This window comes from Henckelia pumila, chromosome 3 (assembly GCF_033568475.1).
Source record: "Henckelia pumila isolate YLH828 chromosome 3, ASM3356847v2, whole genome shotgun sequence".
Classification (NCBI taxonomy): domain Eukaryota; kingdom Viridiplantae; phylum Streptophyta; class Magnoliopsida; order Lamiales; family Gesneriaceae; genus Henckelia; species Henckelia pumila.
Window position 1 is genome coordinate 37,928,953 of NC_133122.1, and position 72,089 is coordinate 38,001,041.

At 35.6% G+C, this 72,089-nt stretch overlaps 6 protein-coding genes, 1 long non-coding RNA gene and 1 pseudogene across 15 annotated transcripts; 2 read left to right on the forward strand and 6 right to left on the reverse strand.

Moving 5' to 3' along the window:
• Positions 1–547: 547 nt before the first annotated feature.
• LOC140890531 (nascent polypeptide-associated complex subunit alpha-like protein 1) lies at positions 548–3,655 on the reverse strand. Its single transcript, XM_073298383.1, has 4 exons — positions 3,500–3,655; positions 2,253–2,325; positions 1,210–1,337; positions 548–1,094 (listed from the first exon to the last, which is right to left on the reverse strand). The coding sequence occupies exons 1-4, from the start codon at positions 3,554–3,556 to the stop codon at positions 762–764; spliced, it is 591 nt and encodes a 196-aa protein (XP_073154484.1). The 5' UTR covers positions 3,557–3,655; the 3' UTR covers positions 548–761.
• Positions 3,656–5,285: 1,630 nt separating this feature from the next.
• On the reverse strand, positions 5,286–6,537 carry LOC140890950 (uncharacterized). The gene is made up of 2 exons (XM_073299130.1): positions 6,277–6,537; positions 5,286–6,093 (listed from the first exon to the last, which is right to left on the reverse strand). Exons 1-2 carry the CDS (start codon positions 6,409–6,411, stop codon positions 5,422–5,424), a joined length of 807 nt encoding a protein of 268 aa, XP_073155231.1. The 5' UTR covers positions 6,412–6,537; the 3' UTR covers positions 5,286–5,421.
• Positions 6,538–6,681: 144 nt separating this feature from the next.
• LOC140890949 (transcription elongation factor SPT6 homolog) lies at positions 6,682–20,906 on the reverse strand (annotated as a pseudogene).
• LOC140890951 (uncharacterized) lies at positions 20,783–22,293 on the reverse strand. The gene is made up of 5 exons (XM_073299131.1): positions 22,066–22,293; positions 21,880–21,963; positions 21,174–21,282; positions 21,014–21,098; positions 20,783–20,928 (listed from the first exon to the last, which is right to left on the reverse strand). The coding sequence occupies exons 1-5, from the start codon at positions 22,187–22,189 to the stop codon at positions 20,911–20,913; spliced, it is 420 nt and encodes a 139-aa protein (XP_073155232.1). The 5' UTR covers positions 22,190–22,293; the 3' UTR covers positions 20,783–20,910.
• Positions 22,294–28,582: 6,289 nt separating this feature from the next.
• LOC140888500 (uncharacterized) lies at positions 28,583–29,602 on the reverse strand. Its single transcript, XM_073296189.1, has one exon. It carries the CDS (start codon positions 29,600–29,602, stop codon positions 28,583–28,585), a length of 1,020 nt encoding a protein of 339 aa, XP_073152290.1.
• A 2,595-nt stretch (positions 29,603–32,197) lies between these two features.
• LOC140890739 (uncharacterized) lies at positions 32,198–46,845 on the forward strand. Of its 9 annotated transcripts, XR_012152266.1 has the most exons (7): positions 32,198–32,459; positions 33,255–33,315; positions 33,723–33,794; positions 34,897–35,056; positions 38,774–39,163; positions 39,241–39,450; positions 46,718–46,843. It is a non-coding gene; the product is annotated as an uncharacterized lncRNA (long non-coding RNA). The 9 variants fall into 9 exon arrangements; XR_012152265.1 differs by having other exon boundaries at positions 38,774–39,450; positions 46,718–46,845; XR_012152261.1 differs by lacking the exons at positions 38,774–39,163; positions 39,241–39,450; positions 46,718–46,843 and adding exons at positions 33,467–33,518; positions 35,841–38,767.
• Positions 46,846–53,870: 7,025 nt separating this feature from the next.
• Positions 53,871–59,206, forward strand: LOC140891684 (uncharacterized). Its single transcript, XM_073300287.1, has 5 exons — positions 53,871–54,371; positions 56,482–56,594; positions 57,136–57,486; positions 57,678–58,398; positions 58,810–59,206. Exons 1-5 carry the CDS (start codon positions 54,134–54,136, stop codon positions 58,878–58,880), a joined length of 1,494 nt encoding a protein of 497 aa, XP_073156388.1. The 5' UTR covers positions 53,871–54,133; the 3' UTR covers positions 58,881–59,206.
• A 9,733-nt stretch (positions 59,207–68,939) lies between these two features.
• Positions 68,940–71,096, reverse strand: LOC140890862 (WAT1-related protein At5g07050-like). The gene is made up of 7 exons (XM_073298989.1): positions 70,804–71,096; positions 70,639–70,701; positions 70,450–70,566; positions 70,070–70,319; positions 69,783–69,941; positions 69,522–69,673; positions 68,940–69,413 (listed from the first exon to the last, which is right to left on the reverse strand). The coding sequence occupies exons 1-7, from the start codon at positions 71,004–71,006 to the stop codon at positions 69,119–69,121; spliced, it is 1,239 nt and encodes a 412-aa protein (XP_073155090.1). The 5' UTR covers positions 71,007–71,096; the 3' UTR covers positions 68,940–69,118.
• Positions 71,097–72,089: the final 993 nt, after the last annotated feature.

Consider the following 72,089-nt stretch of genomic DNA (forward strand, 5'->3'; position numbering starts at 1 on the left):
GAATCTAATTTTTATATTGGTTGATATTTTGATTGCCCAATTTATTATTATTATTATTTTTATTTTTATTATTATTAATTGGTATTAATGACATAACACAATTATAAACAAGTGTATTAATGACATAACACAATTCTAAACATTGGCTCTTTTATATAGATAATAGATTTATTATTATTAATTGGTATTAATGACATAACACAATTTTAAACATTGGCTCTTTTATATAGATAATAATAATAATAGATATTTTCGACCAACAAATACGAGAGGGAAGTTTCACCTTTCCCCTAAGATAATACCCAAAAATTGAATCTAAAATGCATATTTTCAGAACATATTGAGAAGGATCTGATTCCGAAAATATAATTGTAGTTTCAATTAACAAAAAGATTATACAATTACCAGCTGGTTGGCAAAACATGGATAGAGGAACATGTGAGGACATGTTGCTAAGCCTATCGGAGTTTATCAAAGTCGACAGCTGCAACACAGGCATCATAGTTCCAAGTACGGTTTTCTACATAAAATATATTTAAGGGGGGAAAACATGAATTCTCTGCAAATAATCATAAGCACCAAAGAGAACATTTTCATCAGATCCAGCAGGCTGATATTGTACACAAGAACACGTTCAACAAAAACAGAGAAAAGGTAGCAAACCAAATGACTCGTACCTCAACGATTCAAGGCCTCATGACATATTCGAAGAAAAATTGTAACAATTTTAAAGAGAAACGGATACAAAGCAGGTGTTAATACTAGTTTGTGAGCTCCATAATGGCAGAGACAATATCTCCATCTGCATCCTTGAGTGATTTGACTGCTCTGGCTCTCGAAACCCCGGCCTGCGTCATCACGAGCTCTATGTCCTTAGGTTCAACTCCAGTCTCGTCAACATCTTCATCATCCTGAGGTGCACATGCTGCCTCAGTCTTGGGGACAATGTTATTGAGATTAGGAGTCTTAAACTGCTCCGCAGCCTGAGTCTGCAATTGTGAACTCAAATCCTCGATCTTTGCCTCTCCAAATATTACATAAGTGTCTGAATTTGGGCTCTTAAACACATCTGGTTTTGAGATGACAAACAGGATCTGAAACATTGGTGACACAGATACTGAAATGTCAGTTGACATGCTAGAACATGATTGAGGCAGTTATATATCAAATTATTAACATGACAATGACAAAAATGGGAGTGGTACAAACATTCTTGCTCTTTTTAACAGTGACTCGGCTGACCCCAGGGATGGACTTCATTCCTAGCTTTAGCATTGCCTTGCGGCTCTTCTTCTCACTTCGGCTCTGCTTTGACCTACCACTGGCATCTTCTTGTCCTACCAAAAGAAACAAGAACAGCTTGGTTCAGGTTGCAATTACGATACATAAACACTAAAGTCTACATGGAAGAGCAAACAAAACAGTTCCAGAGATTTGTGATCTGATGGCGTTATAATGTCATCACTCTTTGCTAGGGTACCACATCAGTTAAGTAATTACTATTTACCCGATTACAAGCATGGAAATCAAAAAACTACGCAGCTTTTGAGCAATAAGGTGTTCGCAGGCATTAGCAGTGGAAGTTCAAAGATGCTTCATGCTTGGATTGTCTTGCTTTCTGACTTTCTATTGTTTCACCAACTGGAGACACAAACACATCACTTTTATATCACAACTCCCCAACACAGTTTGTTTCGCGATCACCAAAATGAGACTTCGAAATCGTTTCTCCAACAGTCATTTGAGAAGTGTGGAAACTTAACAAGCAAGATAGAAAGAAAGGAGATTGTCTCTTAATAGCAAATCATACCATCCAAACTCGCCATCAACATGGACGCATTGCATTAACAAAATAGTGGTAAAAAACTCAAAGCACTTCTCAGTGTAATGCAATTTAGAGACAATTATAAATAAAAAAAAGAAATTTGAAGTAGAAAGGAATTAAAAACCACAGAAGAGATAAGGGGTGGCTTTAGGAAAAGCCATAAAGATGTCACCACAAGATTACGGAGCTACTTTTTAATTATACGTAGGTGTTTATAGTAGCCCAATCAAGATAACTAATAGAATCTCATAAATATGAGGCAGGAAAGCAATTTCGTGACTCAACCAACGAGCACAAATAATTGAAGTTTGTTAAGGTCAAAACTAGATACAGCAAAATTCAGTGTACTTTATTTAGCAAGTGTAAACACAGTCAAGTTTATAACAGGACAAAAAATTTCAAAATCGAAAGGGTACATTACACATACCTTCGGCATCATCTTCGTCGCCTTCCTCATCATCATCGTCGTCATCTTCATCCTCAATTAAAGGCTCATCATGCTGCAACATTGATAGAAATCAATAAAAAATCAGTTAGCCCAGAGCCGGCCCTGGGGCAGGGCTACCGGAGCTCCTGCCCGGGCCCAAAAATTTTGAAAAAAATTAGGGGCCCAAAATTCTAAATATATATATTTAATAATATATCACATAAAATAATTCTAAAAATAAGTCCATTATACCCAAAATGTATATCTTCACAATTTTTTTTGTCTGTCAAAATCTCATTCTATACCTATAAAAAAAAAAATTCGCTCTGTGAATTGTTGAAGAGAAAGACCCTTGCCGCCTTGCGACACTTAGGTTTATATATTCACAATCTCACGATCGAAAACCCTTTCTTTTTATTGGCTCAGGTTTGTTAATTTTTATTATTGTTATTTAGTGCGTTTTGGAGTAATCGTGGAAGACAAATTATGGTCGAAAGATAAACTTGAGGCAAAATTTATAGTTTTGCCCAGGGCCTCTAGACAACAAGGACCAGCTCCGAGTTAGCCATACACTTATGTTCCCTCAACCTCCCTCTCAATCAGTAACAGAACCAAAAAACTAAATTTTTCAAGCATTCCCTCACCCCCACACGCTGAATTGAAACGCGCTCATATTTATAGTCGGATACTCGTATGGGAGAATTATTTTGTTATAAAGAGTGTGTGGGGGTGCTATTCCCTTTTTCCCTGCACTAAGATTTTGGATAGGAAGAAAATTAGTTAATAAAATTTCTCACAGGACAAATTTTCCAACATAACCCACAAGAAAGCCTCAGCAAGTGTTTCTACGACGATCTCAAATCCTTCAACATTAGCTATAAGTACTGAATGGATTTAAAATTAGAAAATTAACACTCTATCACTATTAAAAGGTTTTAAAAAATTGTTATTGATGTCGATTACGAATGTAAAACATATCTTCTTCTATGGGATCTCACTTTTATAATCTCAAAACCCATGAAACTACAGTTCGCCCAAACAACCCAATCATAACAAAGGGGGATATAAACAGATCAGAAGGAATACAGCAGCAACAATCTCAAGCAGCTCCCGACGAATATATTCAATCAGAAATCCGTAAAAAAAAAAAAAAAAAAAAACTGGCATAACAACGAAAAAATCGATTCGAAACAGAACAAATACAATTCAAAAACTACATATTCAATGCTTGAATCGGATAAACTTACATCAATCTTCTGTTGCTCGAGATGAGTCGCCAACAATTCTTCCTGCGATTGAGTCATGGTAAATTAGTTGAAGAAATGGAAGACGTTGTGCCAGCTTGTTTCAGTGAAGAGGAGAGGACATGAAACCCTCGATATATATAGAAAGTAGGCGTTGTTTGTAAGAACGTACCCTTTTTCTTTCTTTTTTTTTCTGGACAAATATTATTATTTATTTAAAGATAAAATTAAAAAAAATACCATAAAAAAGATATAACAATCTTGATAAAAATAAAAAATGATGAATATTTATGAAATAATGATGATGTTAAATGTTATTATTATTAATAAACTACAGTGGATATTATCTACCAAAATTTCAGTTAAATAAAAATGATTGATTTAATTATAAAATTAAAAAACGGAACTAAAATAAATTTTTGAGTTTCGTATCCAATTTTTTGGAAAATCATACTATTATAAAAAAATCGAATATTAAGTTTTACTAATTACTTAATTTAACCGATATTTTTATAAAGATAACATAAATAAACCGAAACCAAATAGATCGATTTTGAAGGTAAGTTATTTTTTAATCCAAATTTTCGAATTGTATCGGTTCGATCAGTTATTTTTGTTTAACCAAAGTGTTTATCATCCTAATTTGCTAGTGTTGTTATTATTATTAATGTTGTAAATTTTATTAATTTTTTAGTTTTTAAATATTTTAGCAGGTTTTATACCCAACCGATTGAAAATTTGAGATGTCTGAAAAAAGTTCGATGTATGTATATGTATATATATGTGTACATATATACACATACTGTTGATAACATAAAAACTATCTCGCTATTATAACATTCTCACAAAAATGATCAAATCATCCTAATTTAATGCGTGTGTGTGCGCGTCAATACATTTTAGAATATAACTAATAATTCTCCGAGTAATATAATTATTTGATCAATTTTCATGTTATTTATTCAAATTTAACATCGAAATCTAATTTACACTCGCATGCCTGCAAAATCACATGTATGTAAATAATTCGGAAATATGAACTAGGAAACTAATTTTGTATTGGTTACAGATAGTCGCTAGTTTTTCAATGTGATTTCATTTATTTCTAATGATGATGATAATAACAAAAAAGGGAAGTATGTTGCAAACTAGTGATTAATTTAAATTGAAAATTACAATATGGCGAACTTATGAACCAAATAACGTTGTGCTAAATTTCATCACAATCACAAATATCTTACCATCGAACATGCTAAATTTGACTTGTGATTTTACAATTAGGCAGACATTACTTGATCCTTGAATTAAAAAATATAGAGTTGCCAGGTGATAATAAAACTAAGATTGTGAATACCTACAAGTAGCTTAATTGCACAAATCAAAGGGTTGAGAAATCAGGGACTAGAGAAATAGAATCCTATTGAACTTTGATAATAAGAAATAGAATCCTATTGAGGTGATAAAGTTGGAAAATCAAATCATCACACTCTCATTTACCAGCTCTTCTTGTTACTGCCCCATTATGAATTACCTGCATCACTTCCCTCCCTGCCCCCATCCACCTCCACTTTCTTTCTTAGTACTGCCACTTCCCCATCCACCTGCGTTTCCACCACCAGCGCTTTCATTGCCACCGCAACTACCCCACCCACCAGCACTTGCATTACCACCCCCAGGCACTTGAACTGCCACCGTGACCACCAGTATTGGCACTGCCGCCACCAGCACTGTCACTACCGCTACCTCTACCTCCCACGCACCAAAACCTCCACTTCCATCTCCACCACCACCCCAACCAGCACTTCTGCCTTTGCTACCACCTGAAGCAACGCCATGCTTGCCACCCCAACCAGAACCTCCAACTTCAGTACCACCTGAAGTACTATGGCTGCTACCCCAATCAGTACCAGGTTTGTCATGTCCACCTATCCAACCACCAGTGCTTCCTCTGCCACCACCCCAACCACTGGTGCTTCCACTTCCAGTACCTCCAACCCTGCCATCAGTGCTTCTGCTGCTACTTCCACCACGCCAACCACCAGTGCCTCCACTTTGACCACCTCTGCCACCAGTTGAAGCACCACGGCCGCCGCCCCAACCAGCACCTCCACCTTTGGTACCCCCTGAAGCACCATGGCTGCCACCCCAATCATCACCAGCACTATCACGTCCACCTCCTTTCCAACCACCACCACTTCCTCCATCACCACCGCCACTTCCCCAACCGCTACCTCTATCTCCATCACCAGCACTTTTATGGTTACCATCACCACCCCAACCACCTGCGCTTCCACTCCCAATACCTTCACACGTGCCACTGGTACCTCTATTGTTACTGCCACCACCCTGACCACCAGCACTTCCGCTTCTGTCACCTCCTTTATCACCGCCCCAACCACCACCACTTTCACTTTGGTCACCTCCACCACCCCAACTGTCAGCACCTCCTCTCCCCCCACCTCCCCTATTACTGTCACTTTTGGTTCCACCCTAAACACCACCCTGACCACCAGCACTTCTGCTTCTGTCACCTCCTTTGCCACCACCCCAACCACCACTTTCACTTTGGTCACCTCCACCACCCCAACTACCAGCACCTCCACTTCCCCAATTACTGTCACTTTTGATTTCGCCTCCAGCACCACCCTGACCACCAGCACTTCCGCTTCTGTCACCTTCTTTGTCACTGCCCCAATCACCACCCTGACCACCAGCACTTCCGCTTTTGTCACCTTCTTTGCCACCACCCCAACCACCTCCACCACCCCAACTATCAGCACCTCCACTTCCCCCACCTCCCCAATTACTGTCACTTTTGGTTCCACCTCCAGCACCACCCCAACAACCAGTATTTCCACTGCCACCACGACCCCATCCACCAGAACTTCCACTTCCACTACCTCCACAATTATCATAACCTTTACTTCCACCTCCTAACACCTTTACTTTCACCTTTACTTTCACTTTGTTCACCTCCACCACCCCAACTACTAGCACCTCCACTTCCCCCACCTCCCTAATTACTGTCACTTTTGGTTCCACCTCCAGCACCACCTCAACCACCAGTATTTCCACTGCCACCATGACCCCATTCACCAGCACTTCCACTTCCACCACCTCCGCAATTATCACCACCTTTACTTCCACCTCCAGCACCACTCCAACTACCAGTATTTCCACTGCCGCTGCCACCACCCCAACCATCAGTGCTTCCACTTGCCCCACCTCCCCAATCAGCACCTTTGTCATTGTTAGAACCCCACTTTTGTGAGTCACAATCAAAGTCCTGTTTGTCAGGCCTGTCATCACCATAGGAGCCACGACCTCATCCGCGTCCATGCCCGCGCCCGCGCCCACCATTTTGAGAGTCACCTCTACCTGAGAGAGAACAAATTATAAATAAAATAAATGTTATAAAGCCGTTGTTCAGTTAATTTAAATAAATTTAAGATGTTTAGGTAAACATAAACCATGGATAATTTAATCCAGGAGTCAACCGAATTAAGATCAAGGAGGAGAATTATTTGTTATTGTACAATGTAGTGCCAAACAAAGCAGTTGTTTGTGATTTTACCTAAAAAAATTTAAAATGCTGATGCAAGTAACCAAGGGATAAAATACTGGATAAAATACCTTTACCTCATCCAAGTTAATAATTTAACACAGCAATCAGCATTAAGAAAAAGGAAATTGTCAATCAACTGAGAAAAGCCACCTAGATATATCAGCAAAACCACTTATGAAATTTGAGCAATTGTGATAGACACCTGTTAACATTTAGCATATGGATGGAATGAAAGCATTTCTAACTTACCTCCTCTAGAACCTCGTCCAAAAGCTCCATCCATAGATTGGCTTCCACCCCGATCACCATCATTGTTTGAACCACCCCAGTCATCACCAGTCGCAAAACTTCTGGTTGGCACCATAGCAGCAGCTGATTGAATTGTTGGACCAGAACTGCGTGGAACGTCAATGTGTTTCTGAAAGTATGCAACAAGACAATCTATGTTCTCGAACATTCGTTTACGGAACTTAAATCCCTTTGGATAGAGACCAATGTACTCATGATGTGGATTCGCACTTCTTATGTAAGTCAGGATGAATGTGCCAGGATGGTCATATGATACCCCAAGGCAATATACGATTTTTGTTGGAATCTTAGCTTTTTCGATTCTAAGGAGCTCATCAATATCAGTTTTAGTGCCCATTATAAATTTCCGATAATTTAGCATTGTCTTCAAATGAGCTTTTAATGGGTCCACATATCGATCCATTACCTGAATGAAGAATAACATGGTAAATAAGATGAATTCATCAAATATTTTGCACCAATTCAAACCAAGCACCAACACAAAACAATAGCCTAATTCATACGGAAATCATAGAACACTACACACCAAACAAACTAGCAAGATAATACAAGGCAATTTTGGCAATCACGTAAAAATTTCCTGGTCAAAATTCACTGAACGAAGAATATTTAACGTTGCAACCTGAAGGTTGATTGTATTATCAAAAGATTTTGTTGAACAAAAAGAGCTGAATCTCCTCGAAGACAGCCAATCTACAAACATTCGGCCAAAAGTTGAAAAATATCACTAAAAGGAAAGGAAAATGTTTCTTCCATTCTCTGGTAGTGCTAAACAATGATCCAAAAAATATTTGCACCCTAAAACAGTGTGGATTAGCAAAATCCAGCACAGTTCAAAGCCTGAATGACACCATATGCAGATCGAGAGTCGTCAAGTTTTTACAATTGAAATGTGTTCGGTTTTCTAACCTTGATCGCTGTAAACAATTACCTCATCAAGATCCTCAAATGTATCATCTCCAATTTTCAATGTCTTTCCGATTCGGAGCAAGCTTGTCATGTCCTTGAGTTCCTTTTGCCCTTCAACTATGTCCTTGTTATCGAAAACCCCATCACAGACTTTCAGCGTTAAGGTCAAATATGAGGGCCCGCGTAAGCTGGGAAGAATGACACTTTCACCAGCTTCTTTGTCCCGAAGAAACTATACCCAAACAATTAAAGAAAAAGTTCATGAGAAAATTATATTAAAGTTTCAGGAAAAATCAAAGTTAAATGATGAAGCCAAAAATAAGATTTTGCCTCCAAGAGTCAGGTTCATGTGGTTGGACCCAAGGTGTAAAGTTATTATCAAAGCCAAAGCCTTGAGGGCAATAGCCTACATTAGAAATCCTCCAATCATTTACTGAGAAAAATTATCCTTCTATCACTTGCAATCTCGAACAAAAAAAAACAAAACACGGGTTCAGACATACATTCACTATAAAACATAATAATAGATGAAAAACACACCTCTAAAGTTTCATCAGCTGTAATATTTTTGAACCGCGGGTGAACAATCATCCTCGGCTTGAAAAGTTTCTTTGAAAGCTCCTCATCTCTATGAGTTATTTCCTGCTTAGGCTGTAAGGTACTGCACTCTTCATGAAAGTATGGATCCTCAATCTGATTGTTCTGGAAACGATTACTCCTCATTTCACTTTCTCTACAAGTTAAAAACACTTGATAGCGATTCTTCTGAATGAATTTGATTCTGCATGTTAAAACATCACCCTCGTGCAGTTTATCAGTCAATTCATTGATATCCATCCAATCATCAGTGTAATCTTCCTTACTAACAATGCCTGTCAGTCCAGAATCAAGGTTGCAAATAGCTCTATCTTCTTGAACCCTGCGAACTGTTGCTTGAAAAATTCTTCCTTCAGCCAAAATTTCTTCCGCCTCTCCAGCAATCATGTAAAATTCATCATCCTGATTAGGTTCTACATGTGATTTGCGCCAATCCTAAAATCCATTCATCAACTCCAATCTTATATCATTAAGGGTTTCTTTTTTGCTCTGACGGTTTTTCTGTTCTGCATATTCATGAACATCCACAGCCGTCAACAAATGAGGATTCTCTCTAACATGCTCGATAGCCATTTCTAGCAAATCATCATCTTCACCATCATTCACTTCATTATCCATGGCTTCACGGTAAACATCCTTCGCCAAATCTTGAGCAAGGCTGTAGGATTCTGGATGTATTCTTGTGTCGTCTAACAAATCAATAAATTGACTACTACTAGAACTCAGTCCGCTTCGTCGGACTCGCAGAAATCCAACAGCATTGATAAAAACTTTTTTACCAAGACCATGAGATATCAACAGGTCTTTCCTAGTGAAAATGGCTCCAGCTCTTCCTAGGGACCTTTGCAGAGAAGCTGCTTTTCTGGGTCCAAGCCCAGAAATGAACTGCAAGGGAGAAAATAACCATTCATGATTCGAAGCCAAGTTAATATCAAGGCCTACTTGGTTTGTTGCATCTATCATAAGTTGTTCGACCATCCCATACTTCTCATCAGGAGTGAGAAATTTCTCCAGGGGATTGAGTTTCCAGGATAATATCTCCCTACCCGGTCCACATAATGTTGCAGCCACGACCAATGGATTCTGAAGATAACGTCCAAGAGCCACAGCATGCCGAATAATACCTAAATATTATATAAAAAATTCGAACGTCAATAGCAAAAATATTGCCTAGAATATTGACAGGAAAAGCATTAATAACCATAGAAAACATAATACCTAATAGTAAATAACACAATTTCTCCAGCATTCATTATTGAAAATTCATAAATTTCAAGAAAAGCAGTTACCTTCTTGAAACGGAAGCTGATCAACTGATATGCGGGAATGTTCATATAGACGTGGAAGAGATTCGTCACCATAAACGATATTCAGACTATCGATTTTATGACAGTCTCTTGGATTATCCTCCACCAGCTTGAAAATTATCTGATTGTCAAGGGGGATAACCACGATGAATCAAGTCAATTGCAGCAAAATGGTTCAAGCTATAAAGTTTTTGAGTCGGACAGAACTAACAATATTTTAATTAACATAATCAAAACATAGATAGCTCTGCACACCTCATAAATATCCTCCTTCAGCCGAGTACAAGACAAATTAGCTGCTCCTAGAACGACGACATGGGGTTGGCGGTCCATCATAAATTTATGCACTCGCTGTTGATCATTTTTCTTACTTGCAGATCATTTACACTTTGACCACGAAGATTAAGGCATCCAGCATGCAACACATCTTCAATTTCTCCCGATGAATCCAACATCACAAAAGTTGTAGCTGGCTTTCCGGGCCCCCAACAGCAAGCCAAAACCCTAGGTGCAGCTTCTTCCTTCGAACTCATATCATTTGATTTCCGCTGATATGGTGCCACAGACACTTTATCCCAAAAAATATTTCCGTATTCTTCAAGCAACCAGGTTTTTGCTCTACTAGTCAACCAGGATCTTGCTTCTTTCTCCATTGATGGCAGAAGAATATTGTGAAATGCATCTTGAAGTATCTGCTTCCTCTGCTCGTTCCATGATTGAGCAGATTTACTTACACCATCACTCAGATAATAATCCCTTGAGTCAGTCAATAACTTATCAAGGACTGCTTCTGGTAACTTGATGGTGACCTGCAGGAGCTTCTCCTCTTCAGCCTTTTGAATCAGCAGCCACTGTGCATCCTCAAATCTGCTAAGCGACTTGTCCCGCAACCACTTCACGCCAGAAAACTGGTGAGATGAATTAATGATTGCATTTCCATCGGGTGTAGGCCTAGTTGACACCACTGCATTATCCATAAAGATACTGCGGACATGTTTCCGCACTGAAGGCTCACAGCTTATCTCCACGGCAGCCTGGATTTTATCATAAAGTTATATCTAGACATTTAAAGACTAACCCTTCCAAAACCCCGAAGTTTTGAAGAAATTTTAAAACAATATAAAATAAAATAGCATACCATGTGCCTAGCACCTTTCAACACAGCTTGAGGCATCTTAAACATCATACTTGTAAAATTGGAAGCCATTTCCTCTGGTGCCTCCTTCGCATCCTCCAACTCATCCATCCTCTGCAAAGAACACAACCAATTTAAACTCTCAGTTTAAAACAAGACAAACAGAAATTGTAGTAACCCAGATACCATTTTAAGATAATAATATGTTAAACATAATTAAGGGTTGGTATTTAACCAATTTCGGAGAGTTATTGGACTTCAGAAGTAAAATTTGGGCTTTTTCATTTTGGGCCGGATAGTAAGTTCCGATCCCGGATAGTAAGCTCCGATCCCGGATAGTAAGCTCCGATCGGAACGGAAGCTCCGATCCTGGAACGGAAGTTCCGATCCCCAGCTGTGAGAAATGATCGATGACTCAGTCGCGAGTTTTGAAAAGTGTCGGTCATAGAGCAGATCGGAAGCTCCGATCGTAGATCGGAAGTTCCGATCCTGGCGTGGCAGACATGCACGCAATGAGCTGGATCGGAAGCTCCGATCCCGAAATCGGAAGTTCCGATCCTGGCCGAGAAATTTGGCTATAAATAGGGCCGTTCAGAGTTCATTTTCAATTACGGATTCCCGAGTTTCCTTCTTCAGTTATATAGTGTGAGTTATACACTTGAGGGCCCTATCGGTTATAATAGAGGTTCTGGAATAACCAAGGGGTGATTATAGTCATCCGGGACTAGCGACTCCAAAGGGCTAACTACGGACGAAGGTATGGTCCGGGAATCTATTTAAGTTTTGGGAGTACTTATTAGCTTAGTTAAGGCTTATAGAATGTATGTAGTGATACGGTGAACTTTTGAATATAGGCTTGGAACCTAGGATCCTATTATACTTGAACTAGCCTAGAGGTACGTACACATTGACTGAGATTGCCAGCGAGTATACATGTTTATATGTTGCATTTATTTGGCATTATTATATGGCATGATATATGATTTACCGCTTTCTATATCCATATGTCATATGTGCATATACACGTTGAGCCTATACCTTGTTATACCTGACTATAGAGCCGCTCAGCTCTATACTCGATAGTATGTCACTGAGAGTACCGCGACGGCGGGGGCATTTATGTCTGTCTACTCTGGTGTACTAGAAGAGTGTGGTTGCACCCAGAGGTTGATCCGTGCGGTGGCAGCACTCATATGGCGCCGGTTCTGAGCATGACTTTTCAGATGACCCTGTACCAGTCATCATGTTGCATGCATTATATACATATGTTTACTCATGTCTATGTACTGGGCGTAGCGCTCACGTCCTAGTTGTTATCTTGGACACCCTATGTCATGGGGCAGGTCGCAGGATGGACGGAGCTGGTAGTTCAAGGCAGGACTAGGGAGCAAGAGCTTTAAAAGTTTTTATACAGCACGATTTATTAGCTGTATAATGTTTACTTTTAAGAATTTCGATATGATTGTATCACTACAGATTTAAGCCCAGATTATATTACTAAGCTGATATATAAATTATGGATTATGTTTCCGCACGTTTTTACTCTGTTAAGTATTTTGCTGTATTAAGTTTAATGCATGCTATTAGTTGCCAGTTAGTAGGTGATTCCATGCAGGGTCACTACATTTTTGGTATCAGAGCATGCATAGATTTTGGGATTAGTACTTGGGATTGAGTTTAGTCTTGAGTAATTCTTGCGCATTTGGGATTTTAATGTGCAATTCTTTTCAGGATATGGCTGACGAGAGTCACGGTAGTGTTGTCCAGGGAGGTGGTTATCATCATCGTCGCCATCATCATCAGGATGATCAACATCGTCCTCATGAGGGTCGACGTCGCTATACTATTAATAAGTTTATGCAGGTAGGACCGAAACCCTTAGTGGGAGGCGAGAATCCTGAACAAGCTAGAAGCTGGATGTCTAAACTTGAGAGCACGTTCCGAGCTTTCGAGTGTACTGAGGAGCAGAAATTGGAAGTTCTAGAATTCGTTCTAGAGGATAGAGCACGTTTTTGGTGGGATGCCAAGGTTGCTCAGGCATGTACTGAGAGAGGACAGGTGACTTGGGGGGATTTCTGTCGGGAGTTTCAGAAATTGTATTTTCCTCCGGCTGTTCGCCAAGCACGATCTATGGAGTTGCTTACTTTGAGGCAAGGATCAATGACTATTGATCAGTATCAGCAGCGATTTCTTGATCTGCTACCTTTCAGTCCCCATATCAATGAGAGTGATGCATCGAAGTATGATATCTTTCTACAAGGCCTGAACCAAGATATCTATGCACAGGTTGTCGTCTGTGATGACCCGGTGTCTTATGAGACTTTAGTGAACCGTTGCCGTCTTGTGGAGACCAGCAACAGGCGTGCACAATTGATGATGCCAGCACAGCCTAGTGGATTTGTTGAGCCTCGAGCTCAATCTATTGTGTCATCTGTACCTACGTCTTCTTCTACTCCTACTACTTCGTCTGGTTCTCGTGGTTCACGAGGTACTTTCCGCTTTGGGAAGAATAAGAAGAAGGAGGAGTTTTGTAGCCACTGTGGAGGGAAGCATCCTGCAGCTTCATGTCGGAGAGCTACTGGTGCTTGTTATATTTGTGGTCAGCAGGGACATCTGCGGAGAGATTGTCCTCAGCGCATGGGTTCTGCTAGTGGATCGGGATCCCAGGTTGGATCTCAGGCTTCTACTTTTCCACGTCAGCAGCCAGCACTACAGAGTTCTTCTGGTTTTCGTCCCCAGACTCAAGGGCAGGTGTTTGCTCTGTCTCAGGAGCAGGCTACTGAGGGAAGCGATCGCATGTTGGCAGGTAATTTCTTGTTATGTGGTATTCCTGCACTTGTATTAATTGATACTGGAGCATCGCATTCCTTTATTTCTAGTCGCTTTGTTAAGAGACATATATTACCTTACGTATCATTAGATATGGATTTAGTTGTATCTACTCCGTTGGAGCAGGAGGTAGTAACTAAGCGTCTAGTGATGGGTTGCCTTCTGGAGTTTGAGGGTAATGTGTTATCGGCTAATTTGATGATATTAGCGATGTCAGATTTTGACTGTATCTTGGGAATAGATATGCTGACTTTGTATCACGCTACTGTGGATTGTTATCAGCGTCTGGTACAGTTTCATCCGGTTGAGGGTGATAGCTGGTACTTTTATGGTGAGGGTGCGCGACCTCCGATGCCACTTGTTTCGGCTCTGAAGGCATGTCATGTCTTGGAGTCAGGTGGGTAGGGCTACCTCATCTATGCAGTTGATATGTCCATGAGTAGTACGGGTATTAATCAGCTACCGGTTGTCAGCGAGTTTCCTGACGTATTCCCTGATGAGATTCCTGGTTTTCCTCCGGTTCGAGAGGTTGAATTTGGTATTGATCTAGTACCAGGAACTACGCCTATATCCCGAGCACCTTATCGTCTGGCACCTTCAGAGATGAGGGAATTGAAACAGCAGTTACAGGATCTGCTTGATAAGGGATATATTCGTCCGAGTGTTTCTCCGTGGGGAGCACCTGTTTTATTTGTCAAGAAGAAAGATGGATCGATGCGAATGTGTATTGATTACAGGCAGTTGAATCGTGTCACCATCAAGAATAAGTATCCTTTGCCGCGGATTGATGATCTGTTCGATCAACTACAGGGTACTTCTGTTTATTCGAAGATAGATCTGAGATCTGGATACCATCAGATGCGGGTACGAGACTCAGATATATCTACGACTGCTTTCAGGACCAGATACGGACATTATGAGTTTCTAGTGATGCCATTCGGTTTGACGAATGCACCGGCAGTCTTTATGAATCTGATGAATCAGGTATTTCGAGATTATCTGGATAGATTTGTCATCGTCTTTATAGATGATATTCTTGTTTATTCTCATGACAAGGATGAGCATGCACAACATTTGAGGATTGTTCTACAGACGTTACGAGATAAGCAGCTATATGCGAAATTGAGCAAGTGTGAATTCTGGCTTGATCGGGTAGTATTTCTCGGTCATGTGATTTCTAATGAAGGGATATCTGTTGATCCTAGTAAGATAGAGGCAGTGCTGAACTGGTCTCGTCCGACGACGGTTGCTGAGATTCGTAGTTTCTTGGGTCTAGCTGGATATTACCGTCGGTTCATCGAGAATTTTGCACAGTTGGCAAGGCCTTTGACTCAGCTTACACGGAAAGATGTTGCCTTCATTTGGTCCTCGGATTGTGAGGAGTCATTTCACGAGCTGCGTAGACGTCTTACTATTGCACTGCTAGCTCTACCTTCTGGATCAGGAGGTTATTGCCTATGCTTCTCGACACAGCATGGACATGTTATTGCCTATGCTTCTCGACAGTTGAAGACGCATGAGAATAACTATCCAGTGCATGATCTCGAGTTAGCCGCCATTGTATTTGCGCTCAAGATTTGGAGACATTATCTTTATGGCGAGAAATTTGAGATATTTACGGATCACAAAAGTTTGAAGTATTTATTCACTCAGGCAGATTTGAATATGCGACAGAGACGCTGGATGGATCTCCTGAAGGATTATGATTGTGAAATCAAATATCATCCAGGTTCTGCTAATCTTACTGCTGATGCCTTGAGTCGGCAGGTGAGACTGTCTGCACTTCAGACTAATGAAATATCTCATATGATTCAAGAGTGCTGTTCATTGAGTTTTACGCTCAAGCACAAGAAAGGGAGGAATGGGATTCGTTTGTATACTATTCTATCTGAGCCAGCATTGTATTCTCGGATCAAAAATGCTCAGATATCTGATGTTAAGACTCAGCGATTGGCACGTCTAGCCAATGGAGTTAATACATCTGGATTCCATTTTCAGGCAGATGGTTTATTGTGCCTATCCAATAGAGTGGTTGTACCTAATGTTGCGGAGCTCAGGAATGATATTCTATCTCAAGCTCACAGGAGTCGATTATCAGTTCATCCTGAAAGTATGAAAATGTATAAGGACTTGCAAACTAGATTCTGGTGGAAGGGGATGAAGCGAAGTGTGTATCAATTTGTTTTGAAATGTTTGGTTTGTCAACAGGTCAAGGCTGAAAATCGACGACCAGGTGGATTACTGCAGAATCTTGAGATTCCCGAATGGAAGTGGGAGCACGTGACTATGGATTTTGTTACCCACTTGCCTATGACTTCACGTCAGTGTGATGCTATCTGGGTTGTCGTTGACCGTTTGACAAAATCAGCACATTTCATTTCTTATAACCGGGAGTATTCTTATGATCGCATGACACGCTTATATATCCAGGAGATTGTGCGATTACATGGGATTCCAGTGAGTATTGTCAGTGATAGAGATCCACGATTTACTTCACGTTTTTGGGGTAGTTTTCAGCAGGCGTTGGGTACCACTCTGAGTTTGAGCACGGCGTATCATCCGAAGACTGACGGGTAGTCAGAGCGCACTATTCGTACGCTGGAGGATATGCTACGTTCTTCTGTCATGGATTTTGGCTTATCTTGGCAGGATCAGTTACCTTTGATTGAATTTGCCTACAATAACAGTTATCATCGTAGTATTGATATGTCACCATTCGAGGCATTGTATGGTCGACGGTGTCGTACTCCGTTATTCTGGGATGAAGTCGGGGAACGGCAAGTCGAGGGTCCTGAATTGGTATAGCAGATTGTAGACAAGGTAGATTTGATCAAGCATAGGATCAAAGTTGCTCAAGATAGACAAGCCAGTTATGCGAATATTCGCCGCAGGCCACTTCAGTTTGAGCCTGGTGAATATGTTTTTCTGCGAGTATCACCTTTCAGGAAGGTGATGAGATTCGGTGCGAAAGGTAAATTGTCTCCTCGTTACATTGGGCCTTTCCAGATACTGGAGAAGATCGGAGATGTTGCTTATCGTTTGGCTTTACCGCCATCTCTTTCCAGTATACACAATGTTTTTCATGTGTCGTTGCTTCGACAGTACATAGCTGATGAATCTCATGTGATTCAGTCCACTGATATTCAGCTAGAGTCAGATCTGTCTTTTGTTGAACGACCAATCCGTATCCTAGACAGAAAGGAGAAAGTTCTTCGGAACAAGACTATACCACTTGTGATGGTACAGTGGCAGCGCCGAGGCGTTGAAGAAGCAACTTGGGAAACTGAGAGTCGTATGCGAGCAGAATATCCTGAGTTGTTTTCTTTGTATTTTTGATTACCATATAAGATGTAATTACTATTGTTGTAATAAGACATGGTTTAATGTTTCATATTGTTATCTTGATTTATCTTTAAATGTTATTTCGCGGACGAAATATCTAAAGGTGGGGAGAATGTAGTAACCCAGATACCATTTTAAGATAATAATATGTTAAACATAATTAAGGGTTGGTATTTAACCAATTTCGGAGTGTTATTGGACTTCAGAAGTAAAATTTGGGCTTTTTCATTTTGGGCCGGATAGTAAGTTTCGATCCCGGATAGTAAGCTCCGATCCCGGATAGTAAGCTCCGATCGGAACGGAAGCTCCAATCCTGGAACGGAAGTTCCGATCCCCAGTTGTCAGAAATGATCGATGACTCAGTCGCGAGTTTTGACAAGTGTCGGTCATAGAGCAGATCGGAAGCTCCGATCGTAGATCGGAAGTTCCGATCCTGGCGTGGCAGACATGCACGCAATGAGCTGGATCGGAAGCTCCGATCCCGAAATCGGAAGTTCCGATCCTGGCCGAGAAATTTGGCTATAAATAGGGCCGTTCAGAGTTCATTTTCAATTACGGATTCCCGAGTTTCCTTCTTCAGTTATATAGTGTGAGTTATACACTTGAGGGCCCTATCGGTTATAATGGAGGTTCTGGAATAACCAAGGGGTGGTTATATTCATCCGGGACTAGCGACTCCAAAGGGCTAACTACGGACGAAGGTATGGTCCGGGAATCTATTTAAGTTTTGGGAGTACTTATTAGCTTAGTTAAGGCTTATAGAATTTATGTAGTGATACGGTGAACTTTTGAATATAGGCTTGGAACCTAGGATCCTATTATACTTGAACTAGCCTAGAGGTACTTACACATTGACTGAGATTGCCAGCGAGTATACATGTTTATATGTTGCATTTATTTGGCATTATTATATGGCATGATATATGATTTACCGCTTTCTATATCCATATATCATGTGCATATACACGTTGAGCCTATACCTTGTTATACCTGACTATAGAGCCGCTCAGCTCTATACTCGATAGTCTGTCACTGAGAGTACCGCGACGGCGGGGGCATTTATGTCTGTCTACTCTGGTGTACTAGACGAGTGTGGTTGCACCCAGAGGTTGATCCGTGCGGTGGCAGCACTCATATGGTGCCGGTTCTGAGCATGACTTTTCAGATGACCCTGTACCAGTCATCATGTTGCATGCATTATATACATATGTTTACTCATGTCTATGTACTGGGCGTAGCGCTCACGTCCTAGTTGTTATCTTGGACACCCTATGTCATGGGGCAGGTCGCAGGATGGACGGAGCTGGTAGTTCAAGGCAGGACTAGGGAGCAGGAGCTTTGAAAGTTTTTATACAGCACGATTTATTAGCTGTATAATGTTTACTTTTAAGAATTTCGATATGATTGTATCACTAGAGATTTAAGCCCAGATTATATTACTAAGCTGATATATAAATTATGGATTATGTTTCCGCACGTTTTTACTCTGTTAAGTATTTTGCTGTATTAAGTTTAATACATGCTATTAGTTGCCAGTTAGTAGGTGATTCCATGCAGGGTCACTACAGAAATGAATATGAATTTACCATTTTCTCCAGAGAAATCTGCAAGACGAATTGCTCAGAGTTATAACCAAACCTATTTGCTACCTCCCATAGGTCAGCTTTACTGCAAATGCTGTAGTGTGACTTCCGTTTCGGTCTTTTATACAGACCTTCATCTAAGACAACTTCATCTGGGGGGAAATGTAAACTAAATTTTGCGTCAACGTCATCAACCTCGCTTTCTGAATTTGCAGCCTTGAGTAACATGATAATTGATTCAAAGAGTTGTTGATTTAAATTCAGTTTTGTCTTATCATGTACTCTTCGTGTCTCTTCTTCGAAGCATTTAGTGTAGTACGTCTAGAGTGTACCCTTTCTTTTCAGAAGAATCAGCCAATTCTGATCCAGGTCCCGGATTGTCCAGAGCACCTGCAGCACACCACTAATTCAATATCTCGCTGAATCCTCCTAGGTTAGCCACCATCCAAGAATGAAAAAGAATAGAGTTTTCCAAAATAAAATGGAAAATTTTGAATGTCAAATTTATGTATAACTTAGCTACAATAATTTAAGCACTTCTTTCTGCAAGACAGCCACACTGCCCAAAATCAGAAAAAAAAAAGAAACTAAAAATTTCAATAGAAAACCACCATTTGACTGGAAACCATCATTCAACCATAGATGGATGATGTACAGCATTTAACATGAAACATCAACCTTGTGCCGCTTCAGCTTAGGCTTCTGCAATGGGTCAGCTTGGAGGTAAGCTTCAGGATCATCTGGATCCTTTAATAGGCCCAAGATCTCCTCCTTCCTGTACATTGCAATGAATAGAACCTACAGACGTGATAGACATTTGATGAGTAAGCCAGAGGATCATCTCCACTCGATCACCAATCAAAAACATAAAATTAAGCACCAGTTCATGAGAACACGTACATCTAATTTTTGAACATGCATTAATTCTAGAAATTTGGCAATATGGCCCTTGAGTTCACCCAATCCTTCTGTCGCAACTGCACTCTTACTATAAAAAGGAACTGCACCACTGACAAACTGATTACATATCCACTCGCTCTCCATTTCAATACTAATCTCATCCAATATGGAGAGACCAGTACTTTCCTCGTACATCTACAGAAAAACAACAAAGGTACCGACACATGAAATCTCGGAATTGAAAACCAGAAAAGGGATTGATATGAATAGGATGCTTAAAAACCTGAATCCTCTCAGGAACGTATATTTTCCGGATCTGGTCATCCTTTCCTGTCATATACTTTTCAGAAAATACGCTTGGATCAAACTGGTCTTCGAGGATCCTCTCACCAGCTTCACCAAATGAGTCCATTTCCAACTTGCGAATCTTCAAAAGGTCTTCCACATCACCAAATATTTCACGAGCTTCTTGGAGAGCAGATGATGAAATTCCTGATTGTTGCATGCTCCTTGCTTGCTTCTTCCTACTGCACACAGATGAACCAAAGCACCATCAAAAGTTTGTCAAAGCACAAGAAAACATCCCAGAACTTTATATAAGATCTACCTTATAGGAGCTCCATGTTTATCTACTTGGTCTTCATCGACAATAAAATCAGCCATTTCATCCTCTTCACCAATGACATCCTGATTTTCCTGCTGCCCATCCTCGTCATCAATGTCCTCAAGCGATTGTCCTAGAGGATAGTAAGAAAATCATTATTCCAAAAGTTTTGAGTCTCAGAGAAATTCCAACAAGGATTACCATCATCATCATCGAACAAGCTGTATTTAAGCCTCTCCTCTGCTGTTCGCCACCCCTTTCCACTTCCATTGTATTGCCGTTCACCAGAAAACTGAGATGACTCTTCTTTTGAATCCCCCTGAGCCTTCTTTAGTCACTTAAGCTTCTTATTCTGCTTATCACATATTCAAAAAAAATAGTCCATTCTAAAAAAGCACCCCCAAAAACCAAAAAAGAGGAGGAACAAAGAAAGTTACCAGGTTTGGACGAGGAACAGAAATGTTGCTTTCCTGGAGTAGTTCATAATCATCCTCGTCAAGTAAATAACTCCTCTCAGCATCCCTACAGTTGATTGAATGAATCGATGATGAAAATAACATAACAATTCAAGAGAGATGAGGCAGCAAAATAGACAACCTTTTCTTTTTTTTCTTCTTCTTCAGCCTCTCACCGCAGTTGTCCTCTTCGTCTTCCTCTTCCACGTCATCCACAATAAACCCATCTCTCTCATAAGCATCTGGTCCGTCTGCTAAGAAACAACATAATAATTCCAATTGTTACCAATACGTATGCACCAAACAAACACCCAATAAAATTATGCCAGCCAAGACGTAAACAACAACCATGAAGTAAAGATGTCTAATAAAATGAAACTCCAATATCCTAAGCAAACTATCCTAGCCAATAGTCCTTGCAGTTGCTCATCAAATTAATTATTACTTATATTAACTAAACATCCAAAAAATGGTAGTTATATGTCCATTAAACAACCCTTTCTTTTTGTGTCAAGCAAACCATGGCAACAGGACAGCACCTCGCTGAACACAATAACTATTCTGCACATTGACATTTAGGAAACTCCAAATAAGAGTTAGAAAAATAGATGATCGCTCAGCATGCACCGAGTTCTTCACTCACCACGAGAAGCCAAGGAAAAAAGGACCAACATTACAAGAAAAAACAATTTTCACGTCTGATCAGAAACCAAAACAAAGCCCGCAAAAAATTGAACGGAAACCTTCAGCAACAACAAAACAGAAAACACTAAAAAAAAAAAAAGAAAACAAATCATCTGACACGGGGTAGGTATTTCAAGGGAATAACAAAATATGGCGAACAATACCATCTTCTTCGTCATCTTCATCTTCATCCTCGGCTCGATCTTCGTACATCCCATCATCACCCTCGTTCCAAAATCCAGTCGCGTCTGCGTACACAACAAAAAAGAACGGGAACAATTAACACCAACCCAAGTTTCATAATCTTGCGCTCTCGAGCGAATGCCGCTCAGTTCGCGAAAAAATCGTACCTTCGTCGGCGGAAACCGCTTTTCTGCCAGCCATTGTGGGGTAAAAGAACAGTAGCGATAGAGGAAATTGCAGCGATCCAATGTGTGAGAGATGGTGGGAGCAAACCCTAAACTGAAAATGCATTCGGGGGAGACCCCTGATTTTCCCTTTCCCACTGCACAAGCTGCAGACTGCAGTAGCCGAACCGAACTTCACCCCCACACTCAACAAATTCCACTACCACTTCACTTCTGGCAGAGTGCTGACGTCACGATTTTTGGGTTTTTCATTTCATATATATTATATATTGTGTACCAAATAGTCCAAACTAACGTTTTTATGATTTCTTCTAAGTTTCATAGGCTGCGTTTTTTATAGTTGTGATGAGATTAACAATGTGTATCTATTAGTTAGGATTAAGTAAGGATAATTTTTAGTAATGATAAATTTATTAGTTGTTTGGAAGTATTTTTTAATGTGGGGATAAAAGTGTGCTCGTATTTTTTGGGATAATTTTACCTTTGCTGGTTGCTGACCTCACCACCTTTACCCATCGGCCATCATCAAAGAACCCATGTCTATCTATGTCTTGCCCTTGCATCTTCAATCTAAGAAAATCAAAGCTTCGGGAACATTGTACGAAATCTTAGATCTGGGCCGTGACGAAGAATCCATCTCAAAACATAGGTTCTAGATCTGGTGGTGAAGAACCGGTACGTATTTTTCCTTCTCGTCGAGCATCTACGAACCAAAATATTTCTTCGTCTTTTTGTTCGAAATCTGAGATCGCGACTACACTACTACCTTTGTTCTCCCATTTTTCTCGTATATTTGAAGAAATTCGATGCATACACCGGCTCGGTTGAAGCATTAAATTTGAGAATCTAGCCTTCTGGGTTTTAAATTTGGTTATGAAAAAAAGCAAATTGATTGGCTCGGTTGAAACATCAAAGTTGAGAATCCAGTCTTCTATATTTCAAAATTGGGTTTGAAAAAGGGTAAATTGATTGGCTTGGTTGATTGAAATGGTAAAATTCAAAGCGGGACCAAAATGGAAGAGAAGAACGAGTGGCGGAGCAAAGACAGTTTACGGCAAAGGGTAGCAAGGTAAAAAAGTCTCTAGTCCATGACACTGTACACTTTGGGCTTAACAATAACACAAAGTAGGCCTTGACAGTAGTACCGTCTTTTCCAGTCGCTACAGTGCCATTGTACCGGGCCCTTGGTATAAGCGCTTTCCGTGAAAAATGCAACCAAACGTTAGATAGCAAGCTAATCCTTAGCTAATCCAGGCTATCAAACACTACCATAGTATTTTACTTATCCATGTTCTCGAGTGCAAGGATACCAAAAATATATATTTTTATGATGTATGGTGATGAGATTTTATGCATAACTAACCTAATTATTTTTGTAATGCATTGGTTACCACATGATATGTTAGAGTCATTAAAATCTGATAACCTACTTATTTGACGGTCGTCAATCGATTAAGCAGGTGAGTCTAAACTTTATTGGTGTAACTCGACTAGTTGATTACAACCCTTGGATCAATGGACTCGCATGAAATATTTACGTCTGAAAATCTTAGTTAGATGTGGTGTAATCTCAATTCAATTAGGCTAACCAAGCTTATTCGGCGAAAAAATAGTCTCTCCATATTTAAATGTGTTTAAATTATTATTATGACAGTTAATAGAGTCAAATATTTTCCGACTAATGAAAAATTAACATTGAGAATCAGAAAAACGTTTGGATCACACATATTTATTTTATGCAACTATTATGTTTATCGATAAATTTATCAAGAAAAAATGATAAAAATCCCCATGACGAGTGCCAATATTTATGTTTAAGCTAAAAAAAAATAAGATACAGAAAACTCAATCCAAATGTCTATTAAAATTTTAAGCCAATAATAAAATATTAAAGACAACAATCAAACTTAAAACAAACCGCATAACCCGAATGTGTATATGTAGTACACTTTTTGTATACGTGAGTTAATTTTGTAATTTCAAAAATAACGAGTAATTGTGTGTGTAAATTGTAACCAAATGTGCATATGTAGTATAACTCTTTGTATAATTAATAGGTATAATTATTTTATAATTTCAAAAGTAACGCGAGATAAAGTTATAATTTCAAGAATAACGTATAACTGTGTGTTTAATCGAATACATGGGTAGATCCAGAATGTTATGCTCGGGGGCTCTCCATACAAAATGACGAAAACAATCATTATATATTTGTATATAAATTTCAATGACAATAATATAATAATTTAAAACATGAATAGAATACACAAAGATAATCTTAGTATATCTATATCTATCTATACCTATTTAAAAGTGTTGAATAAAAGGTTAAAGTTTTACAATTGTGAAATAACAACTTTGTCCTTTTATTTACATCTATATCTATATCTATATCTATATCTATATATATATTTATACATATACATATATATATATATACATATACATATTTAAAAGTGTGAATAAAAGGTTAAAGTTTTACAATTGTGAAATAACAACTTTGTCCATTTATTTACACTAGAAGTAAAACCATATAAAAATATATAGGGTTATATCTATATCTATATCTATACCTATTTAAAAGTGTTAATAAAAGATAAAGTTTTACAATTGTGAAATAAGAACTTTGTCCTTTTTATTTACACTATAAGTAAAATCATATAAAAATATATAGGGTTATATCTATATCTATATCTGTATCTATATTTATATCTATTCTATACCTATTTAAAAGTGTGAATAAAAGGTCAAAATTTTACAATTGTGAAATAACAACTTTGTCCTTTTATTTACACTTCTATATCTATATCTATACCTATTTAAAAGTGTGAATAAAAGGTCAAAATTTTACAATTGTGAAATAACAACTTTGTCCTTTTATTTACACTATAACTAAAATAATATAAAAATATATAGGGTTATAAAAGTAAAAATAATATTTTATCTATATCTATACCTATTTAAAAGTATGAATAAAAGGTCAAAATTTTACAATTGTGAAATAACAATTTTGTCCTTTTATTTACACTATAAGTAAAATCATATAAAAATATATAGGGTTATAAAAGTAAAAATAATATTTTAGTTAGGGCATAAACGTAAATCAATATTTCTATTATATGTAAAATCGATTATTATGATAATGTCAAAATTAATAAAATATGTGCATATTAGATAAGGATTCAGTTTTAAAAAAAAATTAAAATATCAAAATACTTTATTTTTTATTTTCTTATAGATAAATGAATATATTTTTTCCACAAAAATTTTTAAAAATCTATATCTATACCTATACCTATTTAAAAGTGTGAATAAAAGGTCAAAATTTTACAATTGTGAAATAACAATTTTGTCCTTTTATTTACACTTCTTTTTTTTTTATAAGTAAATCTTGTAATATTATTTCAAGTAAAAACATCGTTCCGTACAAGATTTAACAGCCAAGAAGGAAAATTCCCAGGCAACCAACAGAATGGTGCAGAGAATGAACAAGCAAACTTAGAAAGCGAATGAGCAACAATATTTGCCGATCTCCTAACATGTGAGATTGAAATATTGAGCTCTAACAATAACTCTTTAACTTCCAAAACACAAAATCTTGCGTAACTCAGATCACACTTTGGCAAAGTAACTGCTTGTACCGCCAAAAGTGCATCAGAAAAGAGCAAAATATTAGAGAGCTCCAGATCCTTTACCATCTTCAATCCCTCTTTCATTGCAATCAATTCCCCTAGCATCACTGATCCTGGATGAGAAATTTGCTTACCAAATGCAGCCACCACATTACCTACATGGTTTCGCACAACACCCGCTACTCCACAACGAGAAAACTCCTCAAGAAAGCTAGCATCAACATCCAAACGGAGGCAGTCTACTGGAGGGATTTGCCACTTCTTTGGTGATGAGATCTGATCGCTTTTGATCTTGTTTGAGGAGATCAATATGGATCTGTTATACTCTTCAATAATCTTGTTTGGCTGGGGCAAAGAAAAACTCAACCCCTTAATTTCCTGACAATGAATCGCACGACATCGTTCATTCCAAATCTGCCAAGCTCTAACCATAAACTCCTCAATCAAAACATTCTCATCCATCTGTTGTAATCTGAAACATACGTCCTTGGCACCACAAAATAAATTGAGCTTTAGCCTCCTCCAAATCACATTGTTACTCCAAAAGTGTTTAATAAATCGGCATTCAAAAATTGCATGACTTGTCGTTTCCTCTTCATTTCCACACCACCGACAGAAGCCAAAAACAGGAACATGGTGTCGTCGTAAATTAGATTCAGTCGGTATAATTTCATGAAAAACTTTCCACCAAAAAACTTTGATCTTCGGAGGAATCGACAACGACCAAATAAATTTCCACCACCCTGAAATCACTCCAGAATTTGAAAGGTGATCATGTGGATTCTCATGTCCAAATCCCAGATTGTACCCACTTTTAACAGAGTAATGGCCCTTAGCGTCATATTTCCATAATCGAGCGTCGAAATGGGTATCCCTTGACAATGGGATTTGGAGTATCTCCTTAGCAAGAAATGGTACAAAAGCTCCTCGAATTGCTGAAACATTCCATGTGTTATTGTGAATTAATTGACTGACTTTGGAGCCCTCCGGTAATTGAACTCCCCAATTTTCAAGATTTTCTCCCAATGGCACTATCCATTTATCTTTGCAAATGTCTACAGAATTGCCATCTCCAATTCGCCAGCGTAAACCTTGCTCCAACAGATCCCTACTCCATCTTAACGACCTCCAAAGAAAAGAAGGATTACTTCCAAGAGTTGCATTCATGATATCTCCGTGTTTAAAATAACACGCCTTAAGAACACGAGCTACCAGAGATGATGGATTTTGGATAATCCTCCACACCTGTTTTGCTAAGAGGGCTTTATTAAAAACTTGAAGTTTTCGAAAACCCATCCCTCATTTACATTTAGGTAGACACAAAAAATCCCATGTAGTCCAATGCATTTTTCGTTTCTCCCTCTCTGACCCCCACCAAAAATCAGCGCAAGCTTTCTCAATCGAAGCGCAGGTAGCTTTCGGAATACGAAAGCAAGACATTGCATAAGTTGGTATTGCTTGCAAGATTGATTTAATTAAAACTTCTTTCCCTCCCATTGAAAAAAATTTACTTTCCCAACTAGAAATCTGCCTGACCACTTTTTCTACAAGATATTCAAATTGAGGCTTCTTAGTACGCATAGAAAACGTAGGCAGTCCTAAATACACTTCATGCCCATGCACAACCGGGATAGTAAGTTCATTTTTTATCCAATCCATCATTTCACAATCAGTATTAGGCGAGAAAGAGAGAGCGGATTTCTCGAAATTAATTACCTGCCCCGAAGCCCTTTCATAATAGCGCAAACACTCAACCACACTTCTGCAGCTTTGACTATTTGCTTTAAAAAATATTAGACTATCATCTGCAAAAAAGAGGTGAGTCAATGACGGACATGAAGATGCAATTTTCACACCCTGTAAACCTCCTTGAGACTGAAATTTGGACAGCATAGCGGAGAATCCTTGGGCACAAATGGCGAACAAAAATGGGGAAAGAGGATCACCCTGACGAATACCTCGGCCTGGTTGAAGATTACCCACCACTTGTTGATTAAGGGAGAAAGAATATTTGACACTTGAAATACACCGCATAATTTTACTAATCTACCCTTCACTAAAACCCATTTTGCGCATGATGAATTCCAGAAAACCCCACTCCACTCGATCATAAGCTTTGCTCATATCCAATTTCAAAGATGCATAACCATCCTTACCTTTTTTTCCGACTTCTCAACCAATGAATTGTTTCAAATCCCAAAATTACATTATCAGTGATAAGTCGCCCTGGGATAAAAGCACTTTGCGAATCATCAATTATATTGGTCATAATTGGCCGAAGTCGATTAATCAGCGCACGTGCCACAATTTTATAGCATACATTGCAGAGGCTAATTGGGCGATATTCCTTCAGCATTAATGGATTTTGAACTTTGGGAATGAGAGTTATAATTGTAGTATTCCAGCAATCTAACGGAGCACCTTCATTGAGAATATCAAGGGTGGCTTTTGTCACAACATCACCAATTATATGAGAATATTTCTGGTAGAAAAGAGTCGACATACCATCAGAGCTTTATCGGGACTCATATCAAACAATGCAGTTTTGATATCCACTGAGTTAAATGGTGCATCCAAAGAAATATTCATGGCAGTCGAAACAGAAGGTTCAATGCAATTAAGCACAGGCAACATCATTTCAGAAGACGGGGCTGAAGAGGTGAATAGATTGCCAAAATAATCTAGGATGATATCTGTCATACCTCTTTGGTCGGTAATAAAATTGCCCTGATGAGAGACTAATCCAGTAATTGCATTCTTTGTCTTTCTCTGTGATGCTCGACGGTGAAAAAATTTAGTGTTTTTATCCCCCATTGCCAACCAATCGGCATGATTCCGTTGTCTCCAATAAATCTCCTCTTGAATGCTCAAGTCCTCAACCTCATCCTCCAATCACGAATTCTGTCCACTTCCGCTTTCCAATGTTCTTGAGTTCTAATCATTGCTAATTGTTCTCTCTTAAATTTGATTCTCTTTGGAATAGACCGAAACCGAGTATTAGCCCATTTCTTAAGCTCTGAAGCACATTGCCTGATGTTTTCCTCTACTCCCCTGACTCCAGCATTCGAAATTTTCCAAAAAGCAGCAATAACCCTCTCACAATCTTCCTCCCTTGCCCACATAGCTTCGAACCTGCAAATATTATCGTGCATTTTGTTTTTGTCAAGGGGTGAAATAGAGTTTGACCCAAGCTGCATAAGTAATGGTCTGTGATCCGAGTGATAAAAATCCAGTGAGTAACACCGTGCCGTAGGATATAGTATCCGCCACGCAAAAGAGCTAACATATCTATCCAACTTTTCAAAAATCAATTCTTCATCCTTCCTGCGATTAACCCACGTAAACTGATCCCCATCACAGTAGTAACTTTGCAGATTACAATTATCTAACACATCTCTGAACCTCTCCATTTGAACAGCCGGTCTCTTGTTCCCACCCACTTTCTCACTATCAAAACAAATCTCATTAAAATCTCCGCCAATCAACCAAGGAGTGTTAATGAATTCATGAATCCCAGCCAATCTTTCTAAGAGGGACCAAGATTGAGATCGCAATCTAGAGTCAGGGTTACCATAGAAACCTGTAAATCTCCAAATTTTTTGAAGGTGAATCTCAATACAATCTATATGGCCTTGAGAATAAGACTTGATAGTAACCTCCAACGGCTCCTTCCACAACAAGCCAAGCCCGCCACTATAACCCCTACTACCAACTGAGAAACAACCTTTAAATCCAAGCAGAATAGCCCAGTTATTATTAACTATATCTCTCTTGCATGTTTCACATAGAAATAAGAGAGAGAGTTTCTTATCGGCAATAAGCCGCTTCAATTCACGGAATGCCCGTTGGTTTCCAAGCCCCCGAACATTCCATACAATGCAACTCATAGCGATCGGCGGGGTTGCACCGCAACCACCGCCGTTGAGATTAGAGAATCAGCAACTTCATTTGCCACAGCTAACTTTTTACCCAAACGATCACTCTCCTGGAACAATTCCTCAATATCCTCAATTGCATCTCTTTTCTGTCCCATCTTTTTCTTGTTAGGTGATAACCTCGAATCCTTTTTGTTAGCTGGAACTCTTGTTCTTCTGGTCCATGTCGATGAATTATGTATCAGCAACTGCTCTCCTTCATCCATACTGATAGACATGATTTCCCCATCCTCCATGTTCAAATTTACATCTTGAGGATCTCCCCTTTGACTACTCTCCAGTGGCTTCGCCTCCACTGCAGATTCAGCAATAATAATTCCTGTGTTAGCCTGAAATGAATCCCCTTCTTGAACCTCAGACCCAATTGCAACCTCCCTATCCGGTAATTCTCCCCGACCAGGAAGATCTGGAGATAGAGGTTTACCCCGAGCTCGGATTCCACATGGTTGCGCCCTCAACCAGGCGCCATATTCCATCTTCTGATCTGCCTTTAGAGATTTAGTACACGTCCTGAAGGAGTGCCCAAGAATTCCACATTGATAGCAAAAGTCAGGAAGACGCTCGTAAGTTAGAATAATGATAATATCTTCCCTTGCGTCCATACCAACTCGCACATATTTTTTCAAAGGTTTGGAAATATTTATTCGGACTTTAATTCTTACAGCTCGTCCCAGAAAAGTACCATTATCTCCTTCATCCACTTCCTCTACGTCACCAATTTGTGATCCAATTTTCGCCAGAATTGTTTTACTCAAGAAAACAAGTAAAAATAATATTTTAGTTAGGGCATAAACGTAAATCAATATTTCTATTATATGTAAAATCGATTATTATGATAAGGTCAAAATTGATAAAATATGTTCATATTAGATAAGGATTCAGTTTTCAAAAAAAAATTGAAATATCAAAATATTTTATTTTTTATTTTCTTATAGATAAGTGAATATATTTTTTCCACAAAATTTTTTTAAAAAATTCCACAAAAATCTTAATTAAATATTATTCGATCAGTTTGTTAGAAGATTAAAACATCAAATACTTGATTTTTATTTGTTTGTAGAGTGAATAAACATATATTTTTTAAAAAAAATCTTATATATTTTAATTTGTCCTATTGAGGTAAATAATTATATCATGAGTTCATATTTAAATATAAAAAAAATTAGATTTGTAAAATTTATTATTATTATTATTATGATTATATATATATATATACGTTAATTAAATTACACACTCATGTTGAAATAAATCAATTCAAGTAGAGTCAAGTTTTAATCTAAAATAATAAATAAAAAATACACCAACACACACATGTCATATATATAAAAGTTGAAATTAACAAAATTTAATTAAATTTCCTCCTCATAAAAGCTAAAATCATTAAAAAAAATTATGAGATAATCTTGCAATTAATGAAGAAATATTAGATACACCAAAAATAGATAATAATATGCATTTAATCTTAAAATATAAAAAAATGTCTAAATAAAAAATGAAATGTAAACGTTTGTAATTAATTACATTTAAAATTCAATCAAAATTTCAGCAACGAAAACATTATAAGCAAAAGGAGATAATTAGATTTTAAAAATCAATAAATTAGAAAGAAACGAGGATGTCAAACAATTACATCAATTATTAACGATATTGACATACAAGAAATAAAAGACGATACATACCAGAATATAGTTGGGAACGATAAAATTATTGTTATTCTTGTAACTAAAAATTTTTAGTAATAAAAAAAGTATATCCAACGAAAAAATAAAATAATAATGATAGCAAAATGTAAATGATTGATGGAGAAAGACATCATCACAAAAATTCTATTAAGATTATGTGTATATTGATTTTTTCATAGAGAAGTAAAAAACAGATGGTAAATGGGAAAAAATGAAAGAGAAAAATTCAAAATATAAAAGAAAAAAATAATTGCGCAATAATTTTAATTAAGGTTTAGAATGCATTATCTATATTACATTTATTTTCCATAAATCAATAGCCACAAAGTAAATAATCAACACATAAGAAAATAAATTACAAAATAAATATTTAATTTAATTAACTTATCTCACTTATTAACAAATACGAAATAAATAATATTGCTTGAGAGCATACATACATGAGTTAAAAAATAAGACGAATTCATGATACGAAACAAATCATAATTTCTCAAGATTAATCAATAAGCAATAGAAAACATTAGTTGTAATAATTGCATAGGTTTCAATATCAATATATTTATAATCTTACATGAGTTATTAAAAACTTATTATTCTAAATTGTTAATGTAGATATAAAATAATGATGACCATAAATAATAAAATTATTGAAACTCGGGAGTTACGTTGTTCGAAAATATTGCTACGGATATTTTGAACCATAGCCTATGAACATTTTTTAAAAAATGAATAGACTACATTTATTTTGTTCTATAGTCTAAAAGTATTTTTCAATAAAAAAACTGTTATTGGGTACCGTAGTCTATGAGTCTTTTTTATTTTTTTATAAGGTTGCTCATTTTGTACCATAATATTGAGCTTTTTTTAGCGGCCTTCGAATTTCTGTTATTGGAAATCACAGCGCATGCCCTAATCGCATTCATCGTCTTCTTTCTCCCTTTTGCGCTAAGTTTCTCCCCCTTCGTTATAATCGATTCTAAGCATTAATTGGGTCGAGCTTTTCGATTCTAATTTTTTGCTACTGTTTTTACGTTAGGGCCGAGCTTCGCCATTTGGAAATCCCATTGAAGTGGAGACGAGTGCAGAAAAACCAACAACTCAAAGCATTCCTTCAACCTTTGGAATCAGTAAGTATATATTCGTGGATTTTGGTCTCCGTAGAGGATCATCTTTTCTGGATTTCTTGAACTTAGTATTTTTAAGCTGATAATTCTGAACTCTGGCTGCACCAATGTTGTTCATGCTTGGTGACACTTGCACCTTAGTATTTGGATGGGTAGCTTTCTGATATTTTTGTAATCTAGCAAAATGCATAGTTGATAGCAAGGAAAACGTAAAGAGGGGTGAACAAGAAACAGTCTGTGGCGTCCCGAAACGCCACCAGACCGGAAAAAACCAGAGGACATATTCCTATTTTTTTGGTGTGGGGTGTTTGTCGATGATGACTTCCGTAGGATTGTACTGATTGCGGAGATGACCGCTATATTTTTGCTAAATTTTATCGGTCTGAGGCTCCTATTTTTTTTATTCAGCATTTTGTGTTTTACATTATTTCTTATTTCGTAATTCCTACTATTTTGAGAGAAAGTAACTTCATGAGAAATGTTTTGTTCCGATGCTTTTTGTTTGGGGGAAACCCTCCTCCAAACTACCTCTGATTCATATTTGAAAAAATTGTCTGCGTTTGTGGGTTTCAAAAGTTGCTTTTCGAATCTATGGCCATGGGTTTGTACAATATCCTTTACTCGAAAATTTTTGTAGCGATGTCCTTATTTTCTTAGTTTTTTCCCCTCCTATTACATCCTGTTTGCGGATAACAATTAGAATTTTTTGTTTGGGACTGAGTGGAAGCTGTTTTCTTTACTCTTCGTGTGTATTTCAGCATTGTTTCTCCTGACATTTTATCTCCTTTTGTGTCCTAGTCCAACATTCCAGAGGTTTGCTGTAAGGACGTCAAAGACGATGGGGAACTATCTAATATTGGTATCCATATATTTCATGTGCATTTTGTTTTGGTTTTAGACTTTGGATGCCCTTGTACTAAAATATATGACCTGGTTCACATTATAGCACTTGTACTAAAAACCAAATGGGTGCACATTCTAGCCTGATTCTCTCTGTAATCTCTCTGTAGCCACTCAAAACAGAGGACATATTCCCACTTTTGTTGGTGTGCAAAGACCAAAGTGAGTGTGCTTTTATGCTACATGGCCGATCTCCTCTTTCGTTTTATGTCTTGTTGTTTCCAGCGAATGATGGATGAGCTCTAAACGAATGCTGGGAATTTAATGAAAGCTTTGTTTCTATTTTCTGTGGGTGAAATTTATCAAGAACCCATTTTGCCAGGCTTTTACCATTGAATAACAATGAGATCTTGTTACCTTTCTTAGGTTATCCAAGCAGATGAGGAAAACAGGAAATTAATATTCTTGGAAAAAATCCTGCACCACACCATCACACAGGTACATCTCTTTGTCAAATTTCACATCATCCAAATAGTTAAATGGACCTGCTGTCTTATATAAAATTAGAGAAAACGTACAGAATTAAATTGAATCACCCAATAACATATATAGGTATAATGTTGAATCAGCAAATAATATATATGGCTACGACTTTGAATCACATTATCACGGATATCAATATTGAAGTCTCATATAAATTTGTTTTGTATTTTGCATTCCCCCCTTTTCTTGATTCACATGCAATGCAAACTGGTTGCTGATTTTGTATCTATTTTTCCACCTATAGAAGAATTTTAACTTTGGAAATGAAGAGAAATAAATAGAGGTAATCGATTTCCCAATAAATATTCATTTCATATAGTATCTGATTTTTTTCAAAAACATAAAATTTAAACTTTGGAAATGAAGAGAAAAGATTGCTGCCCTTCAATTTAGCGCCTCTGCGCAAAGAGGCAGGAACTTTTAGTAGCTGCGCTATACTCCACCGCAGCTGCGCTAGTCTGGGCCATTTTTTTTATAAAAAAAATGGGTTGTTGCTGCTTCGTTTAAATACCGTATTTATTTAATTATGGTATTTTAGTAGACGAGCCCTGGGGTCCCACAATAGCTTTACTTCAGGCTTGCATTTTTATATTCAATATTGTGTGTTATTTTATGTTGCTACTTTACAAGATTCCATGCTCGAGATAACTATTAAATTTTATTTGCTGTAAAATTCCACAACATATAATCATGGAAATTATGCTCAATAATTACTACTCTCAACTTTTCCCACCACCACCAGTTTTTTGCATACATATAATAATAATAATTCGTTTCAAATTTTCAAATTTCAAGATGATTAAATGTTGGCCATGCTGTCTAAAAGTTATGGTACGTTATCCCAATTTCAAATCCAAAAAATCTAGTAGAAGAATATGCTTAATAAAGCCAATTCGCTAATTCTTGCTTGACTTCACTGTTCCTTGAATATTTTATTTGCTTGTATCATATGGGACAAATATTTTTTGTTATGGTGAATTTATTTCTGTCTAATAACTGACAATACTGGGGCTTAATGACACAAGGAGAATGATTCTAATATTCATTGTTCATATAGGTCTAAAACCCAAGTGATTAAACCGATGTCTTTCGCGGTCTCGAAAGTTTCACAACCAGCTGTTCACTCTGCACAACTATTCAAGAACCATTTTTTAAGGACACCCTTTGATGCAATGATGCCTCTACATTTTTTATACCATAGAGACTTGTGAGCTTTGGTGAGTCAACAACTAAAAGAAACCTTCTAATTAAATTGATTATGATTGTTGTGTTATTATTTTGTACTTGGGATTGTGTGGAGATCTTTTTGTATGACCTACAATTTTTTGAAGGTAGGTGTTGACTGATTTTTTGCTGATTGGTTATACAAAAAATGGGCAAAGAATGGATGTCAAAGAATAGATTATCACCTGAATATGATATTGGAGTAGAAGTCTTTCTTGAAATTTGCATTGAATAACACTGATGATCATGATGCAATCCCTTGCCCATGTGCAAGATCTGCTAATATAAAAAAGAAAAATGTTCAAAATATAAGAGCACATTTGTATAGTAATGGGATCTATTTGACATATCACACTTGGATATGGCATGGAAAAAGTTGTACGAGTAAGAACTCAATGAATTATAACGATCGATCAGGGCAAGGTGTTCACAAAGCTTTTGCCGAGGAACCGGTAGATATGTTACAGGGTGTATATGATAGTTATGCTGAGAATCCAGACCAATTCACTGAGTTACTAGAAGATGCTGAGAAACTTTTATATCCTGGATGTACTAAATTCACAAAATTATCTGAAATTGTGAAATTATTTAACTTGAAGGAAAAATATAGTTGAAGTGATAAAGTTTCAGTGATCTACTTATTCTCTTTGGAGAAATGCTTTCAAATAAAAACGAATTGCCTTTGTCTTTGTACGATGCAAAGAAAAGCTTACGTGCATTAGGAATGAATTATGTCAGAATTCATGTTTGCCTTAATGATTGTATCTTATATCGAAGGAGTACGAAGATTTTGCCAATTGCCCTACTTGTGGAACGTCAAGGTGGAAGGTGGGCAACAATTCTAAAGTAAAAGGAGTTCCGAAAAAGGTCTTATGGTATTTCCCACACATTCCAAGATTTCAAATAATGTTTCGGAATAAGATGATATCCAAGGAGTTAACTTGGCACTCTGATAAAATAATTTGTGATGGATACTTACAGCATCCAGGTAATGCACCTTCTCGGAAATTAATTGATCACAAGTGGCCAGATTTTGCATCTGAATGAAGAAATCTTAGATTGGCTATATCAGCATACGGGGTCAATCCTCACAGTTTGATGAGTTCTGCATATAGCTGTTGGCCAGTTTTAATGATCACATACAATCTTCCACCATGGTTGTGTATGAAGAGAAAATTTGTGATGCTTACTTTGTTGATATCTGGTCCTAGACAACCAGGTAAATGATATTGATGTGTACTTAGCACCTTTGATTGATGACCTAAAATGCTTATGGGATACAGGTGTTGAAGCATATGATGTATATCGAGAAGAAAGTTTCTCTCTTAAAGTTTTCTTACTATGGACAATCAATGATTTTCCAGCATATGAAAACATGACAGGATGTGTAGTGAAAGAATATCATGCATGTCCTATTTGTGCAGAAAAGACATACTCAACAAGTTTGAAGCATAGTAGAAAAATGTCATATACAGGTCATCGAAAGTTTTTACCTTTAATTCCTCCTTATCGAAGACAAAAGAAGACATTTAATGGGAATCAAAAGTTTAACCCCACACCAAATCCATTGAGTGGCCATGAAGTATTGGAAAGAGTTGAAAGAATTAATTATCGACCGGGAAAACTGGCCAAGAAGCTTCAGTCAAATGCAGATGATGAAAAACCATGCTGGAAAAAGAAATCAATATTCTTTGAACTTCAGTAATGCAAACATTTTCATGTTCGCCATGTTCTTGATGTGATGCACACTGAAAAAAATGTTGGTGAAAGTCTCATTGGCACATTACTTGACATTCCGGGAAAAACAAAGGATGGATTAGCTTCAAAATTAGACCTTTTGGAAATGAATGTAAGGAATGAATTGGCACCAGTGGTTGGGAGAAAAGAACGTTTTTGCCAGCAACATGCTACACACACACTAAGGATGAGAAAAAAAAAGTTTTTGCAATTATCTGGCAGGAATAAAGGTCCCAGCAGGTTACTCATCAAATTTGAAAAATCTTGTGTCAATAAAGGACTTGAAACTGGTTGGCCTTAAGTCACACGACTATCACATTTTAATGCAACAAATGTTTCCCGTGGCCATTCGCGACATTTTGCCAAAACATGTCAGAGATGTTGTGATTCGATTGTGTTTCTTCTTCAAGTTGTTATATAATAAAGTGATAGATGTCCCGAAGTTAGATGAACTGCAAAAAGAAATTGTGATGATATTGTGTTTTCTTGAAAAATATTTCCCCCCTTCATTTTTTGATATAATGATCCACTTAACTGTTCATCTTATACGGAAGGTCAAATTGTGTGAACCGGTTTTGTATAGGCACATGTCTCATTTGAAAGAAACATGAAGATTTTGAAAGGTTGTGTGCGCAATCGTAACCGGCCTGAAGGGTGCATGACTGAAAGTTATATTGCTGAAGAGGCTATCGAATTTTGCTCAGACTACCTATCTAATGTCCATTAAATAGGGATACCATCAAGGCATTGCGAAGTAGAACTTAATAAGCCCTTATCGGGAGTAGTAGTCCACTACACAAGTGATGATCATTTGCAGCAAAAACATCGTTACATATTGGAAAATAATGTTGAGATTGATCCTTATATCGAGTAAGATCTCCAACTTATGCCTTTATGCATTTTGATTACATTCTATTTCATTTACTAGGAATAATTTCATTAGGAAACACATGGTGGAGTTGACTACAAGATTTCCGCATAAATCTAGGTCGAAGAAGTGGTTACAAAATGAGCATAACCAAACTTTTATCAACTGGTTGCGTGATAGCGTAAGTTCTATAAGTATTACATATTTACATACTTGCAAAACTTGATGAATTACGGGTACTTGACCATTCCACACATAAAATATCAGAAAGATTGAAATGGATAGCACGTGGTCCTAGCACACAAGTGTTAAAGTATTCTAGTTACTTGATTGATGGGATCACTTATGCTACAAAAGAGCGTGGCGATATACGAGTTTCTCAAAACTCTGGAGTAAGCTTAGTTGCAAAGACAATGCAAGTTGCAAGTGCAAAGGAAAAAAATTCATTTGTGTCAGATATGGTTATGGAGTTATTGAAGAAATATGGGAACTTGATTATCACCAATTTCAAATTCCAATGTTTAAATGTAATTGGGTGGAGAATAATAATGGTATCAAAGTATATGATCTTGGTTTAACGTTGGTGAATCTCAATAGAATTGGTTTCAAATCTGATTCTTTCATATTCGGCAGTCAAGCAAAGCAAGTATTTTACGTTGAAGATTATGTAGTTCCTGCATGGAGTGTTGTACTTGCAACTCATAGCATGGAGTCCTTTGAAGACTTAAATGATGATGAAATCGAAGAGACTGGACTCCCAACCAATTTTTTAGCAAAGATCCTATGGATGTTGGTTTAGTAGATGACAAGAAAGTGTAATGCATTCGTGAAGATTGTGATGGAACTTGGGTTGACAATGTTTAACCAAAAATATATTTTTTCTTTTGAGGAAATGTTTATAGACATACCATATTGATATGTTATCTCGGATTTGAATATGAGTTTATTCCCACTATTGTACATCATTTTGAATTTTTCAGTCACAATATGATATTTTTATTGCATCTTTCTTTCTATTTGTTGTATATTTCTCCATGTATTGATGTGTTAACTAATTTTTTTGATCAACATATTAAATCTCTACTCAATGGCCTCCAATATGAAGCTTAAAATAGGGAATAAAGATGATGTGACAATTGACTCAAACAAAATTAGTTTACGGCATCCCACAATGAGTAGGAAGGGTAAAGAAAAATCTGGACATGCTGTCAGTGAGAAGAATTTGGAGGAAAATACAATGTTGGAATCTACTGATGATACTGAAAGAACAAGAACTTCTAGAGGCCGTACACATCTGAATAAGCTTGCTAGGAGAAGGGTTCAAGGAATTCGAAAGATGGTAAGATTAAATAAACTTGGACAGTCAGTAGAAGATGTTGCTGCTGAAATGCAAAGTTATATTGGAGTGCTAGCTCGAGAAAATGTTAAGATAATTTACAAGACGTGGAAGCAAGTTTCAAGTGCATTCAAAGAATTGATTTGGGAATCCGTTAATGTACGTGAATTAGTTTGTTTTTTTCATGATTTTAATATTCTTATTGTTATAAAATTTTGAATTATATATTTCAACAGTTGTCGTATGATGTTGACCAAAACTGGAAGAAGGGATGTTTGAGTTCGACGAATATTAAATGACGTCAGTTTAAAAATCATCTCACTCATACTTTCATTTTGAGCAAGCTTGATGAATCGGAGAAATTGAATGAACCACCGGTTGGATATGGTATTGCACAAGATGACTGGAGTTCTTTTGTCATTAGTCGCATGTTCGATAACTTCGTTGTAAGTTTTTTTTAACTAGTAAAGTAAGTTGATAATTTGTTATTTTTTGGAATAAATAAAATTTAAATGTTGAATGTTTTACTTGAACAGAAATTGAGTGAGAAACAAAAATAAATAATTAAACAGAACTTGTACCCCCACCGCATGCAACCCACTGCCAGGAGTGGAGAGACCATGAGTATGGTTGGGCCGCTCAGAGCTGAGACAAGCAGAGGGTGAGGGCCCAGTCCATTACATAAAAGGGCGCCCTTTTATGTAATGGACTGGGCCCTCACCCTCTGCTTGTCTCAGCTCTGGGCGGCCTAGCCATACTTCATGATCTTCTCCCACCTGGATGAGGAGTTTTTGCCCTCCTCAGGATTCGAACTTGGACCACCAGACATATATCAAAGTTCAACTCAATCCTGGTACCACTTGAGCTATTACATACATGCTTTCTATGTTTTGGACTCCACTGATCGAAAGCTCCGATATACACTTTGGAAGCTCTGATCCTCACTTTGGATGTTTTGATCTCTTACATATTTGTACACTCTTGACACATCAAATTTTCACGGTCTAACTCTGATCGGAACATTCGATCTAACGTTTGGACGTTTCGATCGTACCATCTAATTCCTTAAATGAATTTCTTAAAGTTCGTAAAAATGAAAACTTTTATTCCAATGAATTTTGCGCCGAGAAAACGATAATAAAACTTCACATCAAAAAATGTTTTGTCAAGGAACATAACAATAAAAAATTTTTCTCAACCAACACAATTCTAATGATGCAAAAAACATGGGAGTTCATCTGACAGCACGCTTGTGCATCTTTCCTCGTCGAACTGATTACTCTGCTTCCTGTCCGTCCACATAATCATCAATGACTTTGTTCTCATCATCATCTTCTGTACCATTCAAGCATAGTGAGTCTAAAGACTCAACACAAACAAACATAACTTAAAGATAATAAAACATAACGTGACTAACATATATAACGTGTCATGCATGTAGTAACCCTGTTCCATTTTACAAGATTGAGTGATTTAAATATGTTTAAAATAGTTAATACATGATCAATGAAATTACAAAAGAGATATTGGAGTTAAAAATCGGATTCAAAACGCTCGAAATAGTCCAGAAGGGTCCAAGTGATCGGCTAGATTGGATGATCCAAACCCTAGATTGGACCATCCGAACCAGGACAGTTCGGAAGGAAGAATTGGGGTTCGGAAGGAGAGAGAGATCAGGCGATTCAATCAGGAGATCGGACGGTTTGAACTCACTTGGGACAAGTGTCCAAAGCAGGTCAGGTAGATGATGTCATGGCTGACGTGACTGGACAAGATCGGACAATCCGAAGAGTATGATCGGACCGTCCGATCTATCACCAAGACATTACTACAATGATAACTGTTGTTGTACGCAAACTCAATCAATGGTAACTAATCTTGCCAAACTGGACCAACATCCATAGAACAAGCTTGTAGCATATCCCCAAAATACATGTATTATGTTCTGACTGGTCGTCATTCTCCAAATGATAAACTATACTCACATTGAGAATAGTCCCTCAGACATGCTGGAAACTCCCCTAGAATCTAGAAGTAAACCTAGGATCTTGATCGTTCACTATGCTCACAGGCACTCCGTGCAATCATACAATCTACTGGATGTACAAGCGAACCATCCTTTCAAAACTATAGTCTCGGTTATAAGGAATGAAATGTGCATGATTTTGTCCACCACAACCCAGATAACATCATAGTTCCTCGAAAATACCGACAAATGGGTCATAAAATTCATCGTGATAAAATCTCATTTCCACTCAGGAATAGATAAACTGTGAAGTAATCCTCCAGGTCGTCGGTGCTATGTCTTGATCTGTTGACACACCAAACATCTGGAAACATACTGATACACGCTGCGCTTCATTCATTTCCACCAGAATCGAGTACTTAAATCTTTGTACATCAAAATAATTTTTTCGTACTACTGACTAACATTTTGTCATAACTCATGTGACAATGTCGTTGTCCACAATTTCCGATTTCTTGAACCTTTAAGGTTCTTACCCTGGAAATACCCATGTTTATTCTGTCGACTCAAAAGTCGATTATTACAATCCCTGGTACTAATAATTTGAATCGAATAATGACATAGATCTCATAACTTGAGATAACACCTGGAAATGATGATACTGATTATCCCACCACAGATAAGAATAATAATAATTCCTTGCTCAATTCTGACTTGCACTACTAGATGAACAAAACCGTTTCGTCCTTCCCTTGTAAAGTCCTCAAATCAATACAATCTAGCTAGCCCCTAACTCAATCCTATCAAATCAGACACATCAATGGCCTAGCGCATCTAAAAGACATCCTGGAAAAATCAGTGACAAAAATCCCGCTAGACCTGATAACAATAGATCTCAGCTGCTGTCCTTTTTTCACGTCTAAACACTTGATGCTATCATGTTAGTACCCATTGTAAATCAAACACTTCCTAGATCAAAATCTGATGAATATTTTCCACGAATACTGTAGAAACATACCTGCGTATTGTACTCATCCTATCAATTTTTTTCCCACCAATTAACAATCGCTCAGTTCATTCTCTGAAACTGAATTAACAGGTTCTAATCACCAATCATGGTTCAATCCAAAATGTTCTTTTTACAAAAAAAAAAAAAAAAAAATTCAACTCCCCCATGAATGGGTTACAACATCTGTACCTGCTACAAATAATTTAGTTGTAACTTCTTATCAATCCTTCTTAACCATAAGAAAACCCAAAAGATGAACTTATCACATTTCTGAAATTTCTCAAACACTGAGAAATTCTGAATATATCTCACTCACCATGTTCTTAAACATACAAGCTTACAGAACTTTCTCCGGTACTTTCTAGTCCAAAATATCTCAAATCAATACTGATTAGATTTTAACAATCTCACTTGATCCACTGCAGCTCACACTCAGCCCAAAAAGGACCAATCATTTAAGTCTATCATTCCCAAATTCTCGATACACTAGAACATCACACTGTTGATTAACAACTATGATCTCTGTGATTCAGTTCAACGAGAACTGTCTAAATCCAAAACACTTGGAATAGCAGAATTCCCACGAGTTTCACTATCCTTATTTCTGACGGTACAATTGATAATCAAAGTAATCACTGTCACAAATCCTACACCAATCTGGATTTTACCATCAAACTGTTCCTGTCCCAATCATAGACATTATTATTACTAATCTTCAGGCTAATTCTAATTCAATGATCATTATCTTTCCTGTACAACCTTTGTTACCATGAAATCTCATTTCATATATCTGACGTAGTCAGACAATAATCCAATGATCATTGATAACTTACATGGCTCGATCAACAACCTTGATCTCGTTGCCATAAATCCGCTAATTCCTAACACTAGTAATTACAAAATTCATACTGAACTCATCATTTCTATCTCTGTCAGAGTCAGACGATAGCTAAGGGTAGTTACTGGCACCAATTACATACCAATCCGGACCTACTGCCACTACTTATGTCCATACAAGAGGAACACCAAAACGAACAAGGTCCAAGGTAGGTTTTTCCCAAATCCGATATCCTGAATCTTCCTTATCCCAAATGAATGACACACTGCATCTCTGACGAATTCAAACGATACTCTGAATAATCACTGGTAGAAATATGTCTAGTAAAATCACAATATTGCAAACAAACCTATCTGCTCAGAATGATCACTCGTCAAGGAAAATTATTTCCAAGACTAATTCTGACAGCAGAAATTCAAAATTTGTATCTTTGACGAAGTCATACGATAATTAATTTCCTTGGATACTAAATCTCAGTATCAACTAAATCTTCACGAGAGAATTCAAATAACTATACCCCTATATGACTGTTGCAACACACTAGACTGAGGTAGCCTCCCCCTGAATAACCATCTGAAGCAAGAGAAGCTCCCAGACATCCTCTGAAGTACGAAAGGTTTCCAGAGTAATACAAGCATGGGGTCACAATTCCTCTCCATCTAGTCATATATATCCACATATTCCACAGTACTCGGTATAACTCATTACTGTGCCCTTGATGAAAACACATCATCCATGACAAACACTGTATCTCGATAAAATATTCTAGGGAATACATCTAGAACTATTCAACTGAAAACATGCATAAGTAAATCCCAATTATACACATGTTTAAACAATATACTGAAATCGACTATCTGATTCCATTAATCACTAAAATATAATCAAGATAATTCCAAAGATTAGAATTACAAAACGTGAACCACTAATCTCAAGTTTTATACAATCTCATGTAATAAAAAATTTATCCAAAATATTAAACTGAAAAGATGTACAATACAACAATAACGGTTACATCAAATATTTGAAATCTTTAATACATCTGATTCAAATGCTTACAATTGAAATACTGTTTACAACAAAACTTAATACAATATTTAAATCTTTGTAAAATTATTTCATTCCGTCTACTGATCTTGAACGTAAAATTTCTGTCTACCACATGAAAGCATCAATGCAAGCACATCAACATACTTCTTCTTCAAAATACCTAATCCTACTAGAGATGCCCAAAGCTTCATGAAGCACTTTCTTGGCAAGATATTTAGAGGTATCTATGGATCACAAGGAATTTAGACGATCACGTCTTCCCAATTTCCAATAAATCCCTAGAAGTATCTAAAGTGATAATCCAGATCATCTTCCAGCTCCATCTTGCTGGGATCCTCATAAAGCAAGTCTCTGATTCCAATCTTGGCAATTACGATCTTGGAAAAGCCTAAGTATCTTGCTATTCCAATTCATGTCACTCCTATCGTCATCAAATCCAATCCGTAATCCTACAAAGGATAACCCAAATGTTAATACTATGTCCCAATGAATCTTATTGCATGATCTGATACCATAAATATTGAAACATCTACTACTAATAAATGCGAAAAAACTTTATTTTTTTTTAAAAAAAATATACTATACATATATGCCCATACATATATGTATAAACATTAAAAATAATACTAACAAATAAATTCTTTTAATGATAACTTAAATAAATAAAAATCTTGAAACACGCAATATTAATAAAAATCCGTAACCCAAAAATTCAAACTCATGCATGCGAAAATAAACATAAATAAAACTTTGAAATATGTTTTAAAAACCCTAATAAAGTATCTCAATATAATAATAACTCTTCCATGCGACGGTCACGAGGCCACTGCCATGCTTGCTCATACATCCTCGCCACCGGTAGGAGCTACAAATGAATTATCGTACTCACCTGCACCATATAAGCATAGTGAGCCTAGAGGCTCAACATGTCTAAACCTTTGTAACAATGGTTAAAATAATGCATCACATAATCATACTAATACATATAATCATCATGAATATGCATGCATGCTCGTAAAATAATGCACCATGAATTCTTGCTAGCCATAATTATGATCATCATACATACATCATAACTAATCATACATAGCATAAATTGAGCATGTCATAATCATAAAAACTGTGTAGGTCATATCCATGAGTGTGGCTCGTAATCATGAGCGACTGATCAGTTTAAGAACCATCGTACGTGGCGGTGGATAAATCCACCTCTATGCTGGTAGTAAACTACCTCTGTGCCAGTGATAAAACCACTTCTATGCCGGTAGTAGAACTACCTCTGTGCCGGTGGTAAACCACCTCTGTGCTGCCACATCACTTCAATTTCCATAAAAATATTTCTCATGCTCAATTCTTAATCATAAACACATCATAAAATATTTCATGTATGCATGCACTTAAAATATGTCCGTAATATATATTTAATTAATTTTCATAATAAATATACTTATACTTAAAATATAAACTGCATGCATAAAATAATTAAATATATATTTCGGACTTAGTTATTTTTTCATGGGTTGGTCCAGACTGCTGGTCACTCACTTTAAGCCCATTAAATTTAAATTAAAGCTCAATAATCATATCTTAGCCCAAATAACTCGATTAACTTAACTGGGCCTAAATAAAAATATTTAAGCCCATTAACTTAATTAAACCCAATAAAATTTCAGACTGGCCCAAAAATCCACTGACTGGCCCAAAAATATTCATGGGCTCTCAAGCCCATAAAAATCATTGGGCTAACTTAAATAAATGATTTAAGGCCCAAATAAAATTATTTGGAGGCCCAAAAAATTTTCTAACTAATTTTAAAGCCCAAAAATCAATTAAAACATTAATTACTTAAAAATTAAAATACCCGAACCCAGCCCACCTAACCCGGACCCGGATCCAACTGACCCGACCCACTACACTACTTACCCGACCCAGGCCCCAACCCGACCCGGGAAACAACCAAAACCCATAACCCGATTCCCCCTTTCTTTCCCTCGGCTCGGCCGTGAGCAGCAGGCTTTACAGCCTGGTTCCGGACATCTTCGGCTACCCAATGGCCGGAGATCCACCATCACTGGCTAGAACACTTCGAGACCTTTCCAAAAATCTAAGAACCAACCCAAACCATGCACCGTAGGTGGAGAACGAACCCAAACACCAAGCATCATCTGTACTCGCGCGCGCAGGTGAGCGACTCGGCCAAAACCAATCGTTCTCCCTACTCCGACCATATTTTTCCCTCAAACCACTTCTCGCTTATAGCCAACATCTAGAGGTTTCTATCAAGACAAAATTCAGCCCAAACCATGGCCTGAGTAGCCCAGACGAAGCCTCGCATTAAGGCTGATCCCAGCTCGCGCTCAGACAGGAGCAGCGACTGTATTTTTTATCGTTCCGCTTTCTCCGACCACCAATGACCATGAGACCACTTGCAAAAACTTAGCCAACATCTAAGGGGTTCCAATGAAACCAATATTACATCAAACCATAGCCTGAGGAAGGAGAACAAGCCTCTCTTCCACAGAATCCTTGAACTGCGCGATCTGATGCAATATAAAGTAAAACTCACGTTTTCAGCTTGTTCCACCTTAAACTTCTAACCCAGATCGATCCTAAGGACACTAATACACGTCTATAATCATCCGCCAGCAGCCGGATCCATTCCCTTTTCATAAAAACGTGGCCATGCATATGAAAATCAAGCAAACAAGATAGTTATACGGGTTCTAGCCATAAATCTTCATGAACTAAAAAAAAACAGAAACACAACCATGTGATCGGACATAAACAGGTTATATAGCTTATATGGTGTTAAAGGAAGGAATTAAACATGCCTTGATGATTTATTTGAAGCTAAACGTGCGTGTATGGGTTTCGGGGCGACGAACTCCAACTTTTCTGAGGAAATCGGCTATGGAGGATGTTGGGAGGTGGCTGATCGTGAAGAGAGAATGGAGAGGAGGATGGAGTCGGCTGAATGGAGTTTAGGGTAAAGTAGGATAGGTTTTTTTGTTTTTTGTTTTAAAATTTGATAATTATAATTAAATTAGGATAATAACTAATTTAGGATAAAATCATACCTAAATAAATATTTAAAAACTCAAACCCAGCCTATTAATCTGATAATAAACCAAAAATCCTTAAATATTAATTTAGAGGATTTTTAAAATTTAATAAAAGTCATTAAAATGACTTATTTTGGCTAAAAATCAACCCTTAAATAATTATATAAATAAATACTAAAATTTTCTTGACAAAATATCTTAAAATAATATTTTAAAGCTCATAAAACTCATAAAATATTTTTGGCTCAAAAGTTGGTATCTCGTCCGTCCACGGTCCCGTCTACACGATCAACTCAATAAAATTTTCAAAAATATAAAAATACAATAACTGCGGGTTAAATGATAAAATAAATTTAAATCATCCATATAATTCACATAATAACACATATAAGTCATTTAACCCAAATAAAATTTTTAAATAATTATTTTCCCTAATTATGCATGCGAATTTACGTATAAAAATTTTCGGGTGTTACAATTCTCCCCTCTTTAAATTGAATTTCGTCCTCGAAATTCGACTGATCAAATTCTAATATTGAAGTCCCTCAAAATTCTAATTTACTAACTCCACGATTACTTATCTAGTTCTCAAGTTTCAGTATCTCAAAGTCACGTAATCGCAATTCATAACTAAGTATTTTAAAACTTTGCTAACGTAAAGTTTTAAGTCATAACATATGCTCCTGATAAATCATAATAAATTATTTAAAACTTACAGACCGATAGTGGGATTTCTGAGCTTCACGTGGCAGATGGACACCCTCCAAGGACCGTGCTTTGATACCAATTGAAACATCTACTACTAATAAATGCGGAAAAATTTTATTTTTTTTTTAAAAAAAATATACTATACATATATGCCCATACATATATGTATAAACATTTAAAATAATACTAACAAATAAATTCTTTTAATGATAACTTAAATAAATAAAAATCTTGAAACACGCAATATTAATAAAAATCCGTAACCCAAAAATTCAAACTCATGCATGCGAAAATAAACATAAATAAAACTTTGAAATATGTTTTAAAAACCCTAATAAAGTATCTCAATATAATAATAACTCTTCCATGCGACGGTCACGGGCCAACTGTCATGCTTGCTCATACATCCTCGCCACCGGTAGGAGCTACAAATGAATTATTGTACTCACCTGCACCATATAAGCATAGTGAGCCTAAAGGCTCAACATGTCTAAACCTTTGTAACAATGGTTAAAATAATGCATTACATAATCATACTAATACATATAATCATCATGAATATGCATGCATGCTCGTAAAATAATGCACCATGAATTCTTGCTAGCCATAATTATGATCATCATACATACATCATAACTAATCATACATAGCATAAATTGAGCATGTCATAATCATAAAAACTGTGTAGGTCATATCCATGAGTGTGGCTCGTAATCATGAGCGACTGATCAGTCTAAGAACCATCGTACGTGGCGGTGGATAAATCCACCTCTATGCTGGTAGTAAACTACCTCTGTGCCAGTGATAAAATCACTTCTATGCCGGTAGTAAAACTACCTCTGTGCCGGTGGTAAACCACCTCTGTGCTGCCACATCACTTCAATTTCCATAAAAATATTTTTCATGCTCAATTCTTAATCATAAACACATCATAAAATATTTCATGTATGCATGCACTTAAAATATGTCCGTAATATATATTTAATTAATTTTCATAATAAATATACTTATACTTAAAATATAAACTGCATGCATAAAATAATTAAATATATATTCTGGACTTAGTTATTTTTTCATGGGTTGGTCCAGACTGCTGGTCACTCACTCTAAGCTCATTAAACTTAAATTAAAGCCCAATAATCATATCTTAGCCCAAATAACTTGATTAACTTAACTGGGCCTAAATAAAAATATTTAAGCCCATTAACTTAATTAAACCCAATAAAATTCCTGACCGGCCCAAAAATCCACTGACTGGCCCAAAAATATTCATGGGCTCCCAAGCCCATAAAAATCATTGGGCTAACTTAAATAAATTATTTAAGGCCCAAATAAAATTATTTGGAGGCCCAAAAAATTTTCTAACTAATTTTAAAGCCCAAAAATCAATTAAAACATTAATTACTTAAAAATTAAAATACCCGAGCTCGGCCCACCTAACCCGGACCCGGACCCAACTGACCCGACCCAGGCCCCAACCCGACCCGGGAAACAACCAAAACCCATAACCCGATTCCCCCTTTCTTTCCCTCGGATCGGCCGTGAGCTGCAGGTTTTACAGCCTGTTTCCGGACATCTGCGGCCACCCAATGGCCGGAGATCCACCATCACTGGCTATCAGACTTCGAGACCTTTCCAAAAAGCTAGGAACCAACCCAAACCATGCACCGTAGGTGGAGAACGAACCCAAACACCAAGCATCATCTGTACTCGCGCGTGCAGGTGAGCGACTCGGCCAAAACCAATCGTTCTCCCTACTCCGATCATATTTTTCCCTCAAATCACTTCTCACTTATAGCCAACATCTAGAGGTTTCTATCAAGACAAAATTCAGCCCAAACCGTGGCCTGAGTAGCCCAGACGAAGCCTCGCACTAAGGCTAATCCCAGCTCGCGCTTAGACAGGAGCAGCGACTGTATTTTTGATCGTGCCGCTTGCTCCGACCACCAATGACCGTGAGACCACTTGAAAAAACTTAGCCAACATCTAAGGGGTTCCAAGGAAACCGATCTTACATCAAACCATAGACTGAGGAAGGAGAACGAGCCTCTCTTCCACAGAACCCTTGAACTGCGCGATCTGATGCAATATAAAGTAAAACTCACGTTTCCAGCTTGTTCCACCTTAAAATTCTAACCCAGATCGATCCTAAGGACACTAATACACGTCTATAATCATCCGCCAGCATCCGGATCCATTCCCTTTCATAAAAACGTGGCCATGCATATGAAAATCAAGCAAACAAGATAGTTATACGGGTTCTAGCCATAAATCTTCATGAACTAAAAAAAAAACAGAAACACAACCATGTGATCGGACAGAAACAGGTTATATAGCTTATATGGTGTTAAAGGAAGGAATTAAACATGCCTTGATGATTTATTTGAAGCTAAACGTGCGTGTATGGGTTCCGGGGCGACGAAATCCAACTTTTCTGAGGAAATCGGCTATGGAGGATGTTGGGAGGTGGCTGATCGTGAAGAGAGAATGGAGAGGAGGATGGAGTCGGCTGAATGGAGTTTAGGGTAAGGTAGGATAGGTTTTTTGTTTTTTTTTAAAAAATTTGATAATTATAATTAAATTAGGATAATAACTAATTTAGGATAAAATCATACCTAAATAAATATTTAAAAACTCAAACCCAGCCTATTAATCTGATAATAAACCAAAAATCCCGAAATAATAATTTAGAGGATTTTTAAAATTTAATAATAGTCAGTAAAATGACTTATTTTGGCTAAAAATCAACACTTAAATAATTATATAAATAAATACTAAAATTTTCTTGACAAAATATCTTAAAATAATATTTTAAGGCTCATAAAACTCATAAAATATTTTTGGCTCAAAAGTTGGTATCTCGTATGTCTACGGTCCTGTCTACACGATCAACTCAATAAAATTTTCAAAAATATAAAAAAACAATAAATGCGGGTTAAATGATAAAATAAATTTAAATCATCCATATAATTCACATAATAACACATATAAGTCATTTAACCCAAATAAAATTTTTAAATAATTATTTTCCCTAATTATGCATGCGAATTTACGTATAAAAATTTTCGGGTGTTACAAATATGGTGACCTACACCGTGATCACCTACTAATCAAGATCCTACGCATGCAATTAAAAATAATCAAATGAAATAATCAGAATCTAACTACGGAAGCTAAATCAATAATAATACCCCGGCAGAATACAACTGGTAATCAAATCCCAATAAGATACAACCAAATCGAATAACTAAGGACAGAGGAAAAATACCCCAACTGAACCCCACAGTACTGCCTCGGCACCTGACTAAATCCCAGTCTCCTGGTGAACCACCTGCAACTGCCCCGTCGAATGTGGTGTCCAATAAACAGTACGCGGACGTGAACATAAAATGCTCAGCACAAGAGTATGAGTATAAAATAATTATATGTGCATTTATGCAAGTGTACCGGGTACTAAGACACACAGGTTAAGAAACAAGCTCATAAACCGGGCCCAGTATATATAGCACGTTGCGTCGTCGCATCAAGAGGTGGCTCCTATACCCAGTGGATAATGGTGACCTAATACTAGTACGAATGTCCAACCATAACGGTGACCTGACACAAGACTTACGTATCCAACCATCCACAAATTTTAGGGTGAGCGCCCTACTATAGGATATCTCAAAGATACAGGATCGAGATGCTCATGTATGCAGCATACTGTCATGACATGTTATACAAATAAAGTCATATAAAACATGCAACCACATAATACATGCATACCCAGTCTGGATATCTCGAACATTACTTTCGTACCTGAATAATAATCCTAGATGTCTCCGCATCTAAAGTCCAGTACTCCAATCATTGTAATCATGCATCACTGATATAACTCTAACAGCCTATAATCACATGATTACTAAATCATTAAACAACATCTAACATGATCTAAAAGTCTTAACTAAACTATAACATACTCCCTATTTTCTGTAAGGATCTAGAGCTATACCTTTGTTCATCGTCAGCCCGCTGATGTCGAATGCCCCAGAGCTTGGGCACAACTCCGCTACGATCTCTGGACACCTCGCCAAAGCTCCGCTGCTTGGCCACTACAACGGACACAGTCCGTTATTTATAAAAATAATACTATCTACTCCAACTTTTTATAAAAGAGTCCCAAAGCCCTTAAAAATAAAGTCATCACGGAAGAGGAGAGGTTTGGAATGCCTTGAAAATGAAGCTTAGACGCCTATTTATAGGCCAGTGATCGGACGGTCTGTTATGGGATCGGACGGTCCGTTCTACGCATGGATTCCACGTGTAGATAGCATTTTGAAACCTGGTTCATAGTTGAGATCGGACGGTCCGTTCTGGTTCGGATGCTCCGAACTGCTTCGGATCTTTCGAACTCGTTGGCTGCTTCTGGATTATTTGAGACCCCCGGGACCCTACCTACCATTTTGGACCTTCCGGATATTTTTTTCCACTTATTTCACCAAATAATGACTCCTTAAACATGTTTTTATCACTTTTAAAATTATATGACATTTTCTTAACATGTTTTTTATCTTGTAAAATAGAACCGGACTACTAAATATACACCAAAACATTTGTATATAATAATTAATAACCTTCTACTTCCACATACACAATAAATTTTTTTTCAAAATATATGATTTCCTGTTATGTATATTTCTTTTGTTATCTGTAGTCATAATTATAGCTTTAATTAATCTATTTTCTTACCTCATTCTACTTAAGGTTGTCTTTGTTTGGACAGATGATATGTCAATGCATCACTACCACAAAGATCATGAGAGATTGTGAAAGAACTTTCACAATTTCAATGTTTTGAAGAGTACATATATTAAAAATTTTATTAAAACTTCAAGTGTTGCATTCATTGTTGGAAATTATGATCATTTATAAAAAATTCATGTTGTTTAAATTATAAGATTTTTTTTATTTGCAATTTTATTATACTGCAAAAAAAAAAAAAATCGGGTTTATGTAATCAACAAGTCATTTCGATTGTGAACCAATATACAATTATTATATTAAACCTTTAATCTAAGCATAATTTTATATCATAGTCCAATTATGTGTGCCTCGGTCACTATCAAAACACATCCAAGAAACAATTATAGCTATGTATACCTTTAAATTTCATGGTTGATTACGAGGCATAGTAACAAATTTTTTTGATCAAATCAACATTGTTATTTATTTTTTATTATTCGACCAGCCACTCAGGTGTTGATTATGAGGCATATGAACGAACATATATAGTTATTCCCCACTCAGGTGTTACTAGTTGCTTCTTTTGTAAATTTTACGAGGCATAGTAACAAAAATTTGCGATCAAATCGATGTATATATATATATATATCTGTCTAACTATGTATACCTTTAAATTTCATGGTTGATTACGCAAATTGAATCTTAAATTTTATTCTTATGATTTCATAATTGATAAATACTTTAAATGTTATTTAGTTCATAATGAAATTATAATTACTTTGTCATTTGCCACGATTTTACTTCATTTACACATTTCATTGTTTTTTTCTGAGTTTTTTTTGTAGGGTCTTAATTCCAAGTTTTCGAAACTGCTGACTACATGATTTAATGTTGTTTTCTTCTTAGTAGCATAAAATTTAATGTTTTTAAGTTTCATTTTGAATTAGTGAGAATTATTTTTCATGAATATTTTTTTTATTGCAATTTTAATGTTGGTGCATGAGTATGTTAATCATTTTCATCTATTATTTTCCCACAAATTTCAACATCATGACATTGGATTTTATGCAGCAGCCAACAACGACACTTCGGTTTCCTACGATTACTACAAGTCCACATAAATAAAAATCTAAGATGGAGTTGAGGGACGGTTAAGTTCAGAAATTGAAATGCAGGAATATCTCGAAAGTGCAACTGAAGAGATTGTTTATTTCATAGAACATGTATATATTAGAATTGTATTTACATTTTTTTTAGTTCAACGTCTTTCTAAAAGGTACATGATGTGTATATGTTTTAAATATTTTAGTTATCTAATTTGAGTATATTAAATTTATTTTGAAAATATGTATTAAGTTACACTTGAACGTATTTATCACATTTTTTCATTACACACGCAATACATGTTAATCTGAATAAAATGTAAAAGTTAATTTGGTAATTACCCTTTATTACCCCTAGAAAACAAAACACAAAACTTGTCTCTTGTCACAGAAAAATACAGTTGATCTGCTGTGGGGAAGGGGAAGTTAACTCCACAATCTTCCCTCCTCCAACTTCAAACCCTAAAATAAAAGATTATTCTATTCCTCCACTCTTTAACCACTCACCAAACATCTCATTTTCTCTCTCTACAGCGAAAAAAAGGAAGTGAAGGGGGAAAGGGTAGGCAGCCATGGGCGATCTTTCACCAAACTGCACCAGTAATGGCGCATAGAAGAAAAGCCCACAAGTTGAAAATACAAGAACAGCCCACATTGATGAAATTACTGCAATGGGGAAGCCGGAGGACGAGCAAAATTTGCCAAGTTCTGAACTTGTGGCTCAGGGTCCGAACCCTGGTGCAGGGGACTGTAATTGGTGCTGTTTGTTTTGCAGTAGGGTTGTAAAGTTGGTGTCTTGTAGATGCGTTTTTGTTTTGGTGCTTGGTGTTGCTGTGCTGTTGTCTGCTGTTTTTTGGCTGCCGTTTTTCCATTTTGGGGATCACAAAGATCTGGATCTGGACTATGGAGGTTTGTGGGTTTTGTGCATTATCTTTTTTTCTTTTTTGAATTCTCGAATTTTGAATGCCTTCTGTTTGGTTTATTTGAATTGGGGCTATCGTCATTATGTGGTTGCGTGTAGATCTGGCTGTGTTTTTTGTAATCACGCTTAATTTCATTAGTGGCTTCGGCATTTGGGTTTTATCCCACTACTCTTTTTTTTTTTTTGATTTAGATGCTTAATTTAATTGATTTGTACTTGCAATTTTCTTTTTTTTAATCAGCACATTTGGATTATTTATGCGGATTTAAAACTTTCCGGTCACTTGATGTTTTGCTGATAATCTCTTTCCTAGATTTTTGTTTGAATTATTTTGAATGGTGCCTAATGATTCAGAATCACTGAATTACAATGGCAAACAAACCTCACCCGAGCCGGGAAAATTTTTTTACCTAGGATTGAATTTTATCTGTTAACGGATAATATGTGATCTATGACAGTCTTGCTCGTGTTGAGGTTTTTATCTGTCTTTGACTAGTTGTTTTCCAAGTAGAATGTAATTTCTTAAAAAAAAATGCTTCTACTAATGCGTATTAGAAAGTGAAATTTGCTGTGTCTTTGTAACTTTATTTTGGGAATTATTGGTTACCAAGTTAGATGTGGTCCTAAGTCTGAAACATTTTGATATTGATGGGTTGTTGTTTACGGCATGGAAGCATAGTAGAATTTATTTAGTTCGTGTTAGGATTGAAGTATTTCATTCGAGGAACGGATTTGGAAGAAATGAAATATCAATTGCTGCCTTCTATCAATACTCTGAGACCTTTTAATTTTATCACAGATAAATATATTTTTTCCTTTTAAAATCATGAAGTGAATCTTGTTTTATGATGTTCCAATGATTTTGTTTTCCTGCTATCAAAATTTCTAAATAGTTTTCTAAACGAGTAAGTTATCTCACACTATACAGCTAGTTCTCTCAGGCAACATAGCATGAATTTGCAATTGACTGACTGACTAAAGATTTGTACCAAAAATAGTCTTTTTAGTTCACAAATGCTCCATGTGAGATCATGTTTTCAGTCTCCAATTTGTAGCACGGCAGTGTATATATTGTTGATGTCATTTTTAAGTGTCATTGTTCTTCGAATTAGATAGAGATTCGATGAGGTCAATGTACAAGGGTTATTAAAGAACTCGAAACTTCTATGTCTTAATTGCATTTTTGAGTTAATCTTTCTTTTAGTTTTAATGTTTTTGTGAGGGACAATATATGTTTTAACTAATAGTGAAGGATTACTTGTGAACAGAGTTACAATATGTAGGGATCAATTCAATTGTCCTTTTCATCAATCTGCAAATGCATAGGATTGAGAGATGTGTAAATCTTCTTAAGATGATAAAATTTATTAAGTTTCAGATAATTTACTTGGATGGAGCGTTAGTTATTTAGATCACAGTGGTACACAGGTTTCATTATGTACATCCATCTGACATGCACGCCTCTAAAGTCTGCGTGTAGTGTCTTTCCCCTCGATATTATGAGGTCCTGATTTTTTCTCACAGTTCTGTTCTTTAAATTCAATTTAACTTTTATTGCTTAGGGACTGAGGAAGGTGTTGGTTGCTGGTTTTATTTCATTTTTAGAGAATCAGATGGTAATTGACTAATTTCTACTTCGGAAGTATAGAAGTCTTATGCTGAGGCCTATCCTGCATTAACTCGAGGACTCTCAATTTTTAGGAATGGATATTTTTTCTCTTTTGCGAGCAATAAGAAAAGCATAGAATTTGAGCTAGACATCCTGTAAGGAAGTTGAAAAGAATAAGCTCAACTTGACTGGGATTGTTATAAAGTTCAAAGGGCCTTGAAGTTCATGTGATATCTGATGCTATATCATGAACATTTTCTCTGGTTGAGAACCAAAAGAATGAGCTTGTTTGCTATGATTTATTAATTGAACGTTAACCCGTAGTCATGTATTAGCCTAATTCAATGATTTTGTGTTTATGTTGAGATTAGACAGAAAATTTGAGTTATCAGTGTTTTTCGTTAGATTGGTTGAAAGAATTTTTCATGTTTGCACTTCCAACTTTTGTTTCTTAGAAACAAATATTAACATTTCGTTATGTTCTCCAGGTCATGATATAGTGGCAAGTTTTACTCTAAATAAGTCAGCTCCTTTTCTTGAAGACCATATGTCACAACTCGAGGATGATATTTTTGAAGAGATGAGCTTCACCACTACTAAAGTAATCTCATGGTTCTTACTTTATTTTTTGTTTAATAACTTTGTTGCTACTTTTCTTCTTGTTTTAAAATTCCTAATATATTCCTACCAGTTCAGTTGGCATATCATTGTTTCTAGACTTGGCAAAGTGTCTAGACAAGAATTTCAAACTTCAATATCCTGTTTTTGTGTTACGTATGTCACAGATCTCACAGTCATCCAATAGTATCAGCATTAATTGTGTTTTAAATCAGAAGGAAAGTTGTGCTACTTGTAATTGTTATTTGAAAACTGTCTTGTCCTGAGTAGGTTAGAGAAAGGCTAAAGGTCAATAAGAATAAAAGGCAAGCTGGATTCGTTGATGGTACTCTCTCTTAACTATCTGGTGGATTACGTGTCCAGAAAGGGTTCAAAACTAGTGGATCCATTTTGAACTCAAACTAGTTCATATAAAACCTAACTACCCATACTTTCATTGTGCTGTGTAAATCTTTCTTTTGGCATGCCTTGATTATGTTCTTTTTAGTTATTTAATCCTTGATGCATTTTCTTTTTGCATGCAGGTAGAAGTAATATCTTTAGAATCATCAGCTGGATCAAACATAACTAAAGTTGTGTTTTCAGTTGAATCGGACGCAACTTCCCAAAGTTTAATAAGAGCCTCTTTTGTATATCTAATCACACGCCAATCATCTCTTCATTTGACTGAATCTTTGTTCGGGGATCCTTCTTCTTTTAATGTGCTCAAATTCCGAGGAGGGATTACTGTTAGTCCTGTGCAGAAGGCTTTTCTTATGCAAAATGTTCAGATTTTATTCAACTTCACCTTGAACTTCTCCATAGATCTATTACTAACGAATTTCGAAGAACTTACCAGCCAACTGAATAAGGGCTTACAGCTGTCTCCATATGAGGTCCGTGGATATCGCTCCTTTGCCTCTTTCCGGTTAAATTGCTATTATAGTTATCAATTATACACGAATAATATCTTACTTTGCATATGATTTATTTCGTATCTCCTACACCTTTAGTTCAGAACCTGTAATATCTCTCGAAGAGTCTTTGCTGCTAAAATTTCTCACTTGCCTTGTTTTCTGAAGTGCAGAACTTGTATGTTAGGCTGACTAATCTAAAGGGTTCCACAGTGGCTCCTCCAACGACTGTTCAGTCGCAAGTTCTCTTGGCTGTGGGTATTAATCCCTCAAACTCAAGGTTAAAGCAGTTGGCTCAGACAATCACTGGTTCACATTCGAAAAATCTTGGCCTGAATAACACTGTTTTTGGTCGGGTTAAGCAAATACAACTTTCATCAATATTGCAGCACTCCCTCGGAAGTGATGGAAGCAGTCCATCTCCATCACCTTCACCTTCACAGCCTCCTCTTCCTCTTCCACGACCACCGCACCGCCTCCCCCACCACCGGCATGGGGCCACTCTTGTTCCTGCTATTGCTCCTTTACTGTCCCCGAGGAACGGTGGATATGTGATTGGGAAAAGGTCGCCTACACCTGCTCCCGTGCCTGCACCAATGCCAGGAAAGAAAAAAGCAGCAGAGCCTCCCGCTTGTCATTTTCGCTATAGGAATTGGTTTCCTTGGAAGCACAACAAGCATTCTGGTACAGCACCTTCCATGCCACCAGCTCATGCGCCACATGCTGCTTCACCACAACCTAAGGAAAATCCCTCGACACCCAGTTCGAATCCTGTTTCGGCAAGTAGTCCATTGCCAAATGTAGGTTCTGCTCATAGCCAGCCCCCATCAAAGGGTGTATTTCACGGCAGGCAGCAAAGTGCGATGCCTTTATTTTCACCCTCACCATCACCATGTGAGTATATACTCTTCTCTCTAGAATTGTCTGAGCATGTCTAAATGTGTGCACGAATGTTGCATGAGATAGGGTCAAGTCATGGATCTGTATCGGTGGTCTTTGCATAAATGTGTGTTTTTATATTCTTGTAAATTAAGAAAGTATTTGAAGTGGCCAACGTTGCAAGTCGTGGTCACGCGTCATACATGTCAAGGAGGAAAATGAGAAGAAAAAACAAGATATCCATGAAATTTCATTCAAACAAAATCAATCAGAGCGTATTTAAAATCGTTTAAACAAAGTTTGATACAATAAAATGAATAATCATTGGAATTCAAGATCCAGAGATAGATGTAACATTATGCTCAACTAAGATAAATGCATCGGTCAGTTTGTAATTTTGATTGCGTATATGCTATTTCTTTGCAGCTTGTGCAGGTATCTTCTCCCCAAACACACTGGCCCTGCCACTTTTTATATCTCTCGGATTGCTTTTGTAGCAACTAGAAAATGTGGAAGCATCATTCCGTCCGAGCCATACTGTCCTGAAACCTCAAAAAGCGCTTCTGTTCATCGCGCTCTCTTCAAACGAAACAAATCAAACTGCAGGAATTTTGCTGGTGAGGCCGATGCGAAAAGTGCCCGTCTCACCTTTGAGTGAGTGCATATATGTTGTCTTGTGGTTGTAAATAGTTGATCAAAAGTTAAGAGGGCAAGTGCATTAAGGTCAAAGTCACAGAGGTGACAGGCCATAAAATGACACGCATTCCCTGAGTTGTGTATCATACCTTATTCTACATAAATGTAAGCAAATTCAAGAGCATCATCCTTTTGTTCCTAATCTTTCACAAGCCTTCAGCCCATAATTTTTATGTCCTCTATTGAGCTTCCTGAATTCTATACCACACTTCGTCGTGATACAGGGGAAAAAGAACCAAATTGAGGTGAATATTATAATAATAAAATCCACATGTTTTAGTTTGAATCAAGAATATATTATTTAACATCGATGACTTAACCCAAAATAATAATTAAGTTTCATGTAATGGATGTTTTCAAGTCATCCAACATAGAAAATTCATTGTTAATGAACAAGAAGTTGGAAAAATATATTCGTGCATATATTGTGATAATATTACTATTGCGAGTAAAAAATATGTGACCTTTTAATGATAATCATATGATAATGTTTAAATTCTAGGACCTGAAATTGGAACATGGCATGTGTACACCCTTTTTTGCACCCGTTGATTAATTATGCACTCCAAGTAAAAATAATCGACACCCAAGTTTCCCTCTCAATTTTTTTTTTTGTTTTTTTTTGTTTTTTGTGTTACCCAGGTTTCCCTCACAAAAAAAAAAAAAAAAATTTGTTACCAAAGTTTTGCCCCTTTAAATTGATGTTTTCTAGAACTCAGAAATTCACAAAATTCGAAATATATATTTTTAAATTATTAGCATGTCAGTTTATTAATTCAACAACATATATCACAAGTGCTAGCTTTATGATCGAGCATTGTTGTGTTTTTCAAAATTTATAATTGAGGATGAAGTTACACCTTAAGACATGATTGATACATTATAATGAAATAAATTAGGAATGAAATCAATTTTAGAAATAGTTATATTTCATTATAAATTTATAATGATTGATGTTGGAAGAAATAAAAAAAATAATGAAATGAAATTATTTTTAATACTCAAATATTTTTAACCGAAACAAAAAATAATTACTCAAATGTGATGATATCATATCATATTCATCATCATCAAATAATAAAATAATAATTATTGATGCCCTATTAATTTTTATTAACTTATTGTTTTTAGTATAATAATATAAACTTATATCTTAATAATAATAAAAATATAATTATTTTTATATAATAAGAATAATAAAAATTTAAAGATATAATACTAATTTTTTAATATTAATAATAATAATATTAAATAATTATAATATATTTTTTTATAAAACTAATAAATAATATTTTTATAAATAATAATAATTATAGACAAATAAATAAATAAATCATAATACTAATAATTATTATTTATTATATAATAATAAAATAATTATATTAATTTATTATTTTATATATACGATTATAATAAATTATTATTATTATTATTATTTTTGAAGATATTATTATTATTATTATTATTATAATAATATAGGTGTATATTATTTGAAATAAAATATATATATGAAAAATTTTTGTACAAAAATAAAAATGAGAAATGAGAATGACCATTCTCATCCGAAATAGATGAAACAACCATTCAAATGGGAATGATCATTTTCATTCTCATTCCAATGGTCATACCAAACATAGATATGAGAAATGAGATGAAAATGTTCATCTCATTTCCAACTCATTCTCTCATACCGAACATGTCTTAAATCATCTTATTATTGTATTAAGTTGAGGGCTAGATCATCTATATACCTATTTATTAAGTAAGAAGATCTTAGATAAACTAACACGGGCTCTTATGATCAACTAATACAATCCATTATCTTTTAACTACTCCTTATGACTAATATTTTAAACAAAAAAACATTTATTTTTTGTTCTTATAAATTTATTAGATTTTTTTGAAATTAATTTTAATAAAAAATTTAATTTTTTCGTCACACACTATGTGTGCAAATACGCTAGTACTTATTAATTTCTAATTGATTCAGTAAATTTTTATTTGAAATTACAATTATACATTCATTATATAAACTTTATTGATGATTTTTTTTTCCTTTAAAATAAACTTTCGTGTTAAATATTTAGTCCTAGCTTTATCCATCTTTTAATTTTTCTATAATCTATCACTATTGGCAACAAAAATATACGAAAAATAGATAAAAGTATACGAGGACGTAAAACATGCAAAAAAAACCACTGGTTTAATAAATATTACGTTTCAATCAGTCTCCTAGTTGCAGTAATTTTTGGCTTATTGTTGAGTGCATTTGTCTTTGGATAGATCTCTTATGAGATGGTCTAAAAACTCTATATTAAAAATTTATTTTCGTGAGACACATCGATCCAATCTATATCTATAACGAAAAATAATAATTTTTCATGATTTATATTGAGCCGAAAATATATTTCATAAATATGATATGTGAAACTGTTTTAAGAGTTTTTGTGCTCACCCTGGATAATAGCAATAAGAAAAAAGCGCTTTAAAGAGTGGTTAATTAATTAATTAGTGACAATATGATTCGAGAACAAAAATTCCAATATAAACAAAGTTATGTGGAGAATCGTTGTTGCATTATTAGTGGTCGGTTCAAGTGACTTCCATGCGGATTAACCATTTGCGAGTGCTCTCGCCATTATCCAAAACGATTTCCATCATTTTACCAGCGTCAGCTCAAATGATTAGTTTATAAATATAATTTAAATTAAAAAAAGAAAAGAAAAGAAACTGATAAGAGTCTTGATTTTAAAAAACTCGAGATTGAAGTTCTTATGCAAATATAATAATATTAGACTTGATTCGAGTTATCACGATCTACTTCTATTTTTAAAACCAGATTACTTGGATCTCTCATATTTTTTTGACGTGAAATCGAATTAATTCCTAGCAAGTTCCGGCATAGTTTGGTTGGAGTGATAGGATAAGTAATCCATAGATAAGCAATATAATGTAAATTAAAAAAAAATAGTTAATATATTATTTGATTTGATGGATAGATTATAATTTATTTGATTTAATTGATGTAAAATTATTAATTAATAAATAGATAAATAATATGACAAAAATAAGACGAAATTGATTGGGATAAGTTATACATAGATTAATAATACATCAAACCAACAATGCCTATATAGTATATAATGAGACATCGATAGTGTTTAGGAGAGTTTTTAGAAAGTACTATGCATTGTTTGGTTTAATGTATTATTAATCTATGTATAACTTATCCCAATCAATTTCGCCTTTTTTTGTCATATTATTTATCTATTTATTAATTAATAATTTTACATCAATTAAATCAAATAAATTATAATCTATCAATCAAATCAAATAATGTATTAACTATTTTTTCTTATTTATTTTTAATTTACATTATATTGTTTATCTATGGATTACTTATCCTATCACTCAAACCAAACTATGTCTAATGTAGGAGAATTCACACGTTATCGTGAATATATATATAAAAAATAAATACACAAAAACTTTTATGAGATCATCTCAAATGTTAATTTATTGGGACAAATCTCTTATCTAATATTTCAAAAATATTATTTTTAATTGAAGATACGGATAGAATCAAAATGTCTCGCATATGAATCTACGAGACACTTTTACGAGACATACTAAACAAAATATGAAGAAGATAATAAATCTTATGCTGTCACAAGAAAACAAAAGTTAGTATGTGCAAGTTGCCAAAACGAATAACTACGCTTAGACGAATTACATCACTTTATAAATGTGCTCGCTCTTCTACTGATGTTGGTTCGGTGATATGTCAAAATGGAGTCTTATTAATGTTTAAAATATAGGGATAATTTGGTACGAACAATAAGACTCGACATCCTTGTTTCATTCGGCGCGGTTTGACTTCTATAATAATTAGACTTAAAAATAGTTATATAATTTATATATTACAATTTGTGATCGTAAATATATTATAAATCTTATATTGTTTTATCTAACGAGACAAGGGGACGATAAGTCTAACTCTATGAAATCATGATATAGACCAAGTAGAAACCGCAATTAGAGCCGTCAATTTAGTTAGGTCTGTTGGGTCGGTTCACTTTGCGACATAATTTAAGTGGGTTGGGTTGAAAATTTTTCAACCCAACTAAAGGTGGGCCAACCCACCTAGGCCCGCGACCCGCGCGGGTTGGCCCGCCGCGGGCCTGTAGAATTATTATTTTATTTTTATTTTTATTTTTATTGTGATATATGTATTTTTTAATGAAAGTTGTGAATTTTTTTTGATTTAATTACTTTATATAAAATTTACACGTATGAAATCAATAATTAAAATTTGTATTAATATGTTTTTATTAATATTAATTTATGAAATGAAATTTATAATTAATTATAATGATTTTTATTTATTTTTATTTGTAGTGAGCCAACCCGCGGGTTGGTTCGCTTAACCCGTAACCCACTTTGGGTAAAGTTGAGGATTTTCAGTCCGCCGAGATGATGGGCCGAACCGTCCTCGACCTGCGAAAAAGTGGGTTATTGGTGGGCCGATCCGCCCCACCATGAGTTGGCCCGTCTGACATCTCTAACCACGATGGAGACCAAATTGGTAAATCCAAAGAGCTGTGCCTAATTATATCGGCGAATATCATGTACATGGCTTTGCTGATATGCTAATAGAATAAAGTCCGAGCAATGCCCCCACCGGGGCATATATCCAATATAGGGGACAAAAAAAAAAAAACAAGGATTTGTCTAAAAAAAAGCCCCTTCAAATAACTCTCAAGAAAGCATTTGAACTCTTAAAATCTGAATTGAGAATTTTCACCATTTTTCAAGTTTTTTTTTAGAAGAAAAAATTGTTTTTCTTGGTCATTTATGTTTGTCACTTCGCGATTTCGATCCTCTATATTTTCAGATTTCAGTTTTATTCCGCTATCTTTGTTTTTTTGGCAATTTTAGTTTTTTTTTTCGATGTGGCGCTGATATGACACCAATGCAGTGTTGATGTGAAACTAACATGTATATTGTTATGTAAGCATTTTCGAAGAAAATGACTACAATTGCCAAAAATCGGAACATGCAAGACTAAAAATGAAATTTAAAAACATAGAGGACCGAAATCGCAAAGTGGCAAACATACACGACCAAAATTCCATTTTTTCAAAAAAAAATAGAAAATTTCCTACTCCGGTCGTACACATTGTCACGCCCCGAAACCGGGGTTAGTCGACATCGGCGTTATTTTCAAATAACATTAAAAAATAAGAAGCCTCATAGTAGAGACTTTAACCACAAACCAGTATATTATTTCATGACAAATTAAATTTGTTCTTATATTCCATAAAGAAAATCATAAACTAAGTACATCAGCGGAAGCTAAAACTTATCATCATAGGGACAAAAAACTCAAATGATAGCAACACTTCTAAATTTCTCCTCCTTCATCAGTCCAATATTAGCTAGGCTCTTCATCTTCAAGTTCTTCTTCATTTTTATGTTGGGAGAAAAGTAAGGGGGTGAGTGTTTTGGGAAATACCCAGCAAGTGGGGGCCGATCGAGCATAACAAATACCAAAGATATATTGACGTATATACGTATACAAAATCACGATTTTCAAAAGAGATAAGCATGTTGAATCTAAGACGAACAAAGAAGCCAACATAGCACTGAAAATCTTCTCATTTTCCATGGTTTACTGATCAGTCCCCTATATGTTACTCCTCTAAGGGGCGAGGCCAAAGAAACGGTTATTATAACTCACCACATCAGGCCCATATCAAATCAAATCATCGGAAATTCCTTAACCATTTTTAAATCGGCTCTTAACAGTACAATTCAAATAATTCAAACATGCTTTCGAATATTACATCAAGTTTCGAAGGAACGAATAGATTCAAAAAAGCATAGAAACGAGTATGAAATATGTCGATCAAGTTTTCGAAAAACAGAAAAAAACTAATTTTTTTTTAAAAAAATATATGCATAAGCCCATTTACCTTTTCTATTGACCTAGAATGCATATAGTGGAAAAATATTGTGGATCATCATCTATTAACAACCTCATGACATATCTTAATATTTATATACATTAAGAATCCTTAACTTGAACAAAATGCAAAATATTCAGTATCTTTGCTAGACAGACGAGTATTTCCCATGGCCAAAAAAAAATATGTAGAAGGCTTTCCCAAAAATTCTCTAAATTGTTTCAAAAATGAAAGTGGTTTTGGGATTTTATAGAGCAAACAAAATTAAATAATAAAAACGTAAGTTAGTGGTTAGAGGAAAAGTTAGGAAGATTTAATGACTATTTAGGATATAATTAAATTATGACTTGAAGACTAACTAATAATTCTAATAAATGTGAATTTAACTATATATTAATAATTTGTAAAAAATAATAAAGATACGTAAATATAAATAAGCTAATATATATATATATATATATATATATATGTGTGTGTGTGTGTGTGTGTGTGTGTGTGTGTGTGTGTATTCCCACAAGTTAATTTATTTTCTTGTAAATAAAAAAAATAAATCTATAGAATAGAAGCATGAGGTTTCTACTTTATTTTTGTGTAAGAATTTATACCCAAGACTAACTTAAAAGCTTTCAATAAAAAATAAGAAATTAATATCATAATGAACATGAATTTACAAAACAGCAACAAATTTTAAACACTAATAACTCCACATTAATATGACAATAAAGATAAATCATTATTTTGAAAATAATATTAGTCAATAAAAATAATAAGTTTTCTTTCAATGTAAAATTTATTTTAAAAGCCTTAATATACATTTAATATGAGAATCGAGATTTAGCCAAAAATTGGAATTAGAAATTTAATTTTTTATTTCACTAGTAGGTACAAAAATATATTTATAAATATATTTTTTTTATTATACAGTGAATTTGGTCACGAGTATCATACACATGAAGAAGATATAAAAAACCAAAGAACTAGAAGTGTTTTCCGTGTAGTCATATGTATTAAGTTTTACCCGTTCGTACTTTAGTTGATTTTGTCAAAATATATAATATATTATTGTTAAGTTTTGAATTTTTTATATTTACTTTCAAAAGACAGTATCTATTACTATTTATTAAGTCTAAACACCTTATAAAAACTGTGATATCTTGGTTTGTTTTTCATTTTTCCAAAATTGCCCCCTAACTAACTCACGTTCTTTGTTTTGGATCCTCAAATCTCTCTATTAAATATATAATATTCTTTAAACTCTTCTTGATTCTCATAATATTAATTTCATATAACAAACTGAACAAGAAAATAAAATTACAAAATATATTTCAAGGGCAATTTGCTCAAAAATCCCCAAATGCAAACATATTTTGCTTTGGGGTTTTTAGTCATAAAATGTGGTACAAAACAATACAATATGTGGTACAAAACCATACAAGATGTGGTACAAATTAACAAAAAATGTGGTACAAAAAAGTGGCTAGGAAGTGCAGAGCAAAACATGTTTGCATTGAGATTTTTGAGCAATTTGCACATATTTCAATTCATACAAATAATTTAATTTTCACGTGCGATTCTCCACGTGCATCGCATGTACCTTTTGATAGTATATAAAAAACATACATCTGATCGATGACCATGGATGTCTTACATCTTTCATATATCGTACGGATGCATAAAATCTTTATTTGTATATATGAGATTTTAAATTTAATGAAAAATCTACCTTTATCCCGAAAGTGAAGAGACTAGAGAGAGTACGTCGTCTTTTAAAATAAAGATCAATTTACGATCTGGGACCAAGAATTATTATAGCATCGACATACATAAATCTTTTAAGTTCCTTTTTTTTAAAAAAAAAAAAAATTAAATGGGGGATATATCTTTCGTTTAAGTTCGTCTCCCATCGATACATGGTGATTAAGGTGTGGATGGAATTTGAATATTGAATTTATAAAGAAAAGGAAAGTGGGCAAAAAATGCTCAAGAACTTGGGATTTTGCGATCTTACTCAGCTCTATATATCTCCATTTTTATTCCTGGTTCCATTCCGGAAGCATGAATGACCTTATATTATATATTATACGAACGTGATTATAATTAATGTATACTTGGCCAGAAACAGACCCTTGAATTTTCTTAAAGTTAAAGTGGAATCAGTTCCCAAGAATTTAATCCAAAGAAGGAAAATATCATTTTATCTATAAATTTAATTAAACGAGGAAGAATTTTATATATATTAGCGATCGACGCACACGCGTTGCGTGTGTAATATAATAATGAATAAGTATATATATTACATAATTTTATATGTTTTTCGAATTTAAAGCCAAGCAAAATAAGACTATTCATTGCATCAGAAATGAAATACATAAAAATTCAAAAATCCAAAACAGATATTAACAACCAACAAAAACCAAAGAGATTGGGAGTAAGATTTTCAAGTCCTCACCTTAGGTAAAAAATCTGAAATGGAAAATGTTGTACATTTGGAGAAAGTATGAGGATAAACGTGAATCAGTTTATGACAACATGGAATGAGAAGTGGGGGGTTAAAAAATTAATTAAAAAATAATTAAAAACTAATTAAACAATTAAACTTGAAGCTGAAAGATTATTGTCTAGAAAGGACAAAAAAAAGGAAAAATAAAGTTGGTGTCATCAAAACAATTTTTATAAGCTTTTCAACTATTATAAAATAGTATACATATATATATGTTTTAAAAGTAATTAAACATTCAAGTAAGTTTTGGTTATTTATATGTTCAACAAAAATGTAAATGGTTTTTATGAGGTGTCAAGTATTTAATTAAAGAATTGAAAACTAAAATTATTGTGTTTTATACGTTCTATCATGTACTCCACGATTTTGTCCTAAACTGACATTACAAACATATATAAAGATAAATACGACTAATTATGTATACACGAATATATTTTATCAATTAGTATAACATAGAATCATGTTGGGAGAGAACCAAATAAGGGATTTGTAAATTATAAGTGGGATTCTGAATCAGACGTCAGCAGATATTCGAAGTGGGCACATTGGAAAACACTAACTTTGAAAAAAAAAAACACTCATATTATATATATATATATATATTTATATATCGATATATATTATCGACACATGACAAGCGTGTTATGTAATTTTTGTGTTTGCAAAAAACACATTTTCAAATTTATATAATGGTTTCAAATTTTATTAATAGACAAATAAGTTTGGTCATTTTTTTTATATAATTTGTATTGGTTAATTAGTTAAAACATATGATGATTTTAAATGTAAATTTATATTGATGTCACATTCACGGATCAAGTGGATTAGTATAACATATATATTATTAACTAAATTTTAATTACGTTATATTAATCGACTTGGTTCCGTCACTGCAATGCTTAATTAAGTTCGATTACGCGACCATTTTTTAGGACGAAAATTTAATTTATTTTTAAAAATGAAAACAATTTTATAAATATGTATATTCATAGTTTAGATTTTAAAACTTGAAATATCTATTAAACTATATTTATGGATAATTTGTCATTTTATTTAATGTTTGTCTTAAATTTGAAAACGATTTTTCACGCTTAAACTTGACTTTCACATTTCGTTGCACTTTACGTTTTTTAGAACTTTGATATATATATATATATATATAATATATATATATATATAGTTCTTTTATGGTGTCCAACATTATATTCCCACTTCATGCCTACCATGTACAATAGATGAGTTGACCGGTACAATAGATGAGTTGACTTGTACATGGTGGGCATGAAGTGGGCATATAGTGTTGGGCACCATAAAAGAACTCTCTATATATATATATATATATAATATATTCGATTTATCATTTCTAAAAGCAATTTTCATGAAATTTTCTTCGGAAATTTTTAGATTACACCAAGGGTTACAAACTCCTGAATCTACTTCATTTCATGTCACGAAAAAAGCCCACCCCACCACAAAAAAACAATAATTTGAAAGAAAAAAAAAAAGAAGTAAAAAAGAAGTAAAAAAAGCCTACACACATATATTTATTTTTTTGTAATTGTAATAATTTGGTTCAAGGTTTTGGGGCTTCAATGGCTAACATGGGAGGCTGTGGCATTGGAGCACCAATGGCAATTGCTGGAACAGACATGATGATTCTTTTATCTTCGTCTTTCTGCCTCACAATATTTGCTTCAATATCTTCAAAAATCGTTCCATTTTGATTCTGCTTGCCAATATTTCCACTGTTAATGTTGCCACCCTTTACTGGTTCAAGAATTTCCTCTGCTTCTTTCTCTTTGTACTCCTTGTATTTTCCCCACAAAACAGAGTAAAGTCCCATCACTATCAACACTGCCCCAATAACCCTGCAAAAAGTGAGATCAAGTTAGCAAAAAAAAAAAAAAAAAAGTACTAGAAAAATGGTTCATTTTGATTGCTATATATTTTTCAGTTTGTTTCCAAAATCTACATACCCTCCAACGTATATTTTCTCAGCCAAAATGAAAGATCCCATGATTGCCACAATGATCATCATCAACGGGCTGAAGGCTGTCACGAATACGGGCCCCCGTTTTTGCATCACAAGGCCTTGAACATAGTATGCAATGCTCGATGAAACAATGCCCTGCATAGAGTACCATATATACATGTTTAGATATAGTTTTCATTAAGTAGTAGTACTACATGTGAAAAAAAAAAAAAATAAACGTGACGTTTTCGATTGCGAAACTCACGGCGTAGGCAGCAGCTAGCAGATTCATGTCCCATCCAATAGCCCAAGCATTTGGCTTGTGCTCCATCACTAAAGTGACAACAATAGATTGCAGTGTTCCCATAAAGCACACAAGAGCCGTCAACGATAGCTGGGCCGTGTATTTCCTTAATGTGATAGCCTGTGTTGATAAAAAAAAAATCAAGAGAAGCCGAATCAGTTTCTCTGACAAAATTCTTGGGTCCGCCCCTTTACGCAACAATATCGACCTGTTTTGATGATCAGTTTGGCATCAAAGCGTAAACGAACCTGAAGGATGAAGAAAGAAGCCCAAGCAAAAGTGGCCAAGATGAGGAGAATGGAACCCTTGACCCAATCTTGGTCGGAGCCTTGAGTGGTGTCAGCAACATAGGATTTCCTAGGATGAATGTATTTGGACCATACCATGTTGATCACATCACCTTTGTACAGTGTCATAAACATGGCTCCTGCAACCGTCACTATTGTTCCCACCACCTTTGCTTGGCACCTCACCTTTTTCAGATTCACCTTCTCCATCCTACACATTATATGCACACCACCCTCGATTATTATTCGGTCCGAAAATCGCCTACTTGCAATCCTCTTTATTCGAAATCATTCACTTCTATATCATATGCATAACACCAACATGCAATATGTCTACATACCTGCAGATAACAGCCATAACAAATGTCATCGCGGGGAGCATGTTACTCATGGCGCATGAAAACGTCGGGGAAGTGAATTTCAGCCCGGCATAGTAGAAATTCTGATCGATCACCGGCCTGTGAATCCAATAGAATGTTATTAGATAAGTCCCTTCATAACATAAAAAACTTAAGAATCCGAAAACTCACCCGAGAAGTCCCAACACGAATAGCTGCAAGAAAATTGTGAACGTGATCTTCGGCCTCACTTTCCTGAGGAAAAAAAAAAAAAAAAAACCAAGAAGATTCAGCTCTCAATATTTCTTGAAAATGAATTTTTTAAAAAATACAATCAAACATATATATGTTACCAACCTTTCAAGAAAAATAGCAAAGGGAGCAATGACCGCGGTTGCGAAGGCGTGCCGATAAACAACCAAGACATAGTGGCTCATCCCTCTGTTAAGTGAAACTTTGGTTATGATATTCATCCCAGCATAGCCAAATTGCAAGCAAATCATGGCTATGTAAGGCTTAGCCTTGTCATAAAAGTTCCCAAGGCTTCCTTTTCCTTCCATTTTCCCAAACTCTTTTATATGTAGAAGGAAAAAAAAAAACTAAAGAGTTTTGTTAATGTAAGAGACTCTACTAAAGAGGAAAACACTTGAAAGAGCTTGTGTTTGTCCTAAGGAATGTAGGACTCAACACTGGTGTATTTATAGCCAAAGTTTTGAGGGGAGTGGGGGTGTTTTGGTCTTTTCATCTGGCATGCATCTGCATCTGAATGAATATTCTGATTTGTTTTGTGGGAGTACTGATCAATGAAGGGTGGATCTGAGGTCCACGTGGCGCAAATCGAGGCCGATGATTATGATCAGTGGGTTCCAATTTTGTAGTGGACAAGTGATATGAGAGCTATGTAATGTAATGAGCTTAGTGCTTGATGATGCAACTAAGGGAACCTAAATTCGGATGTGGTGATTTGTTATGTCACAAATCGAATCAACAAGGTCGAGTACATATTCTTCTAAATAGAAAAATAATATCATAATCTCGTGTGGTGTATATGATTTTTATCACAAAAATTTCGATGAGATAGTTTGCGGATTTCTGATTCGATCTCATTTATGAAAAAATATATATTAGTTTTTAATTTTTATATCAAAAATATTGTTTTTTATTTCAGATATGAATCGAGTCTTATGAATATAGATTTTTGAGACTATATCAGAAGATACTTGTTTAATTTTTATAAGATCTATATTGTTGGGACTGAAATCATTTTGATCTATATATCTTGTATAACTCTTTAACGATGAGGATTGAGGAAGGACTTTTCCGGTGAGTAGAAGTAATATATATTTTTTTAATTAAAAAAATAAATTAACAACTTTTAAATATGTAATTTTTTAAAATAATATGGTTATTATTTTGCAATATATTAAAATTTGATCTTGTCTATCTTACCCAAAGTGGCGGAAAATTATGATACAAAATTCATGTCGGATATCTTTATCATTCGGTTTCGTTTATTATTCTCCTAATCAACTATATTTGTTCGGTTTCGTTTTTTTGATTCCGTGTTGGGTAGGTTGCACTTTGCACGTAAATTGGTTCACTACAAATTCATTTTATGACACAATTCCCACTATAAAAAGAAA

Bases quoted from the DNA above. Each gene is read 5' to 3' on its own strand.
- LOC140890950 (XM_073299130.1), bottom strand. From the start codon at position 6,411: ATGATAATTGTGGAGGTAGTGGAAGTGGAAGTTCTGGTGGATGGGGTC. The intron at 6,094-6,276 runs GTGCTGATAGTT...GGGGAAGTGGAG, and splicing joins GGGAGGTGGGGGAAGTGGAG to GTGCTGGTAGTTGGGGTGGT.
- LOC140891684 (XM_073300287.1), top strand. From the start codon at position 54,134: ATGGGGAAGCCGGAGGACGAGCAAAATTTGCCAAGTTCTGAACTTGTG. The intron at 54,372-56,481 runs GTTTGTGGGTTT...TATGTTCTCCAG, and splicing joins TCTGGATCTGGACTATGGAG to GTCATGATATAGTGGCAAGT. The intron at 56,595-57,135 runs GTAATCTCATGG...TTTTGCATGCAG, and splicing joins TGAGCTTCACCACTACTAAA to GTAGAAGTAATATCTTTAGA.
- LOC140890531 (XM_073298383.1), bottom strand. From the start codon at position 3,556: ATGACTCAATCGCAGGAAGAATTGTTGGCGACTCATCTCGAGCAACAG. The intron at 2,326-3,499 runs GTAAGTTTATCC...TCAATGTTGCAG, and splicing joins TCGAGCAACAGAAGATTGAT to CATGATGAGCCTTTAATTGA. The intron at 1,338-2,252 runs GTATGTGTAATG...TTCTTTTGGTAG, and splicing joins CGACGAAGATGATGCCGAAG to GACAAGAAGATGCCAGTGGT.
- LOC140890862 (XM_073298989.1), bottom strand. From the start codon at position 71,006: ATGGAAGGAAAAGGAAGCCTTGGGAACTTTTATGACAAGGCTAAGCCT. The intron at 70,320-70,449 runs GTATGTAGACAT...TATAATGTGTAG, and splicing joins GTTATGGCTGTTATCTGCAG to GATGGAGAAGGTGAATCTGA. The intron at 69,414-69,521 runs GTATGTAGATTT...CACTTTTTGCAG, and splicing joins GAGAAAATATACGTTGGAGG to GGTTATTGGGGCAGTGTTGA.
- LOC140888500 (XM_073296189.1), bottom strand. From the start codon at position 29,602: ATGAGTTGCATTGTATGGAATGTTCGGGGGCTTGGAAACCAACGGGCA.
- LOC140890951 (XM_073299131.1), bottom strand. From the start codon at position 22,189: ATGCATTTTCAGTTTAGGGTTTGCTCCCACCATCTCTCACACATTGGA. The intron at 21,283-21,879 runs GTATTGTTCGCC...GTTTCTTAGCAG, and splicing joins TGAAGATGACGAAGAAGATG to ACGGACCAGATGCTTATGAG. The intron at 21,099-21,173 runs GTTGTCTATTTT...AATCAACTGTAG, and splicing joins AAGAAGAAAAAAAAGAAAAG to GGATGCTGAGAGGAGTTATT.